Raw genomic sequence first — 72,089 nt, 5'->3', positions numbered from 1 at the left:
CAAAAATATATTGTACATCAAATTGCATAATGTGACATGTCTGTGCCACACTAAAAGCATTGTATCGGTAAATGGGAAATTTCTAAGGCCTCGCATTGTAGCAAGGGAGGGAGACAAGCTTCTTATCAAAGTCGTTAACCATGTCCAGACTCCAGAACAATATCTCCATCCATTGGTATTTAATTTGTTTGAAACAGGCATGGCACAAGGCAGCTCCGAAATGTATGGGCTGGTGGGCTGGCGTATATACCTCCATCTCCATGTCCCATTCAGACGGGCCAGAGCTATGTGTATAACTTCACTATTGTTGGGCAGAGAGGTATCCGTGGTGGCATGCTCATATATCATGGCTGAGATCGACTCTCTTATGGTCTTTACTTCCTTATCCATCTGCCAACCCTTATAAGGAAATTCCCATCATCTTTGGTAATTACAAGATAACATACAATCGGAATTTGGCTATTTTTTCCCTCTTTGCTAATCAGAATTTGATTACATAAACAATAATGGGCGAATCGCAAGAAAGTCATTCAATGTAGATCCTAAAGCTATCATTAGCCAGGCCCTCCAAACAGGTGGAGGCCCAAATGTTTATATGCTTATACAATCAAGATTCAAGAGTGGTGTTGTTTAAGTCTCACTTAATCTCGTTTTAAGTCCTAATAATAATTAAAATCATTTTAAAAATATCATATTTCATTCCCAATTATCCATGTTTAATATTTTCTTTGTAAATATTTTAGTTAACCCCATCACTTGTTTTTTCTCTAGCGTTGTTTTTATGTGGCATTAAATTTTAATTGCATTTCTTTTTTTACTCTAGCATGAAATTGCTATTATTATTATTATTTTGTTATGGAACCATGTTTTAGGCTTCAATCAACAACATATCGTTCGTAATGCCAACCAAAGCCCTACTCCAATCTCACTTTTTTGGCCAATCAAATGGTGTTTACACCCCCAATTTTCCTATCTATCTATCAATTCAATTTAATGACTCTGGCACCCCACCAAATAATATTATGGTAACAATGCTAGTGGTGTTTAATGAAGGTGCAGATCAATGATCCAATTGATCTGGAACCCGAGGCATAGCAATCAGAGGCGTAGAGCATAGTATGTTGGAAGGTGCTTATAAAAAGGAAACACCAACCAAAGTACTGTCGTGAGTGGCAAAGCACAAGCCAAGATCCATAATACGAAAAGAACAATTAGAATGAGGAAAAAAAAGATAAGATATCATGATCTAAGTTTATTATTCCCTACATCATAGGTGTTGTTGCGTCCTGAGATCCTAATTGCCACAGTTCCGCTACATCACAAGGAGCAATTGTGAGGAATAACCGCTCTAGAACAATCATTTTCTAAAAGGAGATGATAGGTTAGAAATCTTAATGCCTCTAAAGCATGATTTTCGATCTTGTACCTGGTACACTGAATATCAACCCAATCTTAACTTAAGTACAAGCAAGGCAATTGACTCGATCAAGAAAGTATGGAACTTCTCGACACACCTCTATCAATTCCTTCTTTGCCCCATCTCTCTTCTCTTATTCAATTTCTCGTTATTGTCTAAAAGAGAACAAGCCCCTTCTATTATTATATATGCAATTGATTTTGTCACAAGAAGCAGGATACTATTGCTGGGTATGAATCTCATCTCTCAACAACGTCGATCCTTCCTTCCCGCCCTCAGAGCGAACTTGACGGAATGCCTAAGAGCAATGAATTCTTCCTTCCTGAACCTAAAAGAGCCTATTCGAGAACAGTAAGAGCAGATTCGAGGGCATTAATGAATGTGCTTGCATCCTCTTCTTTTACTATTATACCTACCCATAGCAATTGTGCACAATCGATTTTTCCACCTCATTTGCACCTCAAAACAGGGCATTCTTGACAGCTCCTTCTGTAATAGCTGCAGTAGATTCAATAGCAACGGAGTCTGAACGGCTGATTCTAGCACAACAATTGATTTTATAACAAGAAAAACGAATATGTTGTTCTTTCAAAGAGCGCTTATTCCCCGATCGGCTTTCATAGACAACTGGTGACCTCGGGTGAGGGGCACGAAGGGAAGGGTATAATCCGTCTTGCTTTCCCGAAACGCTATTACCGATACTCTACTTGCTTTCCAGTCTCACCCAAGAGTCCCTGAAAGGGCCACTAGTTTGTAAGACTCCATATTATACCTGCTCCCAAGCACTCGAAGACAATAGACAAGTTTTTTAATGGGATCTCCCTTCCTCAGAACTATGAGTTTCCTCGGATACAAGAAAAAAGGTCATCCTAACACGACTGTTTGAATGTCGTTTCATCGTTCATGCTCAAAATTAAAGAAAGAATTCTATGAACAACTCACGATTTGTCAATCTCAAGTCAAGGGCAAGTAGTAGTCTTTCTAGTGCGTGCATCTTGGTTGGATTGACCTTCATTTGCTCTGCTGGCATAGCGGCATACCGAAAAGACATAGTCAGGCAAAACATAATTTTTGATCTTGTACTTAGGTACATTGAAAACCAACCCCACAACACAGCCCAAGTAGGCAAAAAGGTACTGATAGTGACCCAAGCCCAGTCTTGACTAGCTCTCGGTTTGCACCATCGCTACGCCCTTCACTGCTTGCTTATGAAACCACTAATGAGACATCACAAGCAGGGCTTCTAGAGCATCTGCTCAAGTCCATCATAGACAAAGCAATCTTAAGTCTATAAAGGCAAATCACAGGGTGGAAGGAACTATATCCAAAAACAGTATAAGCCTTAAACAAAGATGGATTCCTAGGGGCTATATACTTCAATGTCCTCTCATTTGCGCTTTTCTTTTCCTGAAACCAGACGTCGAAGGATTGGCATTATGAGCCATTTATGTTGACGTGGAATCTTGATTGCTTCTTGCTTTGCTAGAAATAGGGCTTTCATAGTGCTTTATGGTTGAGCAGTTGGACACTCCTTTCATTTCTCATCTATTAACCCAAACTCCAGGCTGTTGAAGATATGAGGAGATGTAGCTTTTGTTCAACTTCCTCTGTTTTTCCATTCCCCACTTCAATGCGCTACGCTGGCAAAAAGGCTGTCAAAAATTTCAATCCCAAGGAGAGTTCATGCGTGAAGTTTCTTTGTTGAATGAAGGTGAGTTTAAGGGCTTATTTGATCAGGAAATGCAAGCACTTCTTTGTTATCATTAAGGTCCCTTCCCTCTAAGTTCAAGATGTCCCTTTTCGCCTCTCTTTTAGCTACTTCCCTCATTGGGATTGGTTAAGCTTCTTCACTTATTGCTCAATCCGATCTAGAACTTATTGGGATAGCAACTTTCTTTCCTATTAGTAGGTCTTCTTACTTGTTCAGTTCCTCTACTGGTAGTCTAGTTGTAGTTTTGAGCGAGTAAACTCGTATCCGAAGCCAATATTCAATCTTTTCTCACTAGTTATGAAATGCCCTAGCTGCCCAAATAGATAGTTCTCATTACTTTATTGTAAGTAGGGAGTGAGAGAATGACTTAAGAAAAATCCAACATGTGAACTAAAATCTCTCTCGAATGAACAGTAGCACTTCTATTTACAGTGGTGCCACAGTGTACAGTGATCAGTGAACAATGGAGCTAAAGTTTTTAGTTGTCTTTTCTTTCTCTTCTCACCCCTAGCCACAACATCTTCTCTTTTCTCAACTTCATTTCCTTTACTTCATCTTTTGCTTTATCCTTTCGTCTCTTAATCCTCTTTTCTTTCCTGCTCCGCTCATAGCCGAGTCTTCTTCTTTAATCTTGGTTAACAAAACCAAGTTTGGATCTTTCAAGAGTGATCTTTGACCCGTGTCTTCGGGAGACAAGGAGTTGGGAGCTTCTTCTAAAGAAACGAGCAAATCAAAGGTTGAGATTACAAATGCAGCTAGATCTGTGGTTTGTTGTGTCTAATGGATTGTCCAAAACTAAAGCTTTAATTTTAGATCTAGCTGAAAAAACTAGTTTCAAGACTGTTCATGGTGTCGTTTCAAATGGTGTCTCGCTTTCAAGAGCCACTGAAGGCAAATCTAACAACTTAGGTAAGAAGGATGGGGAAGGTAAAAGCGCAAAGGGCTTTCTCACCCTATGGAGTTCTCTTTTCTCTTCGAATTAGTCGGATGTCCCAATGGATTTTGTGAAGCATGACTTAGGAGCCTCAAGTTCACGTATTTGTATTTCTCCTCCCAGTGAAGTTATTGCTCTAGGGATTGAAAAATGGAAGGACTGTTTGATGGTTTATTTTCTAGGAAAAAGCTTCATTTCCACATGATCCAATCTTTTGTTCATAAAACTTGGCAAAAATTTGATAAAGTGGAGATATCTTCTAATGGTCAAGGCTTTTTCATCCTTAGATTTATTGACTCCATAACAAGAGAGCAGATTCTTGAGGAAGGGCCATGGCATATAGCTAGCAGACCTTTTATGTTGAAAAAATGGACTTTAAACATGAATTTGTCAAAGGAGACTATTAGTAAAGTTCCAATATGGGTCAAGCTCTTCCATGTCCCGTTGGAACTCTAGACTCCCAAGGGCCTAAGTTTTATTGCAAGTGCTATAGGCCACCCTTTCTATATGGACACTGTAACACAAGATGGAAAGCAAATTGAATTTGCAAAAATTTGTGTTGAGATGGAAGCCTCATCTGTTTTCCAAATGTTATCGATCTTGATATGTCGAATAGTGAGACTGTAACAGTGAGTGTGGAATACCAATGGAAGCCCCCGATTTGTGATTTGTGCAAGGTCTATGGTCATACGAAAAAAGGTTGTGATCTAGCCCCAAAGAAGGAGCTCACCACCGCAAACAAACCAAAGCAAAATGAGCCAGCTCAGGTATGGAAACAGGTTACTAAGTCTAAAACCTCTTCTAAATATGGGAAAAAGAGCCAAACTAGTGAGGTGCATCCTCCTAATGACAAAGTCAGTAAAGTGAGTGTTTTACCTAGCTTATCGATCCAAGTTAAAGCTCCCCTAATTTCCACCTTTAGAAATAACTTTGCTATGTTAAGTGTAGAGGAGGTTCCCAAGGATGACTCCTTAAAAACCCCCCCAATCCATCAAGCCTCAAGTAGACATGTTGAAATTCAATCTTCCTTTCCAACTATGGTTCAGTTTGCCAATCTGAAATGGGTGGATGAAAAAGATTAAATTGACAAAAGAAGCATTTCCTTAAACAAATACCAGAGGAAATGTTTAGCCAAGAAGGCTAAGGCCATGGGACCTCCTTCTTCTACTCATGATTAGATTCGGATAGTGGAACATAAGGGGTATTAATAACCTCATTAAGCATAAAGAAGTGAGGCACATGATAGCTCACAATAAGCTTTCCATGCTTGGCATTTTGGAAACTAGAGTCAAAGTTGATAATAGGGATTCCTTGAAGGCAAAGATTTTCAAAGATTAGAACATGGTGGATAACTACAATTCTTCTAAAATGGGGGGTATTTGGGTAGGTTGGGATCCAAATATTTTGGGAGTCAGAGTTATTCACTCCTCGGTTCAAGCCATTCATTGTCATGTAAGAATTCTTCATAATAAGTTATCTTTTTGCTACTCTTTTATTTATGAAACTAACGACCAATGTGAGCAAAAAGTTTTATGGCAAGATATTATTCATCATGCTAACCTGTTTCATCATGATCCTTGGGCTATTTTGGGAGACTTTAATGCAATGAGAAAATCTAGTGAGAAGGTGGGGGGATCTAATAAATGGAAGTTGCATAATTCTGATTTGGATAACATGATCCACACGACAGAGGTTGATGACCTGAAAGCTACGGGATGGCATCCTACCTGGAGTAATTATTGTATGGGCGACAAAAGAATTTCCTGCAAGCTTGATCGTGTTCTTGTTAATGATACTTGAGTTTAATGCTTTACTAATTCAGAGGCCTCCTTCACTACTCCTAGTGTTTCTGACCACTTAGCGGTCTCGGTTGATTGTGGTTTTCTCAATGAAAGAAGAAAGATTCCATTCAAGTTTTTCAATTTTTGGGTTGATAATCAAGCATTCTTGCCACTTGTCCAAAAAGTGTGGAAGTTCAAGGTTCAAGGTAATTTCATGTTTAGGTTAGTGTCTAAACTTAAGTTATGTAAAAAGGAGCTGCAAAGTCTTAACCAACAAGAATATGACAATTTATCCGTAAAAGTCAAGGCTGCCCTTACTAAAACTCAAGCTAGATTTTTCTTAGATCCTCTTAACAATTTCATTATCCTAGAGGAGAAAACTATGGCGGATTCTTTTTTCAAGTTGTCCAGAGCTAAGGAGAGTTTTGCCAAGCAAAAATCTAGGGTCCAATGGCTTAAAAATACAGATCAAAACTCTGCTGATTTTTTCAAGTCAATTAATGGGAGAAGGAACGGCAATAGAATATCTTCAATTCTCCTTGAAGATGGCATCCTAACATATGATGCTTGCAAAGTAAATCAATAATTTGTGAGGTTCTTTCAAAACCTTTTCCGGGAAAATAATCCTTTCAGTTCTTTCCCTGGGTTGGAGGACTTAATTAGCCCTAGTATATCGGATTATCAAGCTTTGTCTATGGTGGAGGAGGTAACTCGTGAGGAAATCTCTAAAAGCATCTTCGATCTTGCCAATGATAAGGCTCCTAGTTTGGATGGCTTCGATCCTTTGTTCTTCAAAAAAACGTGGCAAATCGTAGGTGATGATGTTGTTAAAGCCATCCAAAATTTCTTCAGGTCAAGTTGCATGTTGAAAGAAATTAATTGTACTATCATTGCTCTTATTCCTAAGTGTGATTCTCCTTCCTTGTGTAAAGACTTTCGTCATACTTCTTGCTGCAACACTATTTATAAGTGCATAGCCAAGATTATTGTGAATAGAATCGAAGATGTTCTACCCGACTTGATCAATCTAGCCCAGACAGCCTTCGTCAGAGTAGAAAGATAAAGGACAATATTCTTTTATGCCAAGAATTGCTTCACAACTATCATTGGCATTATTCCACCCCTAAAAGATGTGCAACCAAAGTGGATCTCATGAAAGCATTTAACTCGGTAAGATGGAATTTCCTCCTTCAAATTCTCAAACGCTTCGGCTTTCAAGTAAGATGATTCAATGGACTGGGGTTTGCAACTCTACCCCAATGTATTCTATTGCTATTAATGGTGAGTTAACTAGTTTCTTTGGGAGCTCTATAGGCTTACGGCAAGGAGACCCCATGTCGTCTTATCTCTTTGTTATGGTTATGGAAATCTTCTCTTGACTGTTGTCCAAAGTAGCAACCAATCATTCTTTTAAGTTCCATTGGAGGTGTAGCAAGGAGAAAATAACTCATTTATGCTTTACTGATGATATCATGCTTTTTTGTCATGTTGATGAAAATTCCCTTCAGATTATCCAAGAGGCTTTAACTAAGTTTACCTCATGGTCAAGAATGCATGCTAATTCCTCTAAAAGTAGCCTTTTTATTTCAGGTGTGCAATCTAGTAAAAAACAAACCCTTTTAAGTGTGCTTAACTTCAATGAAGGAAAACTTCTTGTTGCTTATTTGGGAGTTTCTCTTACCACTATAAAGCTTACTTGTGGAGATTGTAAGCCTTTTTCGGAAAAATCTAAATTTTGGAGAAGCTATTTTCTTTCTTATGCAGGTAGACTTATTCTCATCAAATCTGTTCTCACCAACATCCAAGTTTACTGGTCAGCCATTTTTATTCTCCCGTCTAAGGTGCGGAAGCCACTCTCATAGCCTTCTTTTGGGATGGAACAGGCTTGAAGAAATCAAAGGCAAAGGTGGCTTGGGAAAAGGTTTGTGTGCCGAAAGATGAAGTGGGTTTGGGCATTATGTGTATTGGGGACTGATAAGACTGCCATGATGAGGCACCTTTGGAACATCACCCAAATATGAAGCGACTCAAGCTGGACAACAGGGTTAAATCTTATCTGCTTAAGGGTAAGTCTTTTAGGGAGATCTCTATTCCTAATAAGTGCTCTTGGGCTTGGAGAAAAATTCTCAAGCTTTGAAGAAATGTGAGATCCCTCATTAGAAACAAGGTGGGTAATGGTCAATCTACTTTATTATAGTTAGATAATTGGCATCCCAAAGGTCCTTTGTTGGACACTTATAGTGATAGAATTGTGAATGATTTAGGTTTGAGCTTGCATGCAAATGTTAAGAAGATCATTGGGAATAGGGGATGGAAATGGCCCTTTGCCAATTCTTGGGAGCTTATAGAAATGAAGGCCTTGGTTAACTTTGTCCCTAATGATAATGAGGATAAGTTGTTTGGATCCCTAACCCTTTGAAAGCTTTCTCTATTAATTTGGCATGGGAGGTAATTAGAGCTCGACGCCTTAAGGTTGAATGAAATCACCTTGTTTGGTTCCTTAAACACTTCCCATGACATGCAATCATTCTTTGGTTGGCCATTAGAGGGAGACTTCCTACTCAAGACCGTTTGATAAGGTTTGGCTTAGTCAACAATATGTCTTGTTGCTTTTGTAATGCAAGAATTGAAAGTTTGGACCACCTGTTCTTTGGTTGTCGCTTCACCTTGACCATTTGGAACCATATCCTTCACATGTGCAATCTAAGGTATTGCACTATTTCTTGGTATGATTATATTTTTTATATTTCACAAAGATGGAAGAAGAGCAAGTTGAAGTTTTTTCTTGGGAAATTATCACTTAGTTCTACTATTAATTCCTTGTGGATAGAGAGAAATGAAAGAAGATTCAAAAGGAATTACCAAGATGCCTCAACTATCCAAGATTATGTGAAGTCGGTGGTTAGAGTCCGAGCCATGGATTTGAAGAAGATTAAACATTCGATTGAGAATAGAGAGATGGCTGATAATTGAGGTCTCCTTTATCCATCTTCAGTTAGTTTGTTGTTTACTGTCTTGTTTGCTGTCTTGTTTGAGCCGATTGGCTTTGTTGCTTGTTTGCTTGCTCTCCTTGCGTGGACCTGTTTCCCTGTCTCTAGGTTTGTCCAATAGCCGGATGTGTTTTCTATTGTCTTCCCTTAGGAATAGTGTTTTTACTATCTCTGGGTCTATCCAGTAACGGGATTTTGTAGCCTCTTGAGGTACCTATCTTTTTTTGTTTATAAAGCTTAATTACCAAAGAAAAAAAAAAGGGAATGAACTCCAAGGATCCCTCCCATAGCACAAAAAGCGGAGAGAGAGAGCCATTGTAGGTAGTGATTGAATGACCCAATGTGTCGTTTTTGCTTTCTAGTTTAGATTATTTCTTATACCTCTATAAGCGAGTACCTACGAGTGTAGAGCTAGAATGTTTAAGATAACCTATGGAGTTGGTAAACACTTCGCTATTTCTAATAAGAAATAGAGTAAGGGTTACTTTATGATACTAATATAGATACTTATATGATACTAATACCGGTAACAAGATAGTACTTTACTAATAGGAATATCCTTGTAGTTATATCTTACAAACTTTTATTAAAAAATCTAGGTAATAGAATTTACTGTTTGAAGGTAACGGTTAAGGCCTTGAAAGATTCTTTCTGAGGCTTTGCAGATCCATTACGAGAGGTATGTCATATGAGATTACCTACTTATACATGTATAAGTGTTATTATTACGTATAGCGCCATTATCATTGAGTATAGTTGTCAAAACATAAAGGCTTACAGAGTCATCATTCCCGTCCTTTATAGTCTTGACGTTAGTTCCAGGCAAGGCATGGGTTGTTCCCCAAAGCCAACTCCCAACTTATAGACTACTAGAACCAACAACCATTGCAGTACTTGTCTGAGGAGTGCTTCCTCCCGAGCAAGTAGGCGGTGTATAGAAAAGAGTCTTACCAACCAAACAAGGAGCCTGTGTTACTGCTTGATAGTTCAAGTAGGCGGTCTATGGTAGTCAAGCATGTCTGTGGCTAGAGGAGAAAAGAAGCAATGCAACGAAAACGAGGCAAAAAGTGAGAACTTTTTTAGTAGATATTCAATCAAAAAGTCAAAAGGTTGGCAAGAGTTCTTCCGTTTCTCCTTGACCATGATTGTAACCTTATTAGGTATATTAGGCATTGATAGGAGTTTCTCCAAGGGAAGTGTCTTCATGCCAGGAGTTGTAGTTGATCGATGCCAATAGTAGTTTCTTGCGTTAGGAAAAAAAAATCAGTATACATAGGCTCTTCCTTTAACTTGCCTCATTACTCTTAGCTCTCGACTACATTCTTAGCCTCCTTTCATAACTTTATTCATTACTACGAGTCTCCACTACCCCTACACTACATTGAGTTAGGTTAGCCTGAGGCTAGGAACGAATTCTAGAATTTGCCCAAACTACTTCTTTCATTACTCTAACCCCCTTGCGTTACCACTTCTTGAACCCCTAGAGAAACCTCAATTTATTTGTACCAGAAGGCTATTTTACTTGATGTTTAAGTTGATAAATTAGACGCTATCTTGAGAAATTCATTCCCAAGAAAAGAGATCTTTGGAGGAAGTTTCCTTAGTAAACACTCCTTCCCAGAAGGTAAGAATCATCCCATTTTGCTGAAGGGGAGGAGAAATGCTATTCTTATTCCTATGTGGCCAACCCATAATGCCTTAAAAGGGCATTGCTCCTTATGTTCCTTATTCCAACTATAATGTAACCCAATAAGTAAGGAAGCGACGTTATAGAGATTGTTCCTCCTTTTTTTCTTGCCCATGGTCAATGATCTAATCATAAGAATATCAATACTAATAAAATCCCTGAAATAGAATAGGAATAGAGGAGCTCCTCACCTCAACGGAAGAAATAGAATCTTTATCGCACTTCCTGCTTCCATCAAAAGGATGTTTAGTTCACAACCATCATTTTTTCAGGAAGGCATATAAGGAATAAAGACTTTTCATAGAATAGATCGGTAAAGCCCATAGGAGGTGAAACCTCTTGTTGTTAAGGGGATTGAACTTCAAGCAGTAGGGATCGAAGCAAAGGTATGAAGTGGATTTCTCATGGCTCTTCGAATTATTTTTATGCTATACTATACAAGAATAAATAATAACCATTTAGAATACCTGCAAGTCAAGGTAGAACTGGTTTGATTCATTTTCAAGCTATAAGATCATAAAAGAATCCTATAAAGGAGTCCAACTATAGAGTCAGGTTTGATTCATTTTCCACGTAGGGAAGCATAAAAGGAAAGCGGTCCCTTACCTTGTGACCTCTATTTCCTTCCCGTAATCTACCCTTCCACAGAAAGCGGCTCGCCCTCGGTAATCAGACTTGAACATGGATTCTTTCCCATCGATTGGACCTTTCACAAGGACCAAGAACAAGGACCTAGACGAATTTGGGGGAACTACTCTTTTCATTTTGGGATTTGAGTAGATAAGGGCAGCGGGACCAGTAAGATGAACAATCGGACCAAGCAAGCTATTAAGCAAAATAACAAAGCCACAAGCTATGGACAAGATCCTTTGTTAGCTCTACGATTAGGGAGTACGTCACCTTCCCTTCTTTTAAGGAGCCTCATCGTATGTTAAGTTTGACTATACTAAATGAGTTAGCGTATTTGAATCTTTCTTTTCTTTGTAACTATAGGCATCGGCACAGACACAACACAAGCAAAGAGGGAAAGAAGCAATCTATACTATTTAGGATAAAATTGCTCGCCACTGAATAGAAATGAAAGGAAACTCTTTCTTTGCCTCCGGTTAAGCCCCTTATTATGTAAGGCATCGCAAGCTCCTCGCTTTCCGCTAGAAAGCAAAGGTAGTAAGATAAGATATGAAGCATACCATGAAATAGGTATAATAAGAATTTAGAAAGCCCTATATAAGCAATAAGACCATTCACAAAGACCAAGGCCAAAACCTCTACTAGTCAATGTGTCTACTCACATGACTATTTCATACAGTATGCAGAGTGCTTGCTTCAGCTCCAACAACTAAAGCTAACCAATAGAACTGTTCATACAACATTATTCCAACTTGTCTTCATGCTCTAGTTCTTATGCCTTCGTTCGTTCATTTTCTTTTGTTGTCCACAAGTTCTAGGCCCATTTTGCTGCTATGCTCTCATCTATCTTTTTTCTATCATGTCGTTAAAGTGCTTCTATCTTTAGCCAGTCAAGGAGAAGGAGTGGCTAGCTCAGTTCATGAGTCTAATTCTATTAAGTAATTCAGGAAGTCCTTTCGTAGGCTTTAGTCACAAAATTTCTTTTAATAGACTGATGAATAGGTGGAAGGTTCATCACTTGTTACAAGTCTCGTTAAAGAAGACGATCTAAAGTTTTCCGTGAATGAAGGAATAAAGCATGTAAATAGGCATTCATAGGTAATATCAATGATGCATCGGTCAAGCTGCCTTCCCTCATTTCTCTATTGAGAACGGGGAATAGAAGGCACAAGTTGTCTTCAATCTCCATGAAGAAAAGGTTCATAATATGGGGCTTTCATTAGCCAAAAACTGGAATTTCGGGCCTGGGACAATGGAATCGAGAGCCTCTATGCAATCTCCCTCACATCTGCCACCTATATTCTACTTGGGTTCTTCCCAAGATATGCTATCCAACATATATTCTTTCATTGAAGCTTACATCTGAGACTTCATATAACGAAAAGAAAGTCCTCTTGCTATGCTTGAGCTGCTAGAAAATGAGAAGGCGAAGCCTAACTCTAACGTCGAGGATGTTCTTAATCTAAAAGGTGAGCTACAGATGGGTTTACCACCTCAAAAGAATCTGGTGCAGGAGAGGGGGCATTGGCAAGGCTACCAAGATCAGAATTGAACTATGAACTTCATTGAACTGCTACTAAACTATCTCCTTATAGCCGAAACTGACGCATCTTTTGAAAGAAGGCAATCTAATCTTATGAGAATATGGGTGGAGGTTGAGGGGAGATGCTTGACTCATTAGGATACGGGCGAAGGAAGTTCATAGGTACTAGTTCTATTGGCCGGAGAATAACGAGATGATAAGAGCTGAATCTCCTTATTCTTTACAGGTGGGAAGTTGCTCAGCTACTCGACTCAGAAGGGAGAGAGTAGCAGCTTTTCTTCGAAGTTAGGGTAAGGGTACCGACAGATCGCAGAAAGCGAATCAGAATCAGGTTTAATAGGATTCTCGGATTGGCTTCTTCTCATAGAGGATGTTCTGGTCAGAGAAAGAGACTTTGGTAGGGAAATGCAGCAAAGATGACATTACGGGCCAGAAGAGATGGCATCAAGCTGAGCACAGATTTGGGCTTAAGGCAAAGAGTGACAAAAACCATTCAATAGAAGGAGCAAAGGTTTTTAAATCTGCAGTGAGGGAATAATTCAATCAAAAGGTTGTGAGCATCCCCTTCTTTCTCTCCTTTCTTGGGTACGAGAGATAGAGGAACTAACTTGACAAAAAGGAAAGGAGATGAAAAGGCTCATTCGGTAAAGAGATGAAGAGGAGGCTTGACCTCGTTTCGAAGGAAAGGGGTTCAAAGAGCTCTGGGCAACCAACCAAGAGGTTAGTAATACGCTTGACCTACGGTACTAATCTATTAGACCAAGACTGAGACAAGGAAGTCTTCTTCTACTACAGCTACTGGAAAAGAGTTTAGTTAAGGATGTGCTCCCAAGGTTGGACTAAATAGGAGGAGTGAACCCAAGGAACGAAGGGACAAGCTCGACGATAGGAGTCCTTTCTAGGAGAGGAAAGTCTTCTACTTTATGTATTTAATTTTTTCACTTGAACCTAATAGATAGGCGAATCGGGTGAGGAAATAAAATTAGCTAGACTAATAAGTGTTGGAGTGACAAGCTTTTAGCACTTAGATTAGCTAGAATCGAAGTTTATGAGTTAAGTTATGGGATAGTCAATCCAAGGTTCGTAGATGCTTGAGCAAGACTAAAGGGAGAGAATCTCTAACCTAGAGGCAGAGGTAGAAGTCACAGAAAAAAAAAAAAGTTCTGACCTTTCAAGTACCAGCAGTGGAAAGAGTTTCAAAATAGAAGTTTGAATTCTTCTAGTTGTAGCAGAATCATGGGCACGCTAGACTCCTCGAATCGAATAGAGGAGAATAGGTACCAAAAACCACAAAACAAATAAGGAGATTTTTTTGTTGAGGATAGCACAGAAGATCTACTTGAAAGAAAGATGCCAAGCCAAGCTCAATTGTCAAGGCAAAGAGTTTGGACACCTTCTTTTAGAGTATAGGGGAGAGGAGCGAAACGATAGGTTAGGAACAAAAGGTACTCGGCCACCTGTGCAGGAGCATGAGAGAGCTAATAGTTCCTTGACTAATCTAATTAAGAAGCGGAAGCTACTCGACCAGGGGTACGAAGGTAGCTCGCCTAAAGGATTTTTTTGTATTGGTACTTGCTTTCCTAATAAAATAGGCGGAGCGGGGACCAACAAGACTGGGAAGGTTTGGAAATAAAAGGGGCTTTTCTCTCTCAAGGTTATGAATGCCAGAAAGGAACTCTATCTACTAACAAAGAGGGGATTTGATTACCCGAAGAATAGGTATGAGTTCACAACCGAAAAGTTCCCCTATGAAATGAAGTGTAGCTCATAAAACCTCTCACATAAAGAATAGCAGAAAGGCTACTTTCGAGGAGGCAACAAATCCATCTCCTAGAAAGAAACCCATTAGATCACTCACTATATTCGGTAAGAAAGAAACTACCTTTTTTTCTTCTAAGGTAGGCCCAAAGGCAGAAGAAGAATTGTCTTATAAGAAATGTTTGAGGTTACTAGTTCTTGTTCGAAGAAGGTAAGGTAGGGGAGAACCCTTACTCAACGAAACGAAGAGAGACGAATCCGAGAATATAGGGTGAGGTGCCATATCTCGGGTCGAACGAAGAGGGAAGTTTTAGATCGACCAGGTTAGCTCGACCAAAGTTGGGGAGAAGAAGGGACAAGATGCTCTACTAAGCTAATAGGGATAGGGGTGAAACGACTCGACCATTGGCTATTTGGAAGCTGGAAAGTCTGATATTCCAATGTGGATGAGCCAAGAAAGGAAAGGTGCTCAGCTAAAAGCTCCAAAGAAAGAAGCTCGGCTAAGCAGTAGAGGGGGTTCCAACATCAGAAAGAGAAGAAAGAGAACCAGAATCTAGTTCGAAATCAGGATTTGTGGAAATGGGGTAACCCGCGACCGAGGAATCACTTGAGAGAGGGAATTTCCCTCGATCAACTAAGACAGAAGAAATAGGGCTTCTCGCTTTAACCAGTCCTGGAAAAACTAGACGGATAGTAGGGTAAGACTGGGTAACTCATAACATACTACTACTTCCTTATAACATAAGCGTGGAGCTAATTATTCAGGATACAAACATACTTGGCACTGAAAACCACCCTCTTCACTTGCATGGCTTCAATTTCTTCGTCATGGGTCAAGGTTTCGAAAACTTTGACCAGAATAAGGACCCTGAAAACTTAAATCTTGTTGACCCCATTGAAAGGAACACAGTTGGTGTACCTTCAGGTGGGTGGGTGGCAATTTGGTTCCTGGCAAACAATCCTGGTGAGTCAAAAGCCATCGTTAAATTTTGGTAGTAAACACTTTAAGATAAAAAAAACCAATCTACATTTTCTGTGTTACAAACAATAGAAGTTATCTAAATTCTAAAACCCATATAACAAAAATTCAGAATTTAAAATAGAGTGATATCCACTCAGGAGAATTTTGGTATATGTAAGAGCAGCGTATGATATCAATCGCAAGATCAAACTTCATTATCTTAGTTAAGAATTGATTAATGTTTAAGGCATCACACCCTGTAAATGTATTCATAGAAATTTCTATGAATAGCCTTCGTTCATTTCACCAACAAATATGACAGTTTTGACTAGCCCTTGATTATAGATGCCTATTTTGGAACTTAGGCATTATGTAGAGGAAGGCTCGACTCAGTGAGTCATTTCTTTCATGATTAACTATTGGCACCAGTTCTACATTTTATCTCTGTAGATCGAGGAGAAAGGGGCCTTAGCAGATTGTACCATGAGAGAAGCAAGGAGGTCAACCTCTTTCAAATATACAACATGGAATCTGGCAATGCAATGTAGTTGGACTTTCATCTTGATCTTTGTAGACGTAAAAATCTACCTGTACGGAAGGGGGGTCTGATCCCGTGAGGTTGAGGCCACTAGCGATCTGTTGTACCTGCACACGTAGAGAAACACACTTGAAGCGAACGGGAAACACCGTGGTGGTGTTTGCCGTAGGCACTCCGACGCTCAAGTCAGCAAGGCTGAAAGGCTAATATAGTGAGGGCTAGGGAGTGAGAGATTACCGGAAGTCTAGTCAGGGACTGTGACTACGGCGGTGAAGTGAAGCTCTCAAGTAAGAGCTTAGGGTGTGAAGGTGTAATGTCAATGTCCTTTGTGAGAGGGCTGACCTCTGCTTATATAGTGGTCGTCTGATCTCCCAATCCTGGTAGAAGTAGGAGTCCTAGTATGACTCTGATGCAAACCCTAGAAGAATCAGGGCCGTGGTGAGCTATCTTACCAGTGTTCGGATAGGAAGGTGATTCTGATTAGGAGAGCAACTCTGAGCAGAAAAGTGATCAGGAATAGGAAGGCAACCTTGAATAGGAGGTTGATTAGGAGTAGGAAAGTACTCTGAGGGGGCTGTGGGCTCTGAATTCGCCCATGGACCTAGGAAATAGACTGGGATTAGGAGGCTCATGCCCACTTGGTTTGGGCCGGCTACACCTTGTACCAAAAGAGGCTAATCCGGTTGGATCATATTGGGCTTGGCTTCTTCTTCAGTGTCGGGCCCGTTTTCCTATTTGGGCCAAGGACAATTTTTGGCCTTAACAGTTTGCCCTCCACTCTCTGAGTTAAGAGCTACTTAAGTCAGAGAGTAGGAAGCGATCGAGGGGCGCTCGGTCATCCTTCCGGGATGACAGGTTGTTGGTGTAGCTGATCCTGCAGGCGATCCTTATACTGGGGTCGTTCTGTATCCATTGCCGATCGGGAGTATGTCATCTTTGCAAGGTCGTGCCTGATCGGTGTATGGGGTCGAGGGATCGGAGAAGCATGGTCCGGAGCTCACACGCTCATTCGGTACGTCCGACCGACTGGGTAGGAAAGGTCAGTCGCAGCCTAAGTGTTCGCTCGGTCTTCCGGGTCAAGTGAGATGGGGAGTTCATTGATATTTAAACATTCGTTTGGTCGGGATGCACGGACGACCGAGTGGACGGACTTGTACTAGTTGTTCATTCGTTCGCCATGGAAGGATGAGCGGAAGAGGCTTCTTACCCTGGTCCGACGAGGGCACGAAACGGGCCGTTTTAAGCTGGTTGACTGGTGTGCCATGCCTTTCAAGTCGGCGAAGTGTGGGGCACTTAGAATGCCTTTGGAAGTCTAGGACCGAATCGGTCGGGGGTATCGAGTGACTGAGTGGAGGGGATGTGTGAGCTTTGATGTAGGTTGTCTATTCGTCCGCTACGGAAGAAACGAACGGGCCAGGCCTCCTGCGTTCTCAATATGGTGAGTTCAGGTCGGGTCGTTCCAAGCTGGTTGATCAGGCGGGAGTTGTGTGCTGGCTCGGTCGGGAGGACAAGGCCATTGAGCACGGTTCTCGTACGGTATCGCAATCTCCTAGGTGCCACAGATGTTTGCCACGTGTTCGATGGGGATTGACTCCTTGTTTTCGAGGCAGGAAAACAAAGAGGCGTCCTAACCATTGTGCAGTAGCAAGCCGCCACGTGTCCGTCTCTGTCTGGTTTCTCTTACAAAAACGGATGAATGGACCGTTCGTATTCCATTCGCATTTTTTGTCATTCTTCTGCAATTTGTTCTCTCTTTTTTTCTCTCTTTTCCTTTTTTCATTCCAGTTTGCCTGAGCAGCGGTGGTTTCCTTATACGGTTTTCGGGACGGCTTTTCGGTAAGTACTGTTCCCTTTCGTCTATTCTGTTCGTTCGTTTGTTCTTGCTGAGGTTTTGGGAGGGGCTGAGATACTTTTGAGCTTTTAGAAGAGAGGTTGGAATTTTTTTTTTGAAGTTTCCGGGAACTTTGAGGGGGATTTGAGGTGTTTAGGTCGCATTTTTTCAAAAAATAAGCATGCATTTGGGATTTTTCGGTGGGTTTCTGGTGGACTGGTCTATTTCCGGGTGGTCTCTGATTGTTTTGGATGGGATTCGTGGAGGCAAAGTCGGGTTAAGTGTGGGTTTGTTTGGTCAGTCCTCTTGACCGAACAAGGAGCTTTCTTGGTAGTCGTAGGGGAGTTAGGTCGTCCGATCCGTCCAACCGGGTGGAGGGGACGCGTGGAGCGTACTGAAGAGGCGGTCGGTCATCCAGGGCGAGTGGGAGTTTTTAGGTTGGTGGGTTGGTGAACAGGGCGAGTAGGTAACTTGGTTTGAGTTTGGAGGTGGGTCGGTCGCCTGGGGCGAGCGAATTAGTGCTCTACTGAACCTGGTTCCAGGGTCGGTCGGTTAGAAGGATCGACCAAGGCTAGGGTGCGATCCCATTGCCGGGCAGGTCAACTGGTAGCTAGCCTCTTCCTTCAGTCGGTCAGTTCGGTGGGGCGACTGAGATTGAAGAGGCTGACTTTCGTAGGTGTCAAACAGTGTTGAAGGGCGACCGGTAGCTAGGTTGATACTTGAGTGGTTCTAGTTGAGTTCCATAATAAGGAACGAGTCGGTCGGTTGGGACGGGCGAGTGATCCGGTATGTCAGACGATACGTCAGCAAAGTCGAGTCGAGATGTGGTGGATGTTGGGGATGAGTATGAGCGTGCCCCGACTATTGTGATGATGCCTGAAGGGAGCATCCCGGTGGGCGTGCCGACCGGAGTTAGTGTAGCCGCTTCGGGGACGAGTCAGGCTGGGCCAAGTGGCTCAGGCAGGCATGGTAGGAATGGGGAAGACTCCGGAGGGGTTGGCAGTCCATCTTCGTCCGGTAGTAGCTCGGAGGAAGAGCCGAGCCAACAGGGCAGTGGCATTCTGACCAAGGATTATCTGCCCGTGCTGAAGGATAGTGACGTGTGGCGCATCCGTACTTTGTATCATATCCCTGGTTTGGTCAAAATCCGGACCCCGCGGTCGTATGAGCGGGTTGATTGGGAAGCTGAGGGCTGGGTCTGTGTTTATGAGAAATGGTTTCATGATGGGTTGAGGTTGCCTGTGCCTCGCCTCGTCTGGGAGGTGCTGAACCACTTCATGATTGCCCCTTCCCAGCTTATGCCGAACACTTGGAGATTGCTGATGGCCTTGGAGGATCTGTGTGTTAGGCACCAAGTTATGTTCGGGTTGCACGAGCTGCTGTACTCGTACTTCCTGAAGGAGAACGATAAGGAGAAGGGCCGATATTTGTTGAACTTGAGGCACGACCGGTCTCATCTGGTGACTGACCTGCGGTCCAGTGATAAGAACTGGAAAGACCGCTACTTCTTCTTAAGGGGTCAGGCCGTTTTCGGAGAGAGGGGCCCGGGCGAGATCCCGATCGGCTGGCAAGTCACTGGTGAGAACTTGGTTGTTTCTTTCATACTTTTGATTACTAAATCTTGATTGTGTTTTTTGTTTGCAGAGCGGGGACGGCTTGGACGTAGCTACCCAGAGGGTGTTAGCCATCCCATTGGAGCAGAGGGATTGGCGAGTAGTGCTAGCAAAGTCCAATCTGAGGACCAGCATTCTTTGGGTCGGAGTAGAGGCTATACAGAGAGGTACTCCCTTCCCCTCACTAAAGCAGACATGGGATGTGCTTCTTAGTCGATACTGCAACCATATCATTTTTGGTGAGTCCGGGCTGAACCCACTAACAGTTGGAGAATTTGCCCTTGTAGAATCATTGATGAAGAAGTTGACCGTCCCGAGCGCGAGTGAATCTATTGGTCGGCGCCGAGAGAAGAGGAGGAGGGAGTCCTTGGCCAGGGAGGATAGGAGGGTAGGAGATGTGTTGGCGACACCGCTGAGTCAGCAACCACCGAGTCAACAGCCTTCAGTAAGAGCCGGGTCGTCCCAGGCTGCCGTTGTGGATGAGGAAGCCGGGACTATTACTATCACGATTCCGGCTACTGTGTCGACTTATTCCGACGTGACATCTATGAGTAGGCTAGCCAACTCTTTCTTGTTCCCGGCGGACGAGGCGTGCCTAAACCAAATGGGTGCAGTTGCTGCCGTCGATTGGGGTGTATCCCGCGCCATTCAGGTATCGCAGTACTTGTTTATTTTTCCTGTTTTTGGCTTTGTTCTCGTTGCTGAGTTTTGTTGTGCAGGTACTCACTAGCAGTCTTCATCTGAGGAAGTCTATCATGGCACAGGAGAAGCGGATACAAGATGTATCCAAGGCCAACACTGGTTTACGGTAGAGGGAGGCAGCATCCCGGAAGGCTGAGCAGGAGAGTCAGCAGCGGCTCAGGGATAGTGAGGCCGAGGTCGAGAGGTTACGACGCGAGTTGGCCGAGAGGATCGCGGAGGTCGAGTCCCTCAGGGAGCAGTGCATCTCCATTGCTGATGACGCCATCATTAAGGCCCGAGGCAAGCTCATGCTAGAGTTCATGGAAGGGCGGACCTCTCATTGGGATCCAGATGAAGACATTCTGCTCATGCAGGAGTTGTTGGAGGAAGGAATTGGTCATCCAGGGGGGCAGGACGAGGAGCAGGCGCCTGACCTTAGTCAGCTGGGGCAGTTGGGTGTTGGGGACGTGAGCGACCGGGCCGCGGGGCTGATCGCTAGTGGTGCGGACATGACGGCTGATTTGGTGATGGAGGATGAGGCTCGTGCTGAGGATGCTTAGCGCTCTCTTGTTTTGTATTTTGGGGCCTGCGATGCCCTTTTGTCTAGCGTCTGTGCCGTTTTTTTTGTATTCTGAACTGGGGCGCTTGATGCCATATATACCACCTTTGACTGTTCTGATTTCCAGTGTTGTCTCCTTGGATGAATGAACTGTTCTTTTATTTCTCTTTTTGTAGATGCATTATGTTTGTGTATGTTACCTCAGCGTGGCCCAATGGCTAAGGCATGTAGGCCTTATGTTGGGCTGGGTTGGTGCTTTGTTTGTCAATGGTGTAGGAATTATTCATTCGGTCTGGCCAACCGAGTATGTAGTCCCCTGGATGAATGACGTTGCATCTTCAGTTCAGTTTTTGGGTCGGATGGGGCCGGTCCCAAGGTGCCAAGTCTTGGATCGGGTAGGGCTGATCTGAAGGTGTCATTGTGAGTCGAGCGGGGTCGATTCGAGGGTGAGTAATTCATCAACCGGGTCGACTTGAAGGTGTCCGTACATTTGTCAGGCAGGGCCGATTGAAGGTGTCCGTAGGTTTATCGGGCGGGGTCGATTTTGGAGGTGTCCGTACGTTTATCGGGCAAGGCCGATTTGAAGGTGTCCGTACGTTCATCGGGCAGGACCGATTTGAAGGTGTCCGTACGTTCATTGGACAGGGCCGATTTGAAGGTGTCCGTACGTTCATCGGGTAGGGCCGATTTGAAGGTGTTCGTAGGTTCATTGGGCAGAGCCGATTTGAAGGTGATCATACGTTCATCGGGCAGGGCCGATTTGAAGGTGTAAGCAATTCGTCGACCGGGGTCGATTTGAAGATGAGAACTTCTGAATAATACTTCATTAAATATCTGGCCATGAGGCCGACTGTCTAAGAGGAGGTGGATAGGCCCACTCATCCTTTTATTAACAATGAAAAGAAAATGAAAAACAAATCCCCAAAAAGACGAGGTTCGCCTAGGAGTAGTAGTGTTTGAGGTGAACGGTATTCCAACTGTTGTTGATGTCTTTGCCCTCGGGGGTCTGGAGTTTGTAGACGCCTTTCTCTGCTTCTTTGATTATCTTGTAGGGGCCTTCCCAGGTGGGGTCGAGTTTGCCAGAGTTAATTTTCTTGGTGTTTTGGAAGACCCTACGAAGGACCCAGTCGCCTATCTTGAAAGTGCGGATCCTCACGTTGCGGTTATAATGTCGAGCGGCCCATTGCTGGTAGACTGCGTTACAGATGCTCGCCTGTTCCTGTAGCTCGTCCACAGTGTCTAGGTTCTGGCAAAGGTTTTGACTGTTGGATTTCTCGTCCGCCCATTGGAGCCTAGTGGACGGAACTGATACTTCAACTGGAATGACTGCTTCAGAACCATATGTCAGGGAAAAGGGGGTTTCACCTGTTGATGATCGAGCCATGGTTCGGTACGACCAGAGGACTCCGGATAGCTCGTCTGCCCATGCGCTCTTAGCTTTCTGCAATTGCTTCTTCAATGTCTGTATGATGGTCTTGTTTGATGACTCGGCCTGGCCGTTAGACTGGGGGTTGCGGGGTGTTGAGAAGCTTAACTTTATTCCCCACATGTCACAGAAATCCCTAAAGCCTGAACTAATGAACTGGGATCCATTATCGGTGACAATCTCCTTCGGTATTCCGAACCGACAGATTACATTCTTCCAGATGAAGGCTTTTACCTCTCGATCTCTGACTTGTGTAAAGGCTTCGACTTCGATCCACTTGGTGAAGTAGTCTGTCACCGCCAACATGAAGACTCGTTGCCCCGGTGCAGTAGGTAGCTTTCCCACGATGTCCATTCCCCACTTCATGAATGGCCAAGGTGTGAGAATGGAATGGAGTCGTTCTGGTGGGAGGTGTGAGATATGGGCAAACCTTTGACAGCTGTCGCACTTCTTCGTGTAAACGGTCGAATCGGTGCGTATGGTCGGCCAGTAGTATCCAGCGGTGATCACCCGGTGAGTAAGACTGCGCCCCCCTGCATGGTTGCCGCATTCGCCTTCATGGAGTTCAGCTAGAACATTTTGGGCCTCTTCTGGGCTTATGCATTTGAGATAGGGGCCTGAGAACGACTTTCTGAGGAGTTGGCCCTCATGTAGGGTGAATCTGGCGGCTCTTGCTTTCATTCGGCGTGCTTCGTTCTTGCCAGCTGGGAGCTCATCGTCTGCTAGGTATCTTATTATTGGGGTCATCTAGCAGTCAGTTTGTTCAACGCCCATGGCTCCTACGGGAGACTTGTTCGGTGGTGGTTCTTTCCAGTTGGCCGGCCACTGCATGAGTAAGAGGGGAATGGACGACTGGGAAGAATATGGGAGTGCCGAGCCAAGGTTGGCAAAGGCGTCGGCATGGTAGTTCTCAGCTCTGGGGATCTGTATGATTGAGAACTCTTCGAATTGGGCCTGCAGCTCTTTGACCATGCTCAAGTAGGATGCCATCTTCAAGTCGCGTGCTTGATACGTGCCTTGTAGTTGGTTGACCACGAGTTGGGAATCGGACTTCACTTCCAGCCTTTTTGCTCCCATTTCTTTGGCCAAGGAAAGTCCGGCTAGGAGGGCCTCATACTTAGCTTCGTTATTCGTGCACTTGAACCCACACCGAACTACTCGCTGGACTATGTCTCCTTCTGGTGTGATCAATACTATCCCAAGTCCGCTCCCATTCACATTACTCCATCCGTCCACTAAGAGAGTCCACTTCGAGGGTGGTGCACCGTTCGTGCATAGTAGTTCCCTTTCCGCGTGGGTGGTGGTGCTTGGGGTGAAGTCAGCAATGAAGTCCGCTAGTGCTTGGGACTTGACAGCGGTGCGTGGTTGGTAGGATACGTCGAACTCGCTGAGCTCTACCACCCATTACATGAGTCGGCCTGATAGTTCTGATTTGTGCAATATTTTCTTAAGTGGGAAGGAGGTGATCACAACTATAGGGTGGCACTGGAAATACGGTCTGAGCTTCCTGGATGCATGGATGAGGGCGAGGGCAAGCTTTTCCAATTGGCTGTATCGAGTTTCTGCGTCGAGGAGCGACTTGCTAATGTAGTAGACCGGTGACTGCTTTGTTTCTTCTTCCCGAACTAGCACCGCTGATATGGCTGTCTCTGAGACTGCTAGGTAAGTGTAGAGCTTCTCCCAGTCCATAGGTTTGGAGAGAAGCGGGGGTGTGGTCAAATACCTCTTCAGCTGTTGTAGGGCTTCTTCGCACGAGGGGGTCCAATCGAACTTGTTGAATTTTTTTAGGGCATGGAAGAACAGGTGGCACTTATCAGCTGACCTAGATATGAAGCGGCTCAGGGCGGCCACTCGTCCTACAAGGCGTTGGATGTCTCTTATGCACGTCGAGGATGGTATGCCGAGGATCGCTCTGATCTGGTCGGGGTTGGCTTCTATCCCTCGCTGAGTGACCATATAGCCCAAGAATTTACCTGATGAGACGCCGAATGAGCATTTGGTTGGGTTCAGCTTCATGTTGTATTTTCATAGAACGGCGAACGCCTGGCTGAGGTGGTCGAGGTGTTGTTCGGCAATCAGGGACTTGACGAGCATGTCGTCGATGTAAACTTCCATAGTCTCTCCTAAGTAGTCGGAGAACATCTTGTTGACCAGTCGTTGGTAGGTGGCCTCGGCGTTCTTGAGTCCGAACGGCATTACTTTGTAGTAGTAGGTCCCTCTCTCTGTGATGAAGGCTGTCTTTTCCTAGTCGTCCGTGTGCATCAGGATCTGGTTATATCTAGAGAAAGCGTCCATGAAGCTAAGGAGCTCGTGGCCTGCAGTCGCATCTACCATCATGTCGATGTGTGGGAGCGGGAAAGAGTCCTTGGGGCAGGCCTTATTCAAGTCAGTGAAGTCGATGCAGACTCTCCATTTCCCGTTCTTTTTCTTTACTACCACGACGTTCGCCAGCCAGTCGGGGTAGTGGACTTCTCTGATCATGCCATTGCTTAAGAGTGTGTCAATTCTTCGTTGACGATTCGGTTCCGTTCTGGTGCAAACTTCCTTCTCCTTTGCTTTACTGGTGGGTGACCCGGATTTACCTTTAGCTGATGGACCATTGCTTCCGGACTGATTCTGGTCATGTCGACATGGGACCAGGTGAAGCAGTCTTGGTTTTGTCTAAGGAACTCTATCAGTTTCTCTCTTGTCTTGGGCTCGAGGCGGGAGCCTATGTGGGTCTTTCTCTCGGGGTCGTCCGAGTGTATCTGTACTTCATCCAACTCCTCTATTGAGGGCTGATTTGGCTCGATTGGAGGGGTTGGATGAGACTGTAATTGCTATGAGGAGTTGCCCTTGCTCTTGAAGGCGTTCTTGTAGCAGTCTCTGGAAGCTTTGGGGTCGCCCTTAATCTCTCATACCCCCCACTTGGTTGGAAACCTGATCGTCTGGTGGAAAGTATATGGGACTGCCGCATGTCGTGGATCCAAGGCCGCCCCAAGATGGCGTTGTAGGGGGATGGGCAGTCGATCACGAGGAAGACTGTCTGTTTATTTACTCCACCGGCATAGATAGGAAGGATGATCTCCCCGATAGTGTATTTCTGCTCCGAGCTGAATCCAACCAGCAGTGTCGGTCGTCTGTTGATATTTGCTGCTTCCAGCCCCATTGCTTTTACTGCTTCCAGCCCCATTGCTTTTACTGCTTCCAGCCCCATTGCTTTTACTGCTTCGAGGAATAGGATATTTGCTGACGAACCTCCATCTACGAACACCCTTTTCACCAGGATGTTGGCTATTTGCAGGGAGAGGACTAAGGCATCATGGTGAGGAGCTGCCAGGGTGACCGGTTCGTCATCTTCGAACTGAATTACTTGATGAGAGTATGACCTCGAGACTGGATGGATGGACTGGACTTCATGGTTGTTGCTGGTTCTAGCATACCGCTTGGCCGATGAGTAACTTACCCCACTGATTTCTGATCCTCCGGAGATGAGCGAGCAGAAACCCTTCGGTGTGGGTTCTCGCAGAGGGGGCGACGGTTCTTTGGAGCCCTTCTGGCTAATGGTGTTCTTCCCCTTGTCAGTGAGTAGATCACGGAGATGTTCCCTTTTCAGAAGTGCAGCAACCTCAAGCCGCAAGGCGATACAGTCTGCGGTGTTGTGCCCGTGATCGTTGTGGAACTCGCACCACTTGGTTGTGTCTCTCCTTACCTCGGGATTGAGCTTACCAGGCCACTTGATGGCGGACCCCATTCCTTTCATTATCGCTACGACCTAGGTTGGTTCGACGTTGAGGTTGTACTCTGGTATTTTGTGCTGGCTCGATCCGAAATGCCTGTTATCATTTCTCACAGGTTGGCGATCATAAGGTTTTCTGGTTCTGCCCATATTGCGTGCTGGAGGTTGGTAGCGATTTTCTACCGGTCTAGGCTCTGGTTTCCTGTTGCTCCGCCTTGGTTCATATCTGGAATGAGCAGCTCAGTTCATCTCATCTTCCTCCCATCTTATCTGGATAACGACTCGTGCCAGAGCGTCTTCCATTGTGGTGCAGCCCAGCTTTGTGAGTTCTTTGTACAGTTCTCCATCCGGGAGGAGGCCTTTTCTGAAAACGTCCACAGCAGTCTCGGGGTTACATGAGGGAATAGAGATCTTCTCTTTGTTGAATCTGCCAACATACTCTCTTAATGGCTCTCCCCTTCGTTGGTATATTCGGTACAAGTCGACCGACAACTTCTCTAGCTTCTTGCTGCTGGCGAACTGTTCCACAAAGATGTCGATAAGTTGAGCGAATGAATCAATGGATCCGTTCGGGAGGTTCGTGTACCATTGGAGCGCCAAGCCGAACAAACTAGAATCGAAACTTTTGCACATGCAGCCCTCTCTAAGCGGTCGGGGTATGGAGACAGTGAACATCCGCTGCTTGTACGAGGCTATGTGGTCATCCAGGTCGGTGGTACCGTCATATAGTTTCATGTTGGGGATGGTGAATTTCTGGGGCATGTCGGCCAGGGCGATCTCATCTACAAAGGGTGAATCGGTGTAACAATTTGGTCTGCTCTTCTTGGTTGGGATCGGCATTCCTGGAATGCGTCTCATTACTGCCTCAACGTCAGCCAGTCTCTTGGCCAGTAATTGTTCCATAGGGGAAGGGGATACTATCGGGTCATCCCATCTTACCGGGTCTGGTACATTTCGTTGGGTCATCCCTCGGGGGGTAGTCTGATAAATCATTCTGTCTTGCGCTCCTTGGTAGCATGGGTCTTCATTCATCCCTTCTGGTTGGATGACTCCCACTGTCACTGTTCTATTATTCTTTCCTACATGAATGGTCAGGGGAGTCGTCTGGTAGTCGTTCGGTCCGTCAGGATGGATGGATGGACTCAAGTGCTGGAGTTGGTTTGGTTTGGCCGTTCAACCCGCGAGGGTGAGCCGAGTCGGATTGGGTTTGTCTTTGGGTTGACTGGAGGTGAAGTGGGATGGTGGGGATGGGTTGATCCTGCGGGCTCTCTGTTGCTGGATCGTTTTGATCATGAGGCTGGGATGGGTCGACTGGACAGCGCGCTGTTGGCATATCTTTATCTCTGTTAGTCAAAACGGAGTAGTCGAGCGCCAGTGCGTTTAACTGATGCGGCCCTTTACAGGAATCCGAGGGTCGATGCTCTGGTGTGGAGAGAGGTTGCATGGATGGGATAGTGGTGCGGAACCGATTGGGGGGTGCTTGGTCGGGCAGAAACTCAAGATCGTAGAATCGACTTACTTTCTCCTTTAGCGACTGGTTCTCGACCCTGATGGAGGTGTTTTCGGCTTCCAGTGCGGCCACCTTGTCCAAGTTTTGTTGCATGAGAGCGGTCAAAGCCTCCAGTCTGGCCTCGAGGTCAAAGTTAACATTGTCGGGATTGTCAGCCATGGAATATTCCTCCACGTAGCAAGGTTCGTCAAGCCGAATGATTGCTAGAGGCCCCACGGTGGGTGCCAAACTGTAGACGTAAAAATCTACCTGTACGGAAGGGGGGGTCTGATCCCGTGAGGTTGAGGCCACTAGCGATCTGTTGTACCTGCACATGTAGAGAAACACACGTGAAGCGAACGGGAAACACCGTGGTGGTGTTTGCCGTAGGCACTCCGACGCTTAAGTCAGCAAGGCTGAAAGGCTAATATAGTGAGGGCTAGGGAGTGAGAGATTACCGGAAGTCTAGTCGGGGACTGTGACTACGGCGGTGAAGCGAAGCTCTCAAGTAAGAGCTTAGGGTGTGAAGGTGTAATGTCAATGTCCTTTGTGAGAGGGCTGGCCTCTGCTTATATAGTGGTCATCTGATCTCCCAATCCTGATAGAAGTAGGAGTCCTAGTATGACTCTGATGCAAACCCTAGAAGAATCAGGGCCGTGGTGAGCTGTCTTACCAGTGTCCGGATAGGAAGGTGATTCTGATTAGGAGAGCAACTCTGAGTAGGAAAGTGATCAGGAATAGGAAGGCGACCTTGAATAGGAGGTTGATTAGGAGTAGGAAAGTACTCTGAGGGGGCTGTGGGCTCTGAATTCGCCCATAGACCTAGGAAATGGACTGGGATTAGGAGGCTCGTGCCCACTTGGTTTGGGCCGGCTACATCTTGTACCAAAAGGGCCTAATCCGGTTGGATCATATTGGGCTTGGCTTCTTCTTCTTCAGTGTCGGGCCTGTTTTCCTATTTGGGCCAAGGACGATTTTTTGCCCTAACAATCTTAATGATTCATTTTTTTTCCATGGAGTCAAATCTTTGCCTGCTAGGCAAGATGATAACAAGTTAAAAATTATGTTTCAATAGGACATATATTTTTACTACTATGAAATTCATAAATGAAGTATTTAGTGTTTTGTAAGAACTCTTGAATAGAAATGGAAAAGAGATATAACTCTAGGTCCTTTGGAAATGGTAAGATCTTTGGCGCAAGAGGAAGGGATTAATCTGTATCATCTTGACTTGGTTTTGAACTGATTTCTCTATTTTTCACAATATCCCAAGGTCAAAATATTAAAAGATATGCGTAATTTGGAAAGTTTTGTAGTATTATATATATGCACACACTAAGTATCAATAATATTTCTTTAGAAAACCATTCCCAATATTTGTTTAACTTAAAACACACCTATGTGTATTTAAAAAAAAAAAAAAGCATTTTTAACATTTCAAGGAGTACTTTAATTAATTGGATTAAATATTTGCTTAATAGACATGAAAATATTTAAGTCATTAATTTAATATTCCTTTCAATAAAATTACTCCATTTTGTTTCTTACAAGACCTCAGGCAGATTAAAAAGGAATTTGTCCAATCAAATTATCCAATTAAAAAAAAACAAAAAAAAAAAAAGTGCATATTATGTAGGAGTGCAGAAAATTTTATGTAACGTTTTGATAGAAGTAGCTTAGCCAAGCAAGGAGTGGAGGTTCAATTATTTGTAAAAATTAATCACCCCAGTCAATTATATCAGATGATCCATGAACCAGAATCCAGTCTAACAATTCTGTTTGGGTCAAAACCACCCAAAATCAGAACGGTGTAATTAACAGAGAAATTTAAAGAATTCAATCACACACAATAACACCAGTATTTATATGAGTAAGAATTAAATCAGATCCTGTAACAGTTTTCTAATGTGACAAAACTTAATTAGATTGGTTTTTTTTTTTTAAGGCATAGGAAAATGACTATATATTACTTTTATAATTGGAAGACAACTTCATAAACACCAGTATTCACATGAGTAAGAATTAAAATATTAAATCAGATCTGGTCTGATAAAGACTCTTGAGTTTATTACTTAAGAGGTTTTGAATTCGAGTCCCTACTTGATTGCTAATAGAGATAACAATTAGAACTTATATTCGACCGATAGTTCTATGGCCTTAGGAAATTAGTTGTGGTGCCCATAAGCTAGTCCAGACATCCTTGGTCATTTAAAAAAAAAAAATTCATTGGCCATCCAGAATAATACCTACCGATGAATCTGCTTCTCTTTTGATTTACAAAAATACTTCATGCTAAGAAAATGACGGGCACCAATTAATTATGCCATCAAATCCCTAGTTATAACATTACAGAAGTTTTTTTTTTTTGTAATAATTAGTTTGTTAGGTTACCTTAATCAATATTTGTCTATTCAAATTAAGATAGAGGAAGATAATTAAAGATGATATATTGTTAAAACTGTCCTGTAAATTATGTGAACGTATAAAATGACTCCAGATATCCTGCATTCTGGATGAAGTCTGCTGATACTATTTAAAGGATATTGCTTTTGACAAAAGCTTTGTAGTTAGTTTGCCAGCCGAAGAGAAAACTGTGTACATCAAACATCAATTGAGCTTTCTCTGATACTCATCACTCACCTGCTTCTTTTCCATTAATAGTTTCTAGTTTCTAGACGATGAAACATCACGCATCTGCTCTTGACAGGAAACTTCCAGTTCGCTTTATCACCAAGAATGACGATTGAGACTGATATATGGCAACAAGTACGTTTTTGTTTTTTTTTTTAATCTCTGTCGATAAAATCCAAATAAACTGAAGAGAAAAACTAATAAAGATATTTCGTCCTTCAGGCTGATCTTCTTTCAACAATACCAGAATACCATCAGTTGATTTTGATATGAAAGTTACCTTTTGATTTATTTGCACTTTTCAGCAATGATGGGGAAGTGGGGTCTTGATTCAACGATTTAATTTTGATAAGATGGTACTAATTTAGTAAGCATGGAAGTAGGTGAAGATTATTATAAAGTATAAATCATATCGGCCTAGCTAGGTTTATGAATTAGCAGATAATCAATATTTGACTTGAAAAGAAAGGAGGTCAGACAAATGGATTGCCTTTGACAGCACTCTAAAGTAGTTCTAACAACTAGTCTATCTCAATGTAGCTATTGATATGGAGCCGTTCTTGTTTTCTCTCTACTTCAATCTACAATTTTTTATTTTTTATCACCTAATTAACCTCATAAAAGCTAAAACTCCCAGTACTCTGTATATATATGCCACCGTATAAGTTCATATGAATACAAACCCAAGGAGTAGTTCTATACATCCATCAGAATCTCTTAATCTTCCCCAAAGATAAAAGGAAAGAGAGAAATGGGTGCTTCTCTTCTAGGAGTCTTCTTCTCTTTTATCACATTGTCTCTGCTTGCTGACTCGACACTTGGAATCACTAGGCACTACAAGTTTGATGTATGTGTAGTATTGTAATATGCACCTAATTGTACATATAATTTTCAAAGCGACTGTTTATGTCTTAACATTTTGCCAAAATGTTGTGTAGATCAAATTGCAAAATGTGACGCGTCTGTGCCACACCAAGAGCATTGTATCAGTAAATGGGCAATTTCCAGGGCCTCGCATTGTTGCAAGGGAGGGCGACCAGCTTCTTATCAAAGTGGTTAACCATGTCCAGAACAATATCTCCATCCATTGGTATAATTACATGCACACTTTGCATATTCATTTTTTAGCTGTCCATATATTAGTAGATGATATAATACATTGAAGAAGAAAATCCATTTTAGCTCTCATGGGAATTGCAAGTTATGATTTGTTTGAAACAGGCATGGCATTCGGCAGCTTCGAAGTGGATGGGCTGATGGGCCAGCATATATAACACAATGCCCCATTCAAACAGGGCAGAGCTATGTGTATAACTTCACCATTGTTGGGCAGAGAGGTACACTATGGTGGCATGCCCATATATCATGGCTAAGATCAACTCTCTACGGTCCCATCATCATTCTTCCTAAGCGAGGCGTTCCATACCCCTTTGCTAAACCTTACAAGGAAGTCCCCATCATCTTTGGTAATTAAAACTGTTAACAAGTTACACTGGCAATTTATCTTGTTCATAAGTAGTCTGAATTTGCTGACAATATTAATGATGTTTAAATTTGAATTGCAGGAGAGTGGTTCAATGCAGATACTGAGACCATCATTAACCAGGCTCTTCAAACAGGCGGAGGCCCAAATGTGTCTAATGCCTACACCATCAATGGATTTCCAGGGCCTTTGTATAACTGCTCAGCTAAAGGTATCAAAATCTACAGAGCATTGTATATTCTGCCATAATTCTATAAACAGGTAGTATGAAGAAGTGCCTTTTAACAATTTTGCCTAAATCTGTATATGCAGATACATTCAAGCTGAAGGTGAAACCTGAAAAAACTTACCTTCTCCGTTTAATCAATGCTGCAGTCAACGACGAGCTCTTCTTTAGCATAGCAAATCACACTGTTACAGTTGTGGATGTGGACGCCGTTTATGTTAAACCTTTTGAGACTAAAACACTGCTGATTACCCCTGGTCAGACAACAAATGTTCTTCTGAAAACCAAATCCCAGTACCCAAGTGCCACATTTTTTATGACTGCTAGACCTTATGTGACTGGTCTCGGAACTTTCGACAATTCAACTGTTGCTGGTATTTTAGAGTATGAACTGCCACACAATTTTCACTCTAGCAACTCCATCAAAAAACTTCAACTCTTTAAACCAATTCTGCCTCCTCTCAACGACACTTCCTTTGCTACCAAATTCACTAATAAACTTCGTAGCTTGGCCAGCGCACAATTCCCTGCCAATGTGCCCCAAAAGGTTGACAAGCAATTCCTCTTCACTGTGGGCTTGGGAACAAGTCCATGCCACAGCAACCAAACCTGCCAAGGTCCTAATGGAACCATGTTTCAGGCTTCTGTCAATAACGTATCCTTTGTAATGCCAACCACAGCTCTACTCCAATCTCATTTTTCTGGCCAATCAAATGGTGTTTATACTCCTGATTTTCCTACTTATCCATTAATTCCATTCAATTACACGGGCACCACACCAAATAATACTATGGTACGCAACGGAACAAAGCTAGTGGTACTTCCCTTTAATACTAGCGTGGAGCTAATTCTGCAGGACACAAGCATACTTGGTGCTGAAAGCCACCCTCTTCACTTGCATGGCTTCAATTTCTTCGTTGTTGGTCAAGGCTTTGGAAATTTTGATCCCAATAAGGACCCTGCAAACTTCAATCTTATTGACCCTATAGAAAGGAACACAGTGGGCGTGCCTTCGGGCGGGTGGGTGGCATTCCGGTTCCTCGCAGACAATCCTGGTGGGTAACAGATCATGCATAATAATAAGCATTACATGAATAAACATTCACACATTCCTGTTCTAATATGAAGAAACTTATCAAAATCTTTTAGTATTATGCATTTTTCTCTTACCTGAATTGTCCAATTATATAAATTCAGGAGTGTGGTTCATGCACTGCCACCTGGAAGTTCACACCAGCTGGGGTTTGAAGATGGCCTGGATTGTCTTAGATGGAAAGCTTCCCACTCAGAAGCTACTTCCTCCACCAGCTGATCTTCCCAAGTGTTAAAACAATCTCACTCACTTCTCGGCCGTTCATTCTAAGCAGAATTTTTTTTGTTAATGATTTCTCCTCAACCAATTAATTCTTTGACCCTATTTTTCTTGTTTGGCCTCGGCTGATTTAAGTCCAATGATGGATTGCTCATCGCTGTTTGAGTTTAACAGGGAAGAGAAAGCTGACAGTTTCATTTTTTTTATTCTTTTTTTTTTCGGTTTGATTAATTTCTTTTTTGTAATAATCATGCTGATGATAATTTCTAGCAATATTTACTCATGAGTGGATGAAATATATTTTAGCAAGAAATTTCTTTTCTCTGCTCATTTTGACCCTAACGTGTCAGAAAAAGTATTATTTTAATGAAAAATACTGGAGATATTTGAACATATTATGTATATAGTGTGACTTATTATTTAAAGGTCTTAAGTTCGATCTATCTGAGTTGTTAATAAAGGTGGTCTAGCGGTCAATTAAGACTCTTGGATGTATAATTCAAAGGTTCTAAGTTTGATCTACCTAAATTATTGATAGGGGTGGCCATTGAGTGGATTTACCCTACCATTAACTTCAAAGCCCTGAAAGAATAGTTGAAATGCAACAAATTAGCCCGAACACCTCAATTACAAAAAAAAAAAAAAACAAAAACAAAAACAAAAAATGCTAGTGGTTAGCAATTACTTACGATAATGTTGATACGAGAGTTTTGACTTATATAATTAACCAGAATAAAATTCATCTAAAAGAGATTGAATCTGTATATGCTTGAAATGATAAAATATTTTAATCCTAGACTCTGCTGTTATGTATTCCCTCCGTTTTTTTCTAATTGACGTTTTAGGTGTGGGCACAGGTTTTAATAAAAAAATAAATTTCTTCTCTCCCACCAACTTTTTTCCCTGATTTTGCAGGGTGGGAGAGGCTTTGAAAGTAAGAAACTTTCCTGCTTATTTAAATAACATTTTTAATAATTTCGTCTTATTGCATTTGTTTCTCCCACCAACTTCATCTGTTTCTTTTCTTTTAGGCTGCTCTAATTCTTTAATTTTTTCGTCCCTCACTCGTTTCTGTTCTCTTTGATTCTGTTCGATCAGTCACCATGGCCGAACAATGTAATAGTAGAGGTGTATTTGAGAAAATTGATTTAAATGTTCTTCCAACATTAGAAGCTACAGATGAAGTTGATGACATAACCGAGAAAGTTAATACCTGTGTGGACTGGAAGGAAACCCCAAAAGCTCATCATTTGTATCGTCACTCTCCTCTCAACTCCCTCAAGAAACTTCAGCTTTTGTTAACACCCGTGTGGACCGGAAGGAAACCCCAAAAGCTCACGAGTTCAAGGCTGATCTTCCAAGGCTCAAGAAAGAGGAAGTGAAGGTGGAGATTGAAGACGATAGGGTGCTTCAAATAAGTGGAGAGAGAAACATAGAGAAGGAAGACAAGAAAAAGAGAAAAAAGAAGGAAGCAGAGACAGATTAGAGAAAGAAGAAGTGGCAATGGAAAATAAGGAAGAGAGGAGAAGAGGGGAAGAGATGGGATAAGATTAAAGATTAAAGAGAGACGGAGGCAAAAAGTGAGAAATGACAAGATGAAATGGAAAGAGAGAGGGCATGATAAAAAGTGGAGAAGGCATGATGAAGGTGCAGAAAAGACAAGGCAGAACGACTTTAATTTTGAAAATTTTAAAAACTCTTAAAACGATAATTAAAAAAAAAAACGGAGGGAGTAGAAAATAAAAGTAATAATTCTGTAATTGTACCATTAACCAAAAAAATTCTTATTTCCAAAAATCTATAAAGTAATATGACGTAATTATTTCGAAATGCTGAAATATTTAATAGACATTCAAAAAAAGGTTATTTCATTACAACCCCTGAGGTTTCATACTAAAACCCCAACACCCACATGTTAAAGAAAGACACAGACATCTCCCCATGTTTCAACAATTCTCACCAATCTTCTATCCAAGCTATTATCTAATGGAAAATTGAAACTGAAGAGAGGTAAACGATACCATTTACAAGCTGGTGTTTGGGGGGAAAATAAAAAAAAAAAAGAAGACGAAGAAGTATGAATAGTTGGATAGGGTTATGATTACGAGAATAGATGCAGGATATGTGTTTGGTAGAGTGTTTTGACCTTGATATTTGTGTTGAATATTTATTAATATATTTTTATAAAGATTTATATATAATATTTTGTTGTATTTGTTAAAATAATGTATTATTATAATAATAACTTATCAAATTACATTTTAATAATACTAAAATTTTATGGTAATTTTGTCACCCGTATATATTAAAAACAAAAACCTAATTAATTTCAAGTACTAATCCAATTGTTTAAAAACACTACATTAATACATATATAACAAAAGTACTGATTATCAACCCTCAAATTATTATACACGTATCCATAACAACTACACATGGTCTATTGTGCCACCCACAATGCATTCGTATGTTATCGTATAATCGTCAGCTGTCGGTTGACTCAGTCCTTCTCCATTTCGGCCATATTCTGCCCCATTTTGACGATCACAATTTACTTGCTCATTACCCGTACTTATTGGTTTGTTCGAAGATACAGTCGTCCAATTATACATTTAAATAAATTGAAGTACACAACATGCTATAAAAATCTTCCTGTTTGTCCAATGGGTAATTTTCATTCCATTTAGAATACGGAACCATCTTTTCAAAATACCAAAGGTTCTCTCGATAACCTGCAAAGTGAAGCATGTCTGTAGTTAAAAACGATTATAATCATGTGCCAAATGCCAAATTAAACCCATTCACATGCATGTGCCAAATGGCAAATGAAAACAAAAACCCATTCCCAAATACCAAATAAAACAAAACAAAAACCCATTCAACAATCCATTAACGCAAAAAGCATTCTCTGTATCCATTAACGCAAAAAGCATTCTCTTCTACACAGATCAAACAAAAACCCATTCACCCCATTAATGCAAAAGAGCATCCTCTTCTACACAGATCAAACAAAAAGCATTTTCTGTATCCATTAATGCAAAAAGCATTCTCTTTTACACAGATCAAACAAAAACCCATTCACACCATTAACGCAAAAGAGCATCCTCTTCTACACAGATCAAACAAAAACCCATTCACACCATTGACGCAAAACATCATCCCCTTCTACACAAATCAAACAAAAACCCATTCACAATCAATTCCTGTCAAACAAATAAAAAACGTAAAACAGCATATGAGGTGGGTTTGATCCAGATAGAGGTGTGGGTTTGCGAAGGATCGGGTCATGGTGGGTTCGTTTTGGATAGATCGGGTCACGGTGGTTGGGTTGCGAAGGATTGCGTCACGATGGGTTCATTGTGGATAGATCGGGTCATTGTGGTTGGGTTACGAGTCACGGTGGATTCATTGTGGATAGATCGGGTCACGGTAGTTAGGTTGCAAAGGATTGGGTCACGGTGGGTTCGTGGTTGGGTTGCAAATGATCGGGTCACGGTGGGTTTGTGTGTGACAGATCGGGTCATGGTGTGTTTGTGTGTGACAGATCTATCACGGTGGGTTTGTTTTTGACAAATCGGGTCATGGTGGGTTTGTGTGTGACAGATCTGTCACGGTGGGTTTGTGTGTGACAGATCTGTCACGGTGGTTTTGTTTGTGACAGATCTATTTCCGGGTTCACGGCTGGGGATCTGAAATAGGTTCGCGGTGGGTTTGTGACGGAGGCATTTGCGGGTTCACGGTGGTGGGTTGACGGTGGGTTCACGTTGGGTTAGGATGTGGGTTTGTGACAGAGGGACTTGCAGTTTCACGGTGAGAAGTGAAGCACTGAAGCTGCCACTGGATACTAGAAAGCGAAATGGTGGTAATGCAAACTGGGAAGTGAAGCACTGAACCTGGTAATGGATTATCAGAAACTGAAATGGTGGTGCTGGATACTAAGAAAGTGAAGCACTGAAAACAGTAATGCAAACTGAGAAGTGAAGCACGAAGCTGGTAGTATACTGAGAATGAGAAAGTGAAATGGTGAAGCAGTGAAGAAAAGTGAAAAAGCAAACTGTACCGGTCAAAAAAAATTTGTCAGGATAATTGTCAGGATTGAATTATCAGGACAGGGTTATGTAAATAATAAAACAAATGCTATCTGAAGAATCGGGTCCAAAATATGAATAAAAATAACAAGCCAAACATAGCCCAAAATATTCTGTCCATTTTTTCATATTTTCATGTACTTTTAAATTTACATAAAATACTATAAATTAAATAATACAGTAGCTATTACTGTTAGCTACTACAGCCTACTTATAAATTAGGTAATTTTTCAAGCAAGCCTAATCTTAATTTTTGTTTGTTTGGATTTATCTATCAATCAAATTTTTTTTTAAAGGTCAAAAACCTTTTATGATATTTACCAGCAGAGTCCTCTATATTATGGACTTGAAAATGACTTCTTTTATCCTATATTCTACATTAAATAACTTCATATTTGTTAGATTTTGGTAGGATCCCACATCGGAATCTCACACCCACTAAGTGTAGTACTTAAGCATAAGGGCTCTCCTATCTATCAGGCCGGTCTTTTGAGTCAGGCTCTTCCTTGGACTTAAGTTCTAACATTGGTACTTTTCGTTGAGAGTTAGGCTATGGAAAGGGTTACCTATAGGTTAAATTAAGGTGCAATGTGCATCGAATGACTGATTTGATATTCCTTATTAACTACGTACGTCAATTTTGTATTTAGTATTATTTAATCAAATGAACTGGGGTGAAGTTAGAGAAGAAAAAAGACAATCGTGGTTCGAGAGGTACTTTTGGGTTTATTATTCAAGAAGTTTTGAGTTCGAGTTCCTCTTCAATTGCTAATAGGGGTAACCATAATTTTTCCAGCTAACTCAACTTCTTTTCAAATAATCAAAAACTTTCTACAACTCAAAACTCATTTTTCAGTTCTGCATTTTTGTTGCAACTCAACAACCAAGCTTCTTCTGCATTTTTTGTTCCAGCTAACTCAACTTCTTTTCAAATAATCAAAAACTCAAAACTTATTTTTCAGTTCTGCATTTTTGTTGCAACTCAACAACCAAGCTTTCATCAATATTCACTTCACCAACATGCATTATCAGCAATTTCTGCCAAATTTATCAATATTTACTTCACCAACATGCATTATCGTGGCAACCATTAGTAAAAGAAAATGCACAAAAGGAATCAAGTTCACCAACTCTGATTAGAAATCTGCACTATCGGTTGCAGACTTAATACCAAACCTGGTTTTGAGTCAACATTTCCAGATTCAACTTATAGTACAATCCTAATCAGAGTTACCAGCTCTTGCACTGTAAACCTATCAACACAGCAGCACAATCTTCATTCATAACACATTCTGCACTGCCAAATTCATAACCCATTCTGCACTTCCAAATGCAAAACACATTCTACACTGCCAAATTCATAACACATTCTGCCAAATTCATAACACATTCTACACTGCCAAATTCATAACACATTCTGCCAAATTCANACCTTCCTCAATTCTGTATATATATGCTACCGTATAAGCTTTCATGAATACATACTCAAGGAATACATCCCTCAGCTCTCTTGACCTCAATTACTTAATTCTCTAAAGAAAAAAGGGGGAGAGAGAAATGGGTGTTTTTCTACTTCAATCATCAGCAGTTTTTGGAGTCCTGTTTTCTTTAATCACCTTGTCTCTACTTGTTGAGCCTGCACTTAGTATCACCAGGCACTACAAGTTTGATGTATGTGTGATTAAGATGACCCTGAAAACTAATTTTTGTGGCTACTATTCTTTTTTTTTTTTTTTTTTTTTTTTATCTCTTAACATTGTTTTATCAAAATATTGCGTAGATCAAATTGCAAAATGTGACGCGTCTGTGCCATACCAAGAGCATTGTATTAGTAAATGGGCAGTTTCCAGGGCCTCGCGTTGTTGCAAGGGAGGGCGACCAGCTTCTTATCAAAGTCGTTAACCATGTCCAGAACAATATCTCCATCCATTGGTATAAATACATGCACACTGATGAGATTATTATTATTTTTAGCTATCTATTACAAAATGATATAATACACATTTAAGAAGAAAAAAACATTTTAGCTCTTATAGGCATTGCAAGTTATATGGTTTGTTTGTAACAGGCATGGCATTCGGCAGCTTCAAAGTGGATGGGCTGATGGTCCAGCATATATAACTCAATGCCCTATTCAAACAGGGCAGAGCTATGTTTACAACTTCACCGTTGTTGGCCAGAGAGGTACACTGTGGTGGCATGCCCATATATCATGGCTAAGATCAACTATCTATGGTCCCATCATCATTCTTCCCAAGCGTGGTATTCCTTATCCATTTGCGAAACCTTACAAGGAAGTTCCCATCATCTTTGGTAATTATAACTATAAACAAGATACTTTTGGAATTTACCAAAATTAAGCAACTTTGCCAATCAGAATTTATTTACAGAAACAATAATGTATAAATTGCAGGAGAGTGGTTTAATGGAGATACTGAGGCTATCATTAGCCAGGCCCTTCAAACAGGTGGAGGCCCAAATGTGTCTGATGCCTATACTATCAATGGACTTCCTGGGCCTTTGTATAATTGCTCTGCTAAGGGTATTAAAGTCTACATAAAGACATTAATTGTCAATACCATTTTTCAAGTGGAAATATCATATTGGTCAAGTGCATTTATTTGATTTTCTGTAACTCTATGCTCGCAGATACATTCAAGCTGAAGGTGAAGCCTGGAAAAACCTACCTTTTACGTTTAACCAATGCTGCACTCAATGATGAGCTTTTCTTCAGCATAGCAAATCACACTGTTATAGTTGTGGATGTGGATGCTGTTTATGTTAAACCTTTCGAAACTGAAACACTACTCATTGCCCCTGGTCAGACAACAAATGTTCTTCTGAAAACCAGATCCCATTACCCAAGTGCAACATTTTTAATGACTGCTAGGCCTTATGTGACTGGTCAAGGCACTTTCGACAATTCAACTGTTGCTGGTATTTTAGAGTATGAAAAACCACGCAACTTTCGTTCTAGCAACTCCATCAAAAAACGTCCACTCTTTAAACCAGTTTTACCTCCTCTCAATGACACATCCTTTGCTACAAAATTTTCAAATAAACTTCGTAGCTTGGCAAGTGCACAATTCCCCGCCAATGTGCCCCAAAAGGTTGACAAGCAATTCTTCTTCACGGTAGGCTTAGGAACAAGTCCATGCCACAGCAACGAAACCTGCCAAGGCCCTAATGGAACCATGTTCGCGGCTTCAGTTAATAATGTCTCTTTTACAATGCCAAACACAGCTCTACTCCAATCTCACTTTTTTGCCCAATCAAATGGCGTTTACACCCCCAATTTTCCTATCTATCCATTAATTCAATTTAATTACACCGGCACCCCACCAAATAATACAATGGTGAGCAATGGAACAAAGTTAGTGGCACTTCCTTATAACACAAGTGTTGAGCTCATTATTCAGGATACCAGCATACTTGGTGCTGAAAGCCACCCTCTTCATTTGCATGGCTTCAATTTCTTCGTCGTTGGACAAGGTTTCGGAAATTTTGATCCGAACAGAGACCCTGCAAACTTCAATCTTGTGGATCCTGTTGACGTACAGGAACACTGTTGGTGTGCCCTCTGGTGGGTGGGTGGCTATTCGTTTCCTCGCAGACAATCCAGGTGGGTAAAAATGCATGTATATTTTTTATAAATTTCAACTTAAACTCATAATGACAATTAAAGTCTAATTCATGCGGGAAAACAAGTTCAAAACGGAGGTAATCTAGTTAGACATATAACCATACAAGTTGATCAAAATATTTCTGCCTTATACATTTTTTCCTGACTGATTCCAGTAAATAATGATTGATTGTCAAATTATATATATATATATACAGGGGTGTGGTTCATGCACTGCCACCTGGAAGTTCACACCAGCTGGGGTTTGAAGATGGCCTGGATCGTCTTAGATGGAAAGCTTCCCAATCAGAAGCTGCTTCCTCCACCAGCTGATCTTCCCAAGTGTTAACAATCTCACTCGCTTCTCGGCCGTTCATTCTAAGCAGAATCATTTTGTTGATGATTTCTCCTCAACCAATTAACTCTTTTTCTAGTTTGGCCGAGCGATTAAAGTCCAATGATTATTTGTTCATCAATACTGAGTTTGACAGGAAAGAGAAAGGATTAACGGCTTTTTTTTTTAAATAATCATGTTGATGTTAATAATAATTTTTCATCTTCTGGAAGGGAGCTCTTTTTCTTGCCTTTTCCTTATGCTTCTTCCATGAAATTATATCATCTATGCATTCATTTTTTAAATTAATCAATGATTATGATGATAAGTTTTATAAAAGAGAATAAAATACATAGATAATTGAATGTCATTAATTATGAATAGCGTGGATGCACGTCCAAAACTTACTTATTTTGAATAAATAATATATACTAGGACAATCATACAAACATATTACTTATACAAAATTTAATTATTAATTATCACATTTAGTTTGAGATTTTTGGATGTTTAAATAGGGGTGTCAACCGAGCCGAGCCGCTCGACTCGGCTACAGTGGTGAGCCAAGTACAAACTCGCCAAATTTTGACTCAACAAACTCGACTCAAGCTCAAGCTCGATTGGAAAAGCAAAAAATAAAGAATTGGAGATTTTTTTTGTTAGCTCAAGCTTGAACTTGAATTTTCAGTGTTGAGCTCGAGCTCGAATTTCAAGTTGCTAAGATCGAACTCGAGCTCAATACTATAACAAACGAGCCGACCTCCATTAGCCCAAAACTCGGCTTAACTTGTTTACACCCTTTGAAGTGAATGGGATCATTAAGCCAATATACAACAAATCTTCATTTGGCAAATAAATACGTTAACCCACAACTCTGTTCAGAAAATACCCTACATGATGAACAAAATCTTCCCAAGTCAGAATGGGAAAATGTGTTTAAAAGTGCTGTTATAATATAAAAGTACTTAAAAGGCCTGATTGGTCGCAGTAAAATGAATGATGTTTATGCTGTCTGCAGAACAAAAGAAGTTTGTATAAATGTAATGGAACATTTCAATCTAAATGTTTCAGACAGGTCTTTTTTCTATCAGGAAAAAAAAAAAAAAAAAACCGCCTTCAGTTTCTTAAAAGGACTCGCTCAGCTTAAGCAAGAACTTTTGTCTAATTAAATTATCCAAAAACATTCCACTGATAGCTTAACAGTAGACAGATACTTTGCCTGCAACATATTTATGTAAATACTTGAAAATTTACACTCTATACAAGCAAACGTAAGAGAAGATAAAAGTGCTGCGTTTTACAACTGTTTTTATTATAAACAGAAACGACACCGTTTGCAGAATTACATTTTCTCCTGTACTTGGCTCTTTTGCACTTTCGTTCTTTGACCAACATGCTAGGCCTTGTATATGTGACTGTTCTGCTGACTAGGTACTCCAAAACAGCCAACACCTGAAGCAGGAACAAATGTATTGCTTGACTGTCCAATGCTGGAAGAAGGATTGAAATGTGCTGAACCACTGTTTGGGACTGATGACGAGTGGTCATTATGCAGTTGATTAGCAGCAGAAAAAACATTGTTTTGAGCATGCTGAGGATGCTGTGCAGGCTGAGAATAAATGGAGCTCTGATAATGCTGAGATGCCACATTTTGGTAGCCTGGGTGAGTAAAGCCAGAGTACTGCTGTTGAGGCATATGAACAGAGTGTTGTTGCTGTGAGCTACCACTGTAAGCTGCATTAAACCGATGGTAACACTGAGCAGCAGAGTGTCCAGCCTTATTACAGACTTGACAAATGAGTCTGTTTCTTCCATTACCACAGCCTCTGCCTCTTCCATAAACAGGAGGTCTAGTCCAGTTTTGAGTCAGTCCATTACCAACAAAAGGCATAAAATTTTGAGGCTGAGAGGATGTAAAGACTGGTGGAGTGATATAAGTCTGTGGATGAGGATTTCCCAGAGACATTAGGGATGGTACAACATTCTCAACGTTTGTAGCTGTGTTAAAACCAGTCTGCTCTTTTGTTCCAGAAATGCCAAGTACATTAGGATGACTAGCTAAGGCTACATTAACAGATCTATTGTAGAAATCAACTGAGTTAAATTTTTCTAATCTCAACTCATATTTCTGAAGTAAAAATTGTGCCTCTTGAAGTGTAACATTATCAACTTTGGACTCTAATCTGGAAGTGAGAGTCATAACAGCATCATCATACTCAGGTCCTAACCCATCTAATACATATTGAAGCAAGTCCTCATCAGATACAATCATTCCACTTGCTGCTAAACTTTCAGAAATCTCTTTCATCTTTTTAACGTAATCACTAATACTGAGATTACACTTTTGAGTAGTTTGAAGTAAATTTCTAAGATGAAGAGCTCGAGCCTTGGAATCTGTTACAAATTCGTTTTCTAAGGCTAACCAAATTTCAGTAGCTAATCTACATTTTGAAACAACACAGAACATGCTTTCCGAAATTGATGCAAGTAGCCAGCCAACTAAACATTTATCAACTCTTTTCCACAAAACATAAGCCGGATTAAGTTGTTCACTAACCTCAGATTCATCGATTAGAACTGGTGAGGGACAACGAGCTCTACCTAAGAGGTGGTCTTCCAATTCATGAGAGCCGACAACAGATAACACTTGGGAGCTCCAAAATCGGTAATTATTTCATGTCAACTTAGGGTTTATAACTTGCAAACTTGAATTGAGAGCTAAAGTCAATCGATTTGTAGAATCTTGCAACACTTCTCGATTGTTGTTAAGCATGTGAGAAGCAGAGGAATCCTTAGCCATTGACGCGAGTCTTGGCTCTGATACCATGACAAATTAGCTTAGGGTTTGCGAATAAGCAAAAATGGAGAGAAAAAGTGTTTAACTTTTCTTTACTGGTAAACTGATTTTTCATTATTCAGTGAAGAGTAAACTTTACTCTTTTAATTATGCGGCCATTTATATGTGAAAGTCCCGCTTTCTCCCCCATGCTTCATTGTTTCTTTGATTCTTTGCATCAATAAAGTGTTCAATTATCATGCGAAAATAGAATATTAAGACCGTGTTTGGTACATAGTATCCGATTGTATTTTTTTCTTGGGATTGGACTGAATTAGATTAGAGTGAAAAAGACTGAATAATTATATATATATATATATATACATTACTCCAACATTATATATTCATGTAGTTAAAAGTTACAATATATGTATATGATGGACTATATATCGTATGGAATTTGATATATCTTATCAAAATCAAAGGTGTAAGCTATTTATGAAAAACAAATTTGATAAATGGAATGATAAATACTATTGAAAGTTTGCAATTCCTTGTGCTAACGAGGGTAGAGTTCAGTGATGGGCTCGTCATTCACATATGAAGGCATGGGTTTGCCTGAATATTGAATTGAATCTGGACTCGTTTTTGGCATGCTTTGCTCTGTCGTTCTATGAATAGAAAATGCTGGTCGTTTTGGTAACGGCAGTGCAGTAGAGAAACTATTAAGCATAAGCAATATTGTTGCCATTATAGGCCTGTCTGTTGGATCTTCTTGAACGCACAATAATCCGATATGGATGCATCGAATGACCTCATCTGGCGAAAACAAATCACCTAAAGTTTTATCCATTAGCTTTAATGGCGTTCCTTCCCTCCAAAGTCTCCAAGCCTGTGAGAAACATCAGTTAATTCTCATAACAAAATGTAGCTTCTATTCTATGTAAGATAAAATTGATGAGTTTGTGCTTACATAGCTCAAGAGGCCCTCAGCATAAGCTGATTGATAGAAACAATTGTTCTTTTTACCGCTTATGATCTCTATTACTAAAACTCCAAAACTGTACACATCAGACTTAATTGAGAATTGTCCGTGCAACACGTACTCTGGAGACATATAGCCACTAGAATCTAGCACCATTAGTACATTAGTCTAGTATATATCCAAATAGTTACTAAGAATAATTAGAAGGATTATTATTGTGTTAAATCTTACTATGTTCCAACAATTCTGCTTGTACTTCCTCGACTTTGATCCATCCCACAAATCCTTGCTATGCCAAAATCTGCTATCTTCGGCTTCATGTCCTCGTCCAACAAGACATTACTGGCTTTAAGATCACAATGTATAATTCTAAATCTAGAATCTTCATGAAGATATAGAAGTCCTCGAGCAATTCCTTCTATAATCTTGCAACGCATTGGCCAATTCAAAAGTCCTTGTTTTTCAGGATCTGTACATGCATCAATAAAAATAATAATTTTTTAGTTGTGAGGTGAGACGTTGAAATGCCCTCATTTTATGATGTTATGAAGAAATAAAGAAATTTCATATACCAAAAAGGAAGTAGTCAAGGCTTTTGTTGGGCACAAATTCATAGACGAGTATTTTCTCCCCTTTTTCCGCACAAAACCCTAATATCCTCACTAACTTTCTGTGTTGAAGCTTGGCTGCCAACGCAACCTCATTCCTAAATTCATGCAAACCTTGGCCTGAGCCTCTTGATAGCCTTTTAATAGCTACTTCCTGTCCATTATGAAGTGTACCCTGTGGATATATAATAGACCATTAATCAACCATTTGTTAATACATATACTAATTAACCTCTTAATGATGTTACCGACGATGATGTCCTGATGAGTTTCCAGAGCATTAATTTGCGCCAGCGCTCTTTTGGCCCTGACGCGTTTTTCAAATTATCCGGCAACATGGTCGCGTCGGGGCATGGTCATTTTGTGATGGTGTGAGTTCATCTGGTCGGATGCCTAGGGATAAAATTTTTCTCATTTCAACATAAAGAAAGAAATAAAAAAGGGAAAGTTTCTTACCTTGTACACGCTGCCAAATCCACCCTCACCAATCTTGTTTCCATCAGAGAAATTGTGTGTGGCAGCTTCAATGGTATGCAAATCTAATTGTAAAAATTCCACCATTGAAATTTCATCACCAGCTGGAGATAATACTTCAAAAAAAAATGGAAGTTTTAAGTTAGTTTTATTTAGAATATGATAAAACAAAAGCTTTTTAGTTTTGTTATATATATATATATTACCATTTCCCTCATTTACAGCTCTGTACTTTCTCCCTTCTTTCCAACTTAAGAGACAATAGCATGAAGTGGATAAAATTATTGTGAAGACAAGTACTGTAGGAACTGTAATTTCAATCATCCTCTTTAAGGAGATCTGCCTATTTCCTGCACACACAAGAAATATTTGATCCACTAAAATACAATATGCTTAGCTATATTCTAGCAAAATAGATTCAAATGATTTACTACGGCAAAACTTATTATTAATCTAACGTTCATCGGATGTATATGCGTTCAATTAATGACCTAGTGCACCTGGCATGCACTGTAACATCTCATGCCGACTTCCTCCGGTGGGGTTCCAAGAGTTATGATCTTCATGTATCGTTCTACTCACCTCATATGGTGGGGTTCGGAATTTTGTCTTATCCCTCTTGATTCGAACCCAAGACAATACGTGAAAGAATAACGTAACTCTCAAAGCCGTAAGAGGAAGTGGGTATACAGGCCATTACAAGCACAAACTTGCTAATTGGTCCGATCTAAATGAATCCGATAATCCAAAAGATTTGTAAAACCAAATGCTTACCACTTGTACTTGTTGAGGGTACTGGTGGCGGAGGTTGTGGTACTGGTGCTGGAGGTGGAGTTGGAGTTGGTTGTGAGTAAAAAGGATACATTTCAAACCTGATATTGCAACTAGGCTTATTAACTCTACCTCCTTCCTTCCCATAACAGCATTCAGAAATCTCACTAACACAGTCATCCAAGCAAATGTTGCACTCAGATAAAACAATGTCAGGAGTGCATTGCGCCAGCCCATATAGCCTAGTAACAGTTGAGAGATTCACTTCTTTTGTGGCAAAAAATTTGCTAGAACCCACAGCCTCTTTGATCAAACTACTCATCAACCCATCCAAACTCTCCTTAAACTGACTCACATTCACAACATCGTTCATGCTGCCCATCGAATAACCAGGATTCTCTTCCATGTCGGCGAAAATCGTCTTGTTTGAGTACCTTAACATGCACTCTTCATACCATATAATTGCTTCCTTCTGTTTTGGACAAACGGTTATGATAGTTTCACTGGCCGCCTTGACACAACTTTGGCATAAATCAGGAGCGATGTCTCCTCTGCAAAGAAAGAGGCCATAGGCTTCATCGGATACGGCCAGCGGGCCTCCGGTGCTGGCGTTGTAAAATCCATTGCTGAGGGTGGCGTTTGAGATTAGGGAAGAGAGAGTTTGATTGAGGTTAGTTGAGAAGGCAATATTGGGAGTGAAAGTTGTTGGGTATTTTATGCAGTGGTGGTAGAGATCTGTGGTTTGCTGGTGTGTGATTTTTGCAGAGATGATGAGCATAACAATGGCGGAAAGGATGATTTTAGACAAAGAGATAGAACAAGCCATGATTGTTACTAATTCTGATACAATTTCAATATGCCCAATTTTTAAAAGAAAAACATGCATTCAGAGGTTGACTTGACTCTCCCATGTGTTTGGTGAGCATCCCAATTAGGACGGAGCCACGAGTGGGGTAGTGGGGGCTGATGACCCCACAGAAATAATTAAAGTGTCCAACATAATTTTAATTTAATATATGTTTAACTTAACTATAGTTTAAGAAAAAATCATAAATTAATGTGTCCGTTGCCTAAACTTTTATACACCATAGTTAACTTAGAGAAGAATTTATGAATTTTGAAGTGGGATATTATATTGTTAAAAATTGAAGTTATTTGTTTTTTTTTTTATTATTATTATAATGTTACAAACATTTGTGGTTTTTATTAATGAATTTTGTATTTAAGTTTTATTATATTAAATTGTTAATGGTGGTAAGTATTAAGTTTTATACAATTGTAGATTAGTTAATACTAATAATAAAAGATTTATTATGTTTAGAAAAAAGTTTAAATTGTTGATTAGATCTTTAATCCTTCCCCCTTTAAACAAAATTCTAGGCTCTGTCAAGAGTAAGCTATAAAAATTTTGGGTCCGTTTATTATCGTTTTCATTTTTATTCTTTTATTTTATTTTAAAAAATGTGTCATATTTTTTCATTTATATTTTTTTGTGTTTTTCACAACAGAAAACAAGAAAAACATGTTTGTCAACAAAACTGAAAACACACAGCTTAAAAAGAATTTTTTTTTTTTTTTTTTTATGTTTTAATTCTCTACCTTTCATATTTATTATAAGAAAATGATAAGTCGATAACAAAAACGTTTTTATAATTTTCATTTTAGAATTTTTTTCAGAATATGATATTGCACCCATTTTCATTAAATTTTAATACTAAAACAAATACATCAAATACAAATATTGAGCGCGGCTTTTACTCTAAAATTACATGCTTAAAGTCTTATTCCAAATTTTTCTTTCTCGAATTACTCTATTTTACAATAACATGTAAATAACACACTGATGTGGTAATTGATATATTAATATCCCAAAATCGATACATCAAGTACTTAATTAAAATGAAATATTTTAAATAAAAGTTAATTGGGATGTGTAATATTACTCAGTATGAAACCAACTCACCCATATATGCTGCTTTTGCTTTGTTTGGCCTTAAAATATTAAAAAATCCATATAATTTAAAATAACTTTAACTTTTCAACATTCAATAAGATTGGAACAGTTGTGTATTCACGAGACATATTTGCGACTTGGTCAATATATCACATAAATATTGGTGAGGGCAAATATCATTTTAAGAAAAGTGTCGTGTCATTATACCGCCGAAAAAAGACTTAACAAGGGAAATTTTCAATATCTACCCCTTGAGGTTTTGTTAATACTCAACTTTTATGGAAATTATGTTATGAATCATTAGAAAATACCCCTTGTCACGAACAACGTTAAATTATTCTAACAGTTCTAAGGCATTGTGGTCATTTTATTAAAATTAATCACCGGAAAACTTAACTAACCCTAATTTTAATTAGTCAAACATTAATTAGTCTTAACCCTGTTGTTGCTAAGTAAAATTAAAAATATTAATTAAACTGAAATTCACTAGTTCAAAATTACTTTTCCATCTTCAATAAAAGTGAGGGCAAAATGGTATTTTCAAATAAACTAAAAATTCAAGGTAACAAAAGCTAATGGTATTAGTGATAATATTTTGTGATGATTTCTAGCATAAGTACCATAAAGCTGAGTATTAGCAAAACCTCAGAGATATATTTTAAAAAATTTCTCTTCTAAGAACAATAACTTTTGACCTGGTGATAAGTGCACGATCCTAACTAGATTTTGATTTTGTAAAAGAAAATTGAACTGAACTTGGGTTTTTTTAATAAATTCTTAGTATAAAGAGCTCTTCATATTTGTTTACCCCAAAAAAAAAAAATGAAGGCTCTTCATATTTTCATATTAGTCATTGTTTTACCACAAATAAAATTTTATCAATTAAATAAGACTTTTGTATAAAAAGGTCTTCACGTTTTTATACACATAGATTGACCACTACACGACAAGCAATGCCTGCTTTTTTGACCATGCAATATCACAAAAAGAGAGTTAACTCATTTCTAAACGTGTTTCATCCCTGACGTGCTCTCTGGTTAGATTGAAATTAAAGTAAATTTAGGGGTGAGCGGGTCTAGACACCCAGCCCAATCCCTTAGAATCAGACCCGATGGTTCTTAGGATATAGGAATCGGAATTGGACCCAGTCAGAACCAGTTCCAAAATGCCTAAAATTGGAATTTGTACCCAATGTTCTTAAAATCGAACCAGACCTTGACCCGTTCATGGGTCCGGTTCTCGATTTGACCAGTTGGATCGGTCAATTGGACTGTATTCTATAAAACTATTGTTAGTTCATAAATGTTTGAAATTCATCAAAAACACCCCTAAATAATTACCATGAGTCCTTACAGGTTTGAAACATATCCAAAACACCTTGTCGCTCGAAGAGACTGGTGAGTGGTGGCGGCAGTGATGATCAACAGCCAATCGAAGTTTGGAATGATGGGGCTTTTGATGTATAGGTGTCGGCTGATAAGAGCTTGAAAGTATACATTTTATTAGTGATTCAATTGGATTATTTGTGGAAAAAGGTGTTTAATTGTTGGAATTTGAATTTATTATTTCATAAATACGTTTTACGGGATCATGGGTGTATTTTGAGTATTTTCAGGTTCAAACCGATATTTGAAGGAACAAGAATGATGTCGATGGAATTCGTGACAAGTGGGAACAAACGGTGCAAGAATCGGAGTTGAAACGAGAAAGTTGTGACTCGTCGAAACTATAACGTAAAATCTGGAAATCCTTTAAGATGAGCATGCTTCGATGTTTTGATCATAACTTGAGCTGTGGTAATCGGAAATTGACGATTCTGGTGGCGTTGGAAAGCTTATTCAAAGAGCTACAAAGTTCATGTTTATGACTTTACCAAATTCTGAAGTTCACGGACTCTGGGGACAGAAAGAACGATCGCCGCAGCGATCGTTTCTCATCGCCGCAGCGATGGGTCTCGGGCCTATTTGGGTTATTGCATTCTCCTAATCCGAATTTGAGTGGGTTAAGGATTTTAATTCTTTTCCTAAGTAACTTGAAAACCCTAGACTATAAATAAGGATTTTTAATTAGTTTTAAGGGGGAGAAGAAGAGGACGGCTACCAATTGAGAGATCGGGATCCTGAAAGCTCGTTCACCGATTAGAGAAGTTATCTTTTTCTTAGATTGATGTTTTTAATGAGAATGATGGGTTTTGTTATTTTAATTATGAACTAACTTTCTTGTCTAGGGCTAAGATGTAGCCCGATTTATGAATATATGTTGACTTGAATGGTTGTTCATCCTTATTGAGTTATGTTCTAAGTTTATTACTAGCATAATGCTTTCAATTCTCAAGGCCGAGGGTTGAATGATTGTAAGGGTTAGGTTGAGATCGAGAGATGAAACGATTTGTCTTAGGTAATAAAACCCTAGATTGAGCGAACGCTAGAGAAGGTTACCGCGATCTGTGAGGCTCTGGTAAATTCTATAGGCTTAATGACTCTTAGCTCCTAACTCCAATTTAGAGATATCTTGGGTTATTGTTTAAGGGTTAATTTGCTAATTGCTCGAGAGAGAGTTAGTGGAATAATAGGGGATTTGGTTTTTAGAATACACTCGATTAGGTTAACAACAAAAGTCAATGTATAGGATTAAATTGGTGTGAAATCTATGCCCTAGGTTTAGTCATATTGATTTTTAATTCAAAGTGTTTACAAGTTTCACTTTCATTCAGTACTTAATTTTTAGTGGTTAGTTTGTTTACTTTTTCATTAAAATCATCCTTAAACTTCAGTTTAATCAAATAGTAATAGAATATAATAGTTTGGTACTTGGTAGGTAGTTCCCTTGGGATTCGACACTCGTTTACTCGAGTTTTACTACTTGCGCGATTTCGTACACTTGCGAATAGCCTGTCATCGGCGAATCTTATGGTGGTGTCAAGGAGCTCTAAAGGCGCCAAAATTTGCTGGAATCAAGAAAGAAGGTCGACAATTGCGTGAACAATAGGTGGACGGCAATCGAGGGCTAATCAAAGTTTGGAATGATGAGGCTTTTGATGTAGAGGTGCCGACGAATCTTATGGTAGTGTCAAGGAGTTCTAACGGCACCAGAATTTGCTAGAATCAAGAAGGAAGTTCGACGGTTGCATGAACAATAGGTGGACGGTGAGCAACGAAAGGCTGAACAGCAGCCACTGAAAATGGATGGGTTTTGTTGTGGAGATGCCACCAAGTCTTATGGTGTTGTTATCTCCCTCGAACGATACCGAAATCTAGCGGGATTGACTTACAATTGGACTGCAATTCGTTACTATTCCGTCAGTCCAACCGCGACTCAATCTGGTTTGATTAAGAATACAAGTTTTCAAGGGAAATTGGACTAGAGATGATGTCGATTCCCGGTCAAACCGGTCTGACTAGCTGGTCCAGTCTGGTTTTCAAAACACTGCCTGTACATGAGTTTCGATTCTGAGTTTGTGTCCGCATACTCGACATTGTTCACAAAAAATTACAAATACACCCCTTATGTTTGTAAAAATGATAGATATACCCAGCCCAATCTCTTAGAAGCAGACCCGGATCCAGAGTCAGTGGTTCCTAGGATTTAGGAATTAGAATTGGACCCAGTCGGAACCAATTCCAAAATGCCTAAAACTGGAACTTGTACCCAATGTTCTTAAAACTGGACCAAGCCTTGACCAGTTCATGGGTCTGGTTCTTGGTTTGATCGGTGGATCAGTCGGTTGGACCATATTCTATAAAATTACATGTTAGTCCATAAATGTTTGAAATTCATCAAAAACACCCCTAAATAATTACCATGAGTCCCTAAATGTTTGAAATCTATCCAAAACACCCTTGTTGCACGAAGAGACTGTTGAGTGGTGGCGGCAGTGAAGATCGACGGCCAATCAAAGTTTGGAATGATGGGGCTTTTGATGTATAGGTGTCGACGAATCTTATAGTGGTGTCAAGGAGTTCTAAAGGCGTCTGAATTTGCCAGAATCAAGCAAGAAGGTCGATGGTTGCATGAACAATAGGTGGACAGAAATCGAGGGCTAATCGAAGTTTAGAATGATGGGGCTTTTGATGTAGAAGTGTCGGCGAATCTTATGGTGGTGTCAGGGAGTTCTAACGGTACCAGAATTTGCTAGAATCAAGAAGGAAGGTCGACGGTTGTGTGAATAATAGGTGGACAGCAAGCAACGAAAGGTTGGACGGCGCCACTGAAAATGGATGGGTTTTGTTGTGGAGATGCCGCCAAGTCTTGCAGTGTTGTTATCTCCCTCGAACGATGCTGGAATCTGATTGACTCGCAATTGGACTATAATTTGGCCCTATTCCGACAGTCCAACCGCGACTCAATCTAGTTTGGTTAAGATACCAGTTTTCAAGGGAAATTAGACCAGAGATGACGCCAGTTCTCGGTCGAACTGGTCTGATTGGCCAATCCAGTTCGATTTTCAAAACACTGCCTGTACCATGAGTTTCGATCCTGAGTCTGGGTCCGCGTACCCGACACAGTTCACAAATAATTACAAATACACCTCTAACGTTCACAAAAATGATAGATATACCCTGAAAAACTTATAAACACAACCCCAACTATTTGCAAAAATTACAAATACACCCCGAGTACATGTCGGTTCCACCCCAGGTACCCATTGGTGGAACTGACAAGTACTTGGACTTCAGTTCCAGTTTCGATTCCCGAGTCAGATTCCTGAATTGGTGGACTTGGACCCCGACCCGCACAATGCCGATTCTACCAAATTTGGAACTAGAATCGACACCCTTGTTCAACCCTAAAAATTTGATCACCCCTATGTATCCATAGAACCTACTATTTAAAATTGAAGTTTTTTATAAGACTTAAAACCCAAACTTTGGGAAAGCAAACCTCTAGCATAATTGCTCTACATACACATTATAGATGCAAGAGCACAAACTCTCTATTAAACAAATTTGAGGCGTCTTATAGGATTAAAAAAAAAAATTAGAAAGCATTCCATCATGGAGAGTGACATTAGAAGCAAGAGATGTCCTACAAGATCATGTTCCGTTCTCATAAGTGCTATTGCTCGTGAAATTCCATGTGTAATAGCATATAGTTGCTCTCGTAACACCAATGGTTATAAGCTGGCATATAAAGAAACTAATCAAATCAAGCACATATATTGTAAAAGTAAAACCCATTTGAGGGTTATGCTTTTTTAATTTGGAGAAGTTACAAAATATAGTTAATGGCTTAATTACTTCAAATGCGTGTATGCCAATGGCAGTCACACCTGGAACAATCACTGCATAACTCAGTCATACGTGTCCCAGAAGAATAGATTATTAATTTTAATTTATTAAAATATTATCTACCTTTTATAAATACAACACGTGTCAAGAGCATGTATTTGGTAGGCTTTATCATTCAATACACGTGAATTTTTTTTCTTTTTTATAAGTAAGCTTTTATCAATAAAAAGAAAAAGGATGTACAAAAAGCCCATAAAAGGCAATCCAGACAATTCTCTAGGTTAGAACCCAAAAAAATAGCCTATACACAATTATATATATTCACAATACACTCTTTCCGTCTCGAGACATGTCCCGGGTTAAGAACAAAACCAAAGAAACCCAGAAGACAACGCTTAAATGGGCAAGGTGTTCAAAAAAATACAAAAACCGAATCGAACCGGTAATTAAACTAAAAAATTGGTTAACCGAAAAAACGGTTCGGTTACGGTTCGAAAAATTAAAAAAACTAAATTTTCGGTTCGGTTACCTGTTCGGGAAAAATTAGAAATAGTTAACTGAAAACCGGTTTTTCAAATATATATATATATATAATATATTAAATAAATAAATAACAACCTAAACTAAAATAAATCCCTAATTCACTCAATCTAAAATCCCAACCCAAATTTTTTTTCTTAGTTCCCAATGTATTATCTATATTTACAATTTAATTTAGGACAAAATTAAAAAAAAAAAAAGTCTTATCAAAAAAAAAGGGAAAACTTTTAAAACGGTTAACCGGTTTTCCCTAAAACCGGTTCGGTTTTGGTTCAGGAATTTTTTCGAACCGGTTAACCGCTTTTGAACACCCCTAACAAAAACCCAACAACCACCTCCCCTCGACCCGAAAGAGGAAAAGACTCCGCACACAATGCCAAAAGCCCAAGGCATCGAAAAAAAGAAATTATTTTTTACACTTTTTTTTTAATGCCTTGCGCTATGGGTACATTCAAAAAATCAGAAATGACCGTGCCCAAATACACGTGATTTTGATTATACAAAAATTATAACCTAATTTTAATTTTGTTGGCTCAAGTCCGTGTTAATATGTATAAAAATTTAAGAATGCAGAGCTTACAAACAAACAAGAAACAAGTGGATTTGCATTATTTTATGTCCTGATTTTACTCTTATCACTTTCTCTCTTCAGTCAAATAAATGAGATTATGAACTGATCAAGAATGTGAAATTCGGTGAGTATTATCAAGATAAATTCAGTTTAAACAAATTATATATCCTTTTGCGATTTAATAATTGGAAAATTATAGTATTAGTAGTAACGTTACACTCCCATAATTGGGAATTGGCCCTTGGATCACTCTTTTTTTTTTTTTTTTTCTTTTGGTGACTGGGTGTGCCCGACTCTGAGTCAACTTGCGCATATTTCGATTAATCTCCTGAAATTCTAAAGTTAATGATCAAATAAAACCTTCAGTGACCACCCTTATTCACAACCGAAGAGAATCGAACTCATTACTTCTTAAGTAATACACCCAAGAGTCTCTATCGCCTCACCCGATCACCTGGTTTCAAGTAACGTTACCTCTACATTAGGGGCGATGCTACCCTAGTGGCCCACCCTCAAATTTAAAAAAAAAAAAAAAAAAGATATTAATATGTATAATTTTTGGATTTTAGCCCACCCTAACAGAAATGTTAAAAGACAAAAATATTAATGTGTAATTAATTTTTATTTTGGCGATAATAACATAAATATCTAGATCCACCCCTGTCCATATTGTAGAGTCAAACTAATTATTGTCACAATTAATTTAAAATAATAAAAATAAATAATATTTTAACCATAATTTTTTTTTTTTTTTTCTATCCAAAATAAAATTTATAACATATCAAATCTAAAATTGATTGTAAATTTGATACCCATAATTAAACTATTTTACAAATCTAAATATATATCTCACACCTGAACTTGAAATTATCACATCCACAGCACCTCACCAATATCTTAAATCTTCTAATAAACTGGAAAAAAAAAATTCACAAAAATGAAAATCATATAATCTCGGTGGCTGCGGCAGCTGCATCATGTACAATAGTAATATTGGAGCTGATACTGGCACTCGATTCACGGCTCTGATCATCATCATCTTGATCACTGAAGGCCTTCCTCTTGATGAACTCAATGCAGTCGGCGACGGCCTCGCTGTGGTGGGGATCCGCCGGGTTGTAATAATACGACTGTGACGCGTGAGATATCGAGGAAGAAGACGATAACGAACACGTTGTCCTTGCCCTTGTCCTTGCTGTTGTTGCTGCTGTCGTTGTTGGATTGTTTTGAACTTTTGAAAGCGCGGAGAGCATGATCAGACGAAACACCGCTTCACGAAAACGCTCAAGGAGGGTCATGGGAGTGAGGGGTTTGGAGGGTCGGGAGGCGGCGGAGGACGCGAGTCTTGGCTCTGATACCATGACAAATTAGCTTAGGGTTTGCGAATAAGCAAAAATGGAGAGAAAAAGTGTTTAACTTTTCTTTACTGGTAAACTGTTTTTACAATATACAGTGAAGAGTAAGCTTTACTCTTTTATACAAGCAAACGTAGGAGAAGATTAAAGTACTGTCGTTTTACAACTGTTTTTATTATAAAACAGAAACGACACCGTTGGTAGAATTACATTTTCCTCCTGATACTTGGCTCTTTTGCATTTTCGTTCTTTGACCAACAAGCTCAAGCGGCTTCTGCTAGATTCTGATTGCGCAAAGGAAGGTGGAATTGTCATCGAGGGAGAGCAGCAATGGTGGGAAGGGCTGCAATGGGAGGACCTTGCCATTCGCGCTAGTTTTGAACCTTGTTTCAAGGAGTGCTGGTAATACAAAGTATACGCTGTTGAATACAAGGTCCAGTGTCGATGACTCATTGTTAGGTGCATTAATACCATTCAAGTTTCTTTGTTGTATTTCGCATAGAATTTCTTTCGGGCCCTAGTTTCTTTCAAGTCACCACAGAGATCGTGAACCAAAAATAAATAAAAAAGGAGTTTCCGCATCTAGGTTGGGCTCCCGCAACATCATCTCATTTTGTGTTTAATATCCGCATATTTTGTTTTAAACTGGGATCAAATGGAGCAATGGATTTCCGCATCAAGGTTGGGTCATGTAACATCATCTCAATTGTGTTTAATGTCGCATATTTTTGTCTTAAACTACATAAGGGTTATCAACTACATACTTATTGTATGCAAATTCATATATGTATTGTTTGTAGGCCTCAAACCTAATGTTTGTGATTTTAAGATTCAGAATTTATGATATCCACTATTTTGTTTTTAGAGAAAAATATTTGGTACTAAAAAGTTTTATGGAAGTTCAAAAAGAGATTAGTTTTTACATACTCATACACGACTCGTCTTTGCCTATTGAGTCTTATAGGAGCGTCCAGATCCTATGAGATAGAGAAGGCTGGGACAAGTCCTGTCAAGCAATGTTTTTATACCCGTATCAAACCTTGACTTGGCCTAGGGACCCGTCCCTTGGTCGGGCGGTGACATCAGTGACATCGCCATGGCGTAATAGAATTTTAGAACCCTAATAGTTAATAAATTATTAATACCTAATTATTTTACGCTTTAATCCCACCTAATTATTCTACACCCTCCCATCATTTAAGGGTGTTAACCAAACCGAGCTTAAGACAATGTATAGTTGTTGTAGGATTTTTGTTGATTCGTATTTGTGAAATGGTTATGCTTAATTTTGTTGTTTTGGTTGCTGGAAAATGAATCTTTATGTTTGGGCAAAGGTCATACCCAACTGCCTCACCCACTGCCCAATTTTCTTTATCTTGGGTTTTTTTTGTGGGCCGAATTCGAGCTCGAGTCACTCATGAATCCTAAATTCTTCATCAAGCTTGAGCTTGAGCTCTATATCTCGAGCTCAGTCAAGCTTGAGCTTGTGTAAGTCCTTTACATATCGAGCCGATCTAAATATCTGAGTTTTAAAACATTGTTGTCAAGGACAGTGTCCAATGTCATTGACTCATTGTTAGGTACATGAATACCATTCAATTTTCAGTATATAAATTTATTTCTCTCCTATTTTCTAATGCTTTGAGATGGTGTTGGTTTCTTCTTCTGTATCTATATGTGCCCTACTCTCTGAAAGAAATTTCATGTAGGCATCACGAAAAATTATTTTATAGCATTTAGTCGGCTATGCGTGAAAATTCAATTTACTGAATAAAAAAAGAGTCTTATTTAAATAAGTTAAGAGAAGAGACTACAAACAAAAACGTCAAAAAGTGGAGACCACGCGGTTTTACCAAGAAGCAATCAATTAAATAAGAGTCGGAGAGGCATTCATCCCTCAAGTTTGATGTAATTATAAAACCAGCCTTGATATTTCAAAATAATAATTATTTTCTGCCGTCCGTGCAAGGTTGATGAGCCATCTGAACATAAACCTTTACAAGTTTATAAATATTTATAGAATTATCCTTTTACAATTTATCTTAGCATCTAAAACTAAAACTTAACGACAGAGAGTTTTAAGTTTTGTTAGAAACCTTTGAGGGACTTTCTGTAATTAATTAAACTTCAGGGATTAAAATTGGACTCGTTAAATAATTATTATTGCCATGGGTATTATCGTCATTTAGGAAAAATTGACCAAATTTTAATACTGGCCTTTTCCTGTTATTTTATGTTTAAGACAAAAAGATTAATGTTACTGGCTTTCCTAACACTGAGAACGCGGTACGAAAAGGAGGCGTTAACAGCCGTAGATTATGGTCCATGGTTCGAGGGACCACGATCTAAGGATAACCAGTGAACCAGTGACAATACTGTGGGGATAAGTTAACAATAAGTACACTTTTTGACTGTGTCAATGGCTGAGTTAGATTTTGATAAAGTATTGAGAGAGACCCACAGATTTACAGGTCCGCAATTTGCCCTTGCTTACTTTGACTGATAATTTGTTTTTTTTCTTGTTGTTCAACCATGCGGATGGGAGAGATCTTTTTATCTGATGCGGATGGGAGAGATCTTTTAATCTTCCAATTAAATTATTGAAGTCTTGAGACCAATTCTTCGCTACGTCGGCCTAAGAACAACTTACAATTATCAAGATACGTTAAACTAGAGGAAAGAGAGTACAGTTAACTAGAAAGTTACTTCAAGCATTAAATTATTTTCTTTCTTTATTTATTATTTATTATTTGTCAATCTAGTCTATTATATACAGACCCTCCATTTCTCTTCTATTTATAGCAGTAGAAAATATTCGATTGTTTCACACTGTTTAGCTATAAAATATACAAACCGGAAAATGAGTGTGTTTTTGATAAAAGTGAAATGTAAACAAACATTTTGTACTACTATAGAGAAATTAATATTATATATTGTGGTCATTTTTATTATTTCTTTATATAATATTGGGGTCATTTTTATTTATTTCTTTATATAATTAAAATTGATAGAAATTAATATTATATATTGGGTCATTTTTATTATTTCTTTATATAATTTAAAATTGATAGAAATAATTAATATTATATATTGTGGTCATTTTTAATTATTTCTTTATATAATTAAAATTGAACAAGTCAAATTCCAAACTCTAATTCGTAGCAATTTCATAAGTAAGAATATGATGGTTGGTAACAATTGTTGTATGAACACAAAAATTAAAAATTAAAAAACATTTTCCCTTCGATTGTCTTGAAGGGATTAATATATTTTAGATTTAGATGGCATTAGCTATTGTTTTCATTTTTATTTATTTTAAAAGAATTGTAACATCTATTTACTTATCATTCTTATTTTAAAAAAGAAGAAAAAAAAAATAGATAATCACATACATAACTAAAAGAATGAAAACACATAAAAAGTAAACAAGAGTTTTAAAGTTCTTGCTTTCCATTTTTTTCCCCAATATTTCACATTTAATATAGAGAATATTGTAGACCAAGACTTTAATTAAATTATTGAAGTCTTGTCACCAATTCTTCGCTGCGTGAGCCTATGAACAACCTATAATTCTCAAGATACGTTAAACTAGAGGAAAGAGAGTACAGCCAACTAGAGAGTTACTTCAAGCATTAAATTGTTTTCTTTCTTTCTTTATTAATGGGAGAACGACTTACACATACCCAAAGTTTGTCGTAACAACAAATTAGTATCTAAAAGGTTTTAAAATGACAAATAGGTACCTTTCGTCATGTTCTGTTAATGATTTCTGTTTATTAATAGTGAAAAGACTAAAATGCCCTTAAAAGTTTGAATTTTAGTTTTTTATAAATTTAAAAATATCTAAAAAACCCCTAGGTTTACAAATTTAACTAAATAACCCAATATATAAAATTTTTATAAAATAACAAAAACACCCCCGCCACCCGCACTGTCAGATTCCGGCCACCACCGTCGGAATCTAGCCGGGAAGTTGCATTACGACACAGACCCGTCGGATCTGTGTCGTAACGCCTCGATCTGGCTTTTTCTGGCCAGATCCGTGGCTGATCTGGCCGAAAAAGGCCAGATCTACGGCTAGATCTGGCCGTCGACGCCGCAAAACTCCATCTGCGGCGTCGAATGCTAGATCTGGCCATAGATCTGGCCTTTTCCGGCTAGATCAGCGGCGGATCTGGACGGAAAAGGCCAGATCTGGCTGCTGCTTCGACGGCCAGATCTGGCCTTTTCCGGCAAGATCTGTGGCAGATCTTGCCGGAAAAGGCAAGATCGGCACGTTACGACACAGATCCGACGGGTCTGTGTCTTAACGCAAACTTCTGGCCAGATTCCGGCGGTGGTGGCGGGAATCTGGCACTGTGGGTAGCGGGGGTGTTTTTGTTATTTTACAAAAATTTTATATATTGGGGTATTTAGTTAAATTTGTAAACCTAGAGGGTTTTTTAGAAATTTTTAAATTTATAAAACACTAAAATTCAAACTTTTAAGGGTATTTTAGTCTTTTCACTATTAATAAACAGAAATCACTAACAGAATATGACGGAAGGTATCTATTTGTCGTTTCAAAACCTTTTGGGTATCAACTTATCGTTATGACAAACCTTGGGTATGCACAAGTCGTTCGGCCTTTATTAATACGTTAAACTAAACGCCGAAACACGTAAATTATTTCGTGTTTTGTGTGGGTTAAACTAGAGGAAAGAGAGTACCTCACTGGTGGATGACCAAGACTTGGTGGAGTAGACCTCAGTGAATGACCAAGACTTTCCTTCTCTTTCTATTTATCTATATAATACATAGACATTTCATCTTCACTTCTCATCTCTCAACACAATTTTAAGCAGTTTCTATTTTCTTTTATTTCCAGTGAAAAACATGTGGAGTTTATCATGGCATAATCTACTCCCCTGCCTCCTCTTCATGTACTTGAATTTTCGAGTTACTTTCTCTTTGCCTATTAATTCTTCTTCTCCTTCTACAAAACTTTGCTCCCCTGAGCAAAGTTTAGCCTTACTCCAGTTTAAGAATACCTTGACAATTGATAATAGTTCTTATTATGATTGTGAAGAACATTCTCATCCTAAGACAGACTCCTGGAAGGAGAGTACTGATTGCTGCTCATGGGATGGAGTCACTTGTGATAGCTTCACAGGTCAAGTGATTGGCCTTGATCTTTCTTCTAGTTGGATCCGTGGCACTGTCTATGACAACAGTAGTCTCTTCCTCCTTCACCGTCTCCAGAAGCTCAATCTAGCTTGTAATGATTTTAGTGAATCCACTATCTCATCCAAGTTTGGTCAGTTCATGCAACTGACACATCTTAACCTTTCTCTCTCCGGTTTCTATGGCCTAATACCTACTGAAATCTATCACCTAGCAGAACTTGTTTCAATTGATCTTTCTGGTAACTGGGGGCTTGAATTACTAGAACTCAGCCAACATGTTTTCGGTAAGCAATTGCAGAATCTAACAAAACTAAGACTTCTTGATGGTGTGAATATGTCTTCAGTTGCTCCTGGCTCCTTGGTGAACCTGCCTTCAACTCTAATATCTCTTGTTATCAGCAATACACGCCTGCAAGGCAACTTCCCAGAAGACGTTTTTCGCCTTCCATTCCTCCAAAAGTTCAGTTTAACCGGAAATGAATTTCTAACAGGTACTTTACCAAAGTATAATTGGAGCTCTTCACTGAGATTCTTGGATCTCTCTGGCACAAATTTCTCAGGAAAGTTACCTGACACAATCGGCAACCTTATATACTTGAATGTTTTGAATCTCTCAAGCGTCCCTTTGTACTTCCATATGAAGGATCTTTCTTTCAACAAATTCAAAGGGCCGATTCCAACATCATTTTGGAACTGCACGGAAATAACTTCTTTGGATTTGTCAGGCAACAACTTTACAGGCGAAGTTGCAACGTCATTATCTAAACTCAGTCAGCTTAAAAGTTTAAATCTCAGTGGGAACAATTTTGAAGGAAAGTTCCCCGATGTTTTTGGCAATCTCAGCAAATTAACTGATCTAGATCTTTCATTGAACAATTTCAGTGGTCAGTTGCCGTCTTCAGCATTCAACCTCTCACAGCTTTCTGTTTTAGACTTATCCAAAAATCAAGTTGAAGGTCATATACCATTTCAAGAAAGTGGTCTTTCAAATCTAATTTCTCTCAAGATGTCTAATAATTTTCTTGCCGGAAGAGTACCATCTTGGTTGTTTACTCTGCCATCTTTAGAGACATTAGACCTTAGCAATAACAAACTCACAGGTCCAATTGAGGAGTTCCATCCGACTGGTTCAGTGAAAGATGTTTCTTTGATGAATAACGAGATTCGAGGTCCAATTCCAAATTCCATGTTTGAACTCTTAAACCTTACATCCCTCCACCTTTCATCCAACAACTTGAGTGACAATGTTAATGCATACAAGTTGTCTAAGCTCAAAAATCTCGTTTCCATTGACCTCTCTCACAACACCTTACTATCATTTGTTAATCAGAAAAATGAAACCTTTACGTTGCCCAGCCTTCAGAGCTTCAGTTGCTCTTCTTGCCACATAAATGAATTCCCTATTTTCTTAAGAACTTCATACACCTTGTATTTCTTAGACCTTTCAAACAATAGAATTCATGGCGAAATTACTCAATGGCAATTTGAATTGTTTCACAATTTGTTTTGTTTGAATCTTTCTCACAATTTTCTTACGAGTTTCTTCCCTTTTGAAAAAACTTCAAATATGAATCTATGGGTTCTTGACCTTCAATCCAACTTGCTCCAAGGCCCACTTGCAATTTTACATGCACCATTGATGGACACCTTATTACTTTCCCACAACATGTTGACGGGAGAGATCTCTTCGTCAATTTGCAACTTGAGCAATATGCATGTTCTTGACCTGTCTAACAATAGCTTAAGTGGAACAATTCCTCAATGTCTAGGAAACGCTTCTAGTCTTTCACTCTTGAACCTTGAAATGAACAATTTCCATGGTAACATCCCCTCAATATCTGCATATAGCTCCATTCAATATATCAACCTTAACGACAATAATTTGGAGGGATCATTACCACCTACATTGGTTAACTGTTGTGATTTGGAAGTTCTAAATGTTGGGAACAACATGATAAATGATACTTTTCCTCATTGGTTTGCAAAGCTTCCACGGCTAAAAGTTCTAATATTGAGATCTAATAGATTTCATGGTTCCGTTGGAAAATCAAAGACAAGATTATCATTTCATAAGCTACGAATAATTGATATCTCTCACAATCAGTTCACAGGTACTTTGCCAACAAGATTTTTTGAGAAATTTAATATGATGGGCGGGAAAAAATTTACAGGTCAATTGGAATATCTGGTAGTGGAAATGCTTTCACCGTTTCGATTCAGCTATTGGGAGCTTCCGCATTATTATTTATATTATTCAATTGTTTTAACAATGAAAGGTGTTGATAGAGAAATAGACAGAATTCAAAACGTTTTCACAATGATGGATTTGTCAAACAACCAATTTGAAGGACAAATTCCTAAAGCTATTGGAAAGCTTAATTACCTGCAGGCCCTCAACTTGTCTCATAATAATCTTACAGGTCATATTCCACCATTATTGGAAAATTTGACACAACTTGAATCATTGGACTTCTCCTTCAACAACTTCGTTGGAGAGATTTCTAATCAGCTGACAAGTCTAAAATTTCTTTCTATGTTTAACCTTTCATACAACCAACTTGTTGGATCCATACCTCATGGATATCAATTTGATACATTTCAAAATGACTGTTATATTGGAAACTTTGGGTTGTGTGGATCCCCATTGTCAAGGAAGTGTATTCCTGATAAGCCACCATCTCCAATACCATCAATCTACCATGAAGAAGATGATGAGTCGAGCTGGTTTGATTGGAAAATTGCCTTGATGGGTTATGGATGTGGACTGGTGTTGGGCTTATCCATTGGATATATTGTATTCACAACAAGAAAACCGCAATGGTTCGTAAGGAAGATTGAAAGAGTAAGTCTGAGAAACATGAGGAAAGTTGAAAAAAGGCCTCCAAGAAGAAGAAATTAGTAAGTTCATGTACTGCTCTTTCATGTTTGAGTTTTTAATCTTCTTCTTCTACTGTTTTTAACCATTCTCATTATTATTCATGTTTTGGCAGGAGAATTCCACCTCCTTTCTCCAACAAAAAGTAAACCCACTTGCAGAACTGGTTTTGGATTCTATATCCTTTTCTAGGTCTCTGTTCTTGAAATTTTTGAACTTTATACTTTAGAATTGGTCCTTCATGTTTGTTTTTTGAATTTTAATTTTAAGCTCACTTCCATAATTGATTTTCGATTCAGTTTGCACTTCTGGTCCTCTGTTTTATTTTACAATTCATCTCCTTGCCCTGTTTTTTTGTATTAGCATAGTTAATTTTCTTTAGTCAAAGTAAAATCCATTCAATTACTATAATTTGGTGAGGGCATGGTAGTCATGGGGTTATTTTCATTGCGTCGCTCACAAATTTTATCCATAAACATTTGGGGGAAAAAAATTATATACGAACATATTACAACCCAAGAATGAAAATTCTCCAATGCTTCGAGTTGGTTCAGCTGGAAATTGCTTTGATGGGTTACAAATGTGGATTAGTAATAGGCTTGTCTTTGGGATATATTATAGGGGTGGGCATGGGTAATGGGTAGAACCAGAACCAGAGTCGTCTCAATAGGGTGTGTTTTGTAATTTTTATATCAAATATTATTTGACATATAAGGAATTGCAATCACAAATTGGGGAAAAAAAGGGAAAAAAAAAAAAAAAAAAAAGTGTCAAACTCATGTCTTCACCCATTGTCCAGTATACGATTTGTTCTCAGTTCATGTCATCGACCTTCCGTCGCCATCCAGTCAACCATCCGATTGGTAAATAATTTTATTCAATGATTTTACTTTTTAAGCTACTAATTGACTTTCTTGTGTTTATTTTGTAGAAATGACTGGATTTGACGAAGGAATATCCACAGCAAATTTGGAGCATGAGACATGATGTTTTAATGATTGCATTTCACTATTTTGTTATTATGTAACTTATGTTATTTGAAATGATGAATGTTATTTATAATTTTCAGATTGGGAATAGTAGTTGTAGAAGATGTGATTTTTTTAAGCAAACTGCAGGGTGTATGTGTGAATTTTGTGAACTACTAGGGGTGTACTGTAATTTTTTAAGGGTATATTTATCATTTTTAAAATAATAGGGGTAATTTAATTCTCCTATGTACCGGGGACAGGAACGGAACCTGCATTTCAAGTTCCAGTTCCAGGAACTGACCGATTCTGATTCCCATTCCCAGCAATTTTGATAGGTACCTGAAACCACTCACCCTTATTTTTTATATTATATTCGCAATTGGATAACTGCTATGGTTTGTAATGATAGTTGAAAGAATAAGGTTTAGAAACATGAGAAGAGTGAACAGAAATCATCCAAGAAGAAGACATTAGAGAGTTTTCAACTTTCTCTTTCTTTCCAGAGCAAGGAGGATAGCCGGTTGTGTCTACATGTCTAGTTATCATCGTCAAGCCATCGATTTTCTTCCACTCTCTCTAGACAAGTAATTCATATGTTATTTTTGAAGTAATTCAAGTAGATGGTAAGCTAATATATTTTTCACGCGCTTTAGATAATGCGGTTCTGTTGGAGTTACTGAGTGTTTTGCTTTTTATAAATGAATCATTAATAATAATAATAATAAAATCACTCTGTTAAAATTTATTTGTCGGTTATTTTGGGTTGTGAAATTAGATGTGAAGTAAATGACAAGCTAATAGTCTTTTGCTCTATTAAATGGCAATGCTGAAATTACTAGTCCTATTGATGAAAGCAAATGAGAATGCTAAACAGAAGATGCGAAGGAGAAGAAAATTAGGTGTGCTCCACTTTAATTTCCTGTAAGTCAGCTATGCTATTTAAATCTTGAAAAGTCTATTGATTACAAATTGTTTAGACTACATCATGATCCAAGTTAATTCTTAGTTCTTTTTTAGTTGAATAAAAGGTTTTTCGTGCTCACTAGTGTTGCAGTACTGCTTCTCTTTACTCCTTTCAGCAGGTTTGCAGATAAAAGTATCAAGGATACAACACAGAGAGTTTATTGATAGAAGTTGGATGTAGAAATGGAGCCTTAAATAGAATAGTGCTGCAAGATTATGTTGACTTTGTCTTCACATTCTTTTGGGATATTGTGTTTGTTTTCCTATTTGTTCTTATGTCAAATTATATATATTTAAGAAAAACTATTTAATAAAGAATACAAATGTGAATAGGAATAGGAATATAATTATGAGAGTCTTATTACAAATTCAAATATGAATTTCATTAGAAATAAAATGTCTCATATACTACCTATAAATCTAGAGCTAAGAACCAAATCAAGGTTATAAGAGAATGTGAGAACACAAGACATTTGATGTAAGAGTTATTAAATGCCATGGGTAGTCTCCTAGAAACTATGATGATTTTTGCTCTAGGTATTAGGTTGAGCATGGTTAAAAAGTGTATTCTTGTATATCATGTTAATGAAACTATAGTGGAATTCTCTCATCCGTGGATGTAGGTAATGTATGCCGAACCAAGTAAATATCGTGTCTCTTTGTGTGGTGTGATTTTATTCTTATATTATTAATCTCGAATGTATGTTTTTTCTTGCGCGATTTCCTAACACATTCATCACGTTCTGAAACTTATAGTTGGACTCCTTTGGTGACATTTAGTGCCACCTAATTGGAAACAAAATTTGTGCTTAATTCTCCTAAAACAATTTCTAAGATCTTCATGCTAAAATTGTGGCTGCATGGTCTTAATCCCAGATTTTTTTAATCCGCAATTTTTGAAATGCAATGACCTCGAAAACTTTGTAAATATGAGCACCAATTGCAAGAGAAACACAAGTGAATTATGGACAGAGAATATTGTTGTTGAAGAATATTCTATAGGATTTTCCGCTAGATGTACAATGGCTGTACAATCAATTTCGCAATAAATTCACCTTGTACAATTACCAGGTAAAGCTTATATTTCTTTCTCTTTCATTCGCTAAACGATGATGGCGGGACATTTTCGACGGCTTACCCCAACTTCCACTTCCAGGGTGGAAGATGGGTCTCTTCTGCTCTGATCTTTAGGATAAGACTTTCGCTTCATAATTTGCAACAGCGTAGGCTTGAAACAGTTTCTCATTTCTCCAATATAAAACTCAAACTCTATTCTTCTAATTAATTTTAAACCCATGAAATGGCTCAAGGAGTTGCTGATTCTTTTGAGTTACTGCTAAATTGTCATCTTTAAGCAGTTTTGAGAAAGTAAAATTAATCTTTCTCTATGCTCGTTCGAAGAAATAGTTGGTGTTTCTGTTGGTAGGGTTAAATTTTGCCCCCACGAGCTGTCACCGCCGTTTCAAAACATGCAGTGACGTCTAGAGCTAGTGGCAGGCCTTAGCATAGAACAGCCCACATAACAAGCCTTGAATTTTTCGGCATAGCACAATGAAGATGACGTTCATATCCCCATAAACTAACGGTAATGTCCATATTCTCGTTAACTAACAATGACGAGTTGACCTTGCGGGTAGCTAACGGTGACGCCCATGTGTTGTTACCTAACAATGACGTCTATATGTCGTTAACTAACGGTAACATCCATATGAATATTGTGTAATTGTGACCATTGTTCTGAGAATTTCCGTCAACGTCATCGTTATCTCGCAGTTAAGGTCAGCATCACCATTTACTTGTTTGGACTATCTTTTATCGAACACAATCTCTTCTTCTCCAGTCAGATCTATAGAAGAAAGAGAAACCAGAGTTAGGTTTTCTGAATGTTTTAAGATTATATCAGAAAGAAGAAAAAAAATCTTACAGATTTCGAATGTTCAAAAATCAAGCACCACTATTTAAGTATCGCGAAACAAAGCCCAATCAACGTCGTCTTTCTTAGCCAAGCGAAGCCACTCCCTGTCTCCACTGTACAACTTTTACAATTAACCCTAAATTTCACTCGCCATGAAATTTCTTAGTGTTTATATACCAAACAACCAAAATTCAGCTGTTCGAGTCTCCATATTTTCTCGACACGCATTTACGAAAGTACAGTGTATAACTAATTTTGTGTAATTACAACCGAAATTGCAAACAAAACAACAAAAAATTCCTTAAAAATGACCTTTATACCTAAAGAAGCTATTGAAATCATTGCTCAGAGTATTGGAATTACCAATTTGTCTCCCGATGTTGCCCTCGCTGTCGCTCCCGATGTTGAGTATCGCATGCGCGAAATTATGCAGGTCAATATAATTTATTTATTTTTAAATTTTGGTGGTTACTGATTTTTTGAGTTCTGGAGTTTTAAAACATTGTTAATTGATAGTGAACCTTGATGCTTTGAACTTGTAGGAGGCGGTTAAATGTATGCGGCACGCACGTAGAACAGTTTTGAGAGCTGAGGATGTTGATCGTGCACTTAAGAAATGTGGAGGTAAATAATTTGTATTTTTAGCTTTTTTTTTTTTTTTTAATTCATTGTTGTGGGTTTTGGAGTATAGTTTCAAAAGTAATGTGAAAATTTTATGTTTAGTTGTGGATTTGGTTATTGGAGTGGTGAAATAATTTGTTTTATGCTTTTTGATTTGCAAGGGAGTTTGGAAGTTTAATTTTGAAACTTACGCGAAATCTTTAGTTTTACTTGTGGATTTGGTTGTTCATTTATAAATTTTAACTCTTGCCAGGCAATAAATGGATTTGGTTCGAGTGATTCTTTGCCATTCAAAAGGGCGGATGGGCTTAAGTATTTGTACTATATTGATGACAAGGATGTGGATTTTAAGGATGTACGGAAATGAAAATGTGGTTTTAAATTGTGTGATAAATGGCTTTTTGTTGCTTGCTATTCTCTTATTTTGCATGTTGGAATGGATGCAGGTGTTGGCAGCACCTTTACCAAAGGCACCTATTGAAACATCTGTTACTACTCACTGGCTAGCAATTGAAGGTGTTTAGCTTGCTATTCCAGAAAATGCTCCAGTTGAAGGTATTGTTTTGACCTCTGTTGGAATACTAGTTAATAGAATGGGAAACTGGGAGACTGGTTTCTAAAAGTATGTAGAATAATACTTTGGGTACTAATGGATGGGTACTAATCTGTGTACTAACTAAAGCATAGTACCCGTACTATGCGCATAGTATCCCGTACTATGCGCATAGTACGGGTACTATGCTTTAGTTAGTACACAGATTAGTACCCATCCGTTAGTACCCATAGCATCACTCAAGTATGTATATATGGAAGAACTTTGGGTTTCCTAAATTACGTTGGAGTAAACATCATGGATGCTATCATTTAGAGTGTTTTTCATTGGTTAGATTTCTATAGGTTGTTTGCTTCTGAGCCTTAGTATTTTTCTGTTTTATGGCCAAGTGGACTGCTCCATGTTTTGATCTAGTGATTCTTAGGTTTATGGACTATTGCAATATCTATGGCCTCTTAAGTCTTAACTTTTTGATGATTTTGCTATCATGGGCATTTTAGATTGTATTATACTTTTTTTGCAGCCCCTGCAGCAGTCTCTGATGGCAAAAGATCTGATTACAGGGAAGATGGGCTTTCCGCTGACATTAAACGACCTGCTAAGCATGTACTTTCTAGGGAGCTTCAGGTATATTGTATATCCTGTGCCATATGATTTTAACAAAATGTAAAAAATAATGAACTTTTTTATGACAGAAGCTTTCTGTAATCTCCTTTGCAGTTTTACTTTGACAAAATAAAACAGCTTACAGTGAATAGATCTAACTCTATCCTCTTTAGACAATCATTAACAAGCCTGGCAACAAGCTCAGCAATACAGCCGTTGGTTCCTTTGTTAACATACTTCATTGCTGATGAGGTAGTCTCAAGGATCTTCAGCTTTGTCTTTTCAGAACATATATCAGAGAATTGAAGCTTTTCTGTCGGATAATTATCTTGTGTTTTTTTTCGCTGTATTACATCCTTTAATAAAATGTCAAGTGTCCACTTTGTTGTATCATAACTTCAAAATATTTGCTAATCTCATACACTCAATTAGTCAATTGGGGAAATCAAAATGGTTAAGATGGTAACAATCAATTTATGTTCAACTCACTTACCTTCAAAATTTACATGAACATTTGTAGTCTCAGGAAAAACACTTTGGATTTTTCTAACACAAGTAATTACAACCGTTAACTAAAAGTAAATGTTATCGTTCACTAACAGCAAAAGTTACTATTAACTAACAGTTAACTAACGGTGGAACTCATAATCAACTAATGACAACCGTTACCTTAACGTCAAGCGTTTAATGTTGTGTCATGGTTAATGAACGACATTTTTTCCGTTACTAACATTTGACGTTGACATTACCTAACATTGAACCGTTATTCGGCACTATTAAAGTTAACGCATAGTCACTATTACAGTTCACTAACAGTTAATTTGAGGGTCACTAAATCAATTCATGTAACAGCCAGCTGCCATTAATATTCGACTAGAAATATCAACTTACTGCCTAAGCAATGCTTTAGTTTCTTCAGTTTATCTTCTTCCAAAATAACTGAATGCCCAATATATATATACATATATGCCAGGATCCACCCTGCATGAGCCATGTTCTGTTTTTTGCATTTTGACTAACATCAATCCGCGTATTTAAAATTCTTTTATAAAGTAAAATTGATTTTCATTATTTCATATAACATGAACATTATTATTTTTCTGGTTAGAAATAGGAAGAAGGCTTTGATTGGTTGGTACAGGATTATTCTGAGTTCTAAATGATATTTCCTGGAATCATATATAACGAAGACCAAGACTGATCAATTAATCATGAAGTAGCATGAGACTGAGAAAAAACATTTACTTTTTGACGCGCATTAGTCATAGATTCAAGTCTTCATAGCCATTTTACGAGACAATCACTTTGATACCTTCCCAAATGATTCATATGATGGGAACTCGACACTGCGTGGTTTTCCTTTGTCAAAGAAATGTGACACTTATGATGAAACACCGCAACCACCATCAACATTAGAAGATGATGTAGAGTCTTCAAGTGGATTTTGTTGGAAAGTGGTGTTAATGGGCTATGGATGTGGAATGGAGTTAGGAATGATGATGGGATATCTTGTGTTCTCAACATGAAAGCCTTGGTAAGGATAGTTGAAAAAGAATCATTAACATAAATAGTCCTTAAATCTTATCTTCATACCATCAGATTGATTAGAGAAATAATTCCTATACCTATTTTTTAATGCCCCATATCAGTTAGATTTAGGCAAATGCTACCATTAACTAATAGTAAAATATGCAGTTATCTAACACGGCAAGTGTTTTTTCCATCAATTTTTCGTTTCTCAAATTTTTACCGAAATTCCTGTTAATTTTTTACTTATAAACGATCGGTTTGTATCTTCCCTAATTAGAACTTTTGTAACGGTTATCAAAGTTTCATTTTTTCAATCAATACACGTTTCGTTCCCACCTTAAAAAAACTCGTTTTTCAATCACCAAAATTGATGTTCTAAATTTCCCTTCAAGATTGCCGAAAAACTGAACTGTTGATTCTGGGACCCGCTTGAAACCAATAAACAAAGTCATTGATCTTTCGTATGATCCATCTGCCATTGCATGTTTATCACGCGTACTTTTGCAGCAGAAGAATGAGACTATTGACTTTGTAATTGTATTCATTTTCTTGAAAAGTTGTGTGAAATGAAGGGCAGTTGAACATTTAGAATTTTGTGGCTTTACAATTATACAGCCAGGCCTACCAGTTATCTATTATGTATTGAAGCTCAATGGATTCACATA

The 72,089-nt window shown here is 39.1% G+C and overlaps 3 protein-coding genes and 2 pseudogenes across 3 annotated transcripts; 4 read left to right on the top strand and 1 right to left on the bottom strand.

Moving 5' to 3' along the window:
• The window catches only part of LOC116119370, a 1,059-nt pseudogene extending 425 nt beyond the window's left edge, over nt 1-634 (top strand).
• A 29,959-nt stretch (nt 635-30,593) lies between these two features.
• LOC116119371 (laccase-17-like) lies at nt 30,594-33,234 on the top strand. Its single transcript, XM_031405309.1, has 6 exons — nt 30,594-30,745; nt 30,837-30,988; nt 31,120-31,364; nt 31,464-31,592; nt 31,694-32,662; nt 32,805-33,234. The coding sequence occupies exons 1-6, from the start codon at nt 30,650-30,652 to the stop codon at nt 32,933-32,935; spliced, it is 1,722 nt and encodes a 573-aa protein (XP_031261169.1). The 5' UTR covers nt 30,594-30,649; the 3' UTR covers nt 32,936-33,234.
• Nucleotides 33,235-38,561: 5,327 nt separating this feature from the next.
• Nucleotides 38,562-40,978, top strand: LOC116119373 (annotated as a pseudogene).
• A 3,320-nt stretch (nt 40,979-44,298) lies between these two features.
• LOC116119369 (putative receptor-like protein kinase At4g00960) lies at nt 44,299-47,403 on the bottom strand. Its single transcript, XM_031405308.1, has 7 exons — nt 46,581-47,403; nt 46,013-46,156; nt 45,789-45,922; nt 45,297-45,507; nt 44,956-45,193; nt 44,713-44,863; nt 44,299-44,631 (listed from the first exon to the last, which is right to left on the bottom strand). The coding sequence occupies exons 1-7, from the start codon at nt 47,401-47,403 to the stop codon at nt 44,299-44,301; spliced, it is 2,034 nt and encodes a 677-aa protein (XP_031261168.1).
• Nucleotides 47,404-61,100: 13,697 nt separating this feature from the next.
• On the top strand, nt 61,101-64,289 carry LOC116119368 (receptor-like protein 54). Its single transcript, XM_031405307.1, has one exon. It carries the CDS (start codon nt 61,101-61,103, stop codon nt 64,287-64,289), a length of 3,189 nt encoding a protein of 1,062 aa, XP_031261167.1.
• The last annotated feature ends 7,800 nt before the right edge of the window (nt 64,290-72,089 follow it).

The sequence above is a fragment of the Pistacia vera genome, unplaced genomic scaffold (assembly GCF_008641045.1).
Source record: "Pistacia vera cultivar Batoury unplaced genomic scaffold, PisVer_v2 Contig886, whole genome shotgun sequence".
NCBI lineage: Eukaryota > Viridiplantae > Streptophyta > Magnoliopsida > Sapindales > Anacardiaceae > Pistacia > Pistacia vera.
Note: the sequence above shows the minus strand (reverse complement) of the source record. Positions and strands in the feature narration are given on the sequence as shown.

What these genes read in the sequence shown, in the direction of transcription:
- LOC116119371 (XM_031405309.1), top strand. Translation starts at nt 30,650, where the DNA reads ATGGGTGCTTCTCTTCTAGGAGTCTTCTTCTCTTTTATCACATTGTCT. An exon ending in GTATAACTGCTCAGCTAAAG is followed by an intron (nt 31,593 to 31,693) that starts GTATCAAAATCT and finishes CTGTATATGCAG; the next exon opens with ATACATTCAAGCTGAAGGTG. An exon ending in GTTCCTCGCAGACAATCCTG is followed by an intron (nt 32,663 to 32,804) that starts GTGGGTAACAGA and finishes ATATAAATTCAG; the next exon opens with GAGTGTGGTTCATGCACTGC.
- LOC116119369 (XM_031405308.1), bottom strand. Translation starts at nt 47,403, where the DNA reads ATGGCTTGTTCTATCTCTTTGTCTAAAATCATCCTTTCCGCCATTGTT. An exon ending in GATTTGGCAGCGTGTACAAG is followed by an intron (nt 45,508 to 45,788) that starts GTAAGAAACTTT and finishes ATATATCCACAG; the next exon opens with GGTACACTTCATAATGGACA. An exon ending in AGCAGAATTGTTGGAACATA is followed by an intron (nt 44,864 to 44,955) that starts GTAAGATTTAAC and finishes GCTAGATTCTAG; the next exon opens with TGGCTATATGTCTCCAGAGT.
- LOC116119368 (XM_031405307.1), top strand. Translation starts at nt 61,101, where the DNA reads ATGTGGAGTTTATCATGGCATAATCTACTCCCCTGCCTCCTCTTCATG.